Source organism: Neopelma chrysocephalum, unplaced genomic scaffold (genome assembly GCF_003984885.1).
Source record: "Neopelma chrysocephalum unplaced genomic scaffold, ASM398488v2 Primary Assembly neopelma1_135, whole genome shotgun sequence".
NCBI classification, from domain to species: domain Eukaryota; kingdom Metazoa; phylum Chordata; class Aves; order Passeriformes; family Pipridae; genus Neopelma; species Neopelma chrysocephalum.
Window position 1 is genome coordinate 2,381,944 of NW_020897797.1, and position 70,346 is coordinate 2,452,289.

Sequence of the window (70,346 nt, forward strand, 5' to 3'; positions counted from 1 at the left end):
TGCTCCCTCTAGCTACTGCTGCTGGGAACTGAGCATTTCATCTGGGATTCTTTCTGTTACAGTCACGTTTGCAAGGGCTCAAGCCTGAAAGCCCCGGGCCTGTACAAACCCAGAGATTTCTCTGACGGCCAAACTTGTATATTCTCTCACTTGGCAGCAAAGAAAGTTATTTTTGCACATTTTTTTCTCTTAGTATTTCTGTGCAACTTTTCCCCTACCCCTCTAAAAAAACTACCTCAATCTGCAATTGAGCACATCTTACTTAAACCATTATTGGCATGGACTCCTATTATCTATGTTAGCTTGTTTACACTTCAAAATTCATTTGCTTCTTTAATTAAACAGAGGCCAAAAATACGTTTGTGTTCAAAATTCTTGAAAAAGGCATGTTTTGAGCTTGCATAACAGACATCTACTCAGAGCTCTTTGGTAGTATCAGTGATTCAAAAGGAGGAACAAACTGTTTTCAGTACAAAATTATTGCTGTAATCCCGTAATTCCCCTTTATTTGAACCCTAAGCCAAATGGCAAGAACTTAGAAGAAAAGCAGTGGGTGTATTGACAAACATTATTTTATTGAGAGCTGACACTGCTTTAATTGGAGACATCACTGTCTGCTCCAATCCTTTGGATAAGTCAACAAACAGTACCCAAGAGAAAATCTGATTCATATGAACAGACTATATTTTAAGAAGTTTACAGTGGAGCAAGGCCATCTCTGTCCTATTTAACAGAAAACTAATGCCTTGCAAAAGAAGATGAACAGTGGGGTGACAAATGTTGATTCATCCACATATTAAAGCCCTGGGCTGAGCACAAGAGCTGCAGGCAGGTCTGAAAACCCAGTGCCTAGACCATAAAAGACAGTAGAAATTCAGTATAAATTAAGCATATGGAGCAATAATTAAGAATATTTCAGTTTCACATGGCAGAAACAAGCACTGAGTCAGCAGGAAAGAAATGAGCCCCCAGTTTTAAGGGATCTAAGAAAACATAATCTTAAAACTAGGAGTAGTCAGAAAAGAAACTGGGGAAAGAAAAATAAAAGCAGAAAATGCTCTTGTATCTAGAAAACTTTTTAACAGGACAATGGGAATGCAGCATATAGGAAGGATACCAGGAGGGCCAAAAGGTCACAAGGGTGTCTCCATGTGACATAGTTAAATAGAATGTCCTCTTTGAGCTGTGAAGCCTGATGGTGACAGGGCAAGACTATAAACACCAGGAGTCCTCTGAAAAAAAAAATCAAAACCCAACAAACCAACACCATCAAACATTAAAAAAAAAACAAGAACAAAAACCTAAGAGGTTGTCCTGGTTAGAACGGCTGGGACCAATTCATCCCTGGATGGGTGTAACCCAAAACTGTGTATTCTATAGCCTCCATGCCATTTCCCAAAAACTGCTGTCAGTAGAGGCCTGCAAGGTGGGAAGATGTTCCTGTACCCTTTTATGGAATTCCCCGCTCTGATATCCTTATATGGAATTCCCCGCTCTGATAAGAGGGACTGAGCATCCACATGCCCTTTCATGGAATTCCCTACTCTGAGGGAGGGACTGAGCACTCCCGCCTGAACTGGAGAGTATATAACTGGGAGTTTCAGAGCCTTGGGGCTCTCTCTCGTGGGACCCAGAGGAAGACAGCAGACCACCGCTGCTCCCAACCAGGCTGAGACCACCACCCTCGACTGGACTGCAATCACCACTTCTGACCAGACTGCAGCAGCTCTCCCACCAGCAGGTTTATTCCCTCTCCCTTTGCTTTGGACTCGGGGGGTGGGCCAAGGTACACCACTTTTGTTCATACCCCAGGGTGCTGGGTTTGTACATTTGGGTTTTGTGGATTAAAACCAATTGTCTGTCTGTATAATTGTACTTATTGCATTATTTTAATAAATTGTTATTCTGACTTATAAATCTCTCTTTTGAATTGAGTTCATTTTGCCTTGCTGGTTAACTTTTAAACCAGCACAGAGGTATAAAACTGCAATGCAGAAGATAAAGTTTAATGCCACATGATGTGTAGGTACAGAAACTCATGACCCATGTGAAAAAAGCTGTCCAAGGATTCAAAAAGGGGCTGGATAAACTCCTGAAAGGCAATCCAGACCTATCAATTTTGGCTCAAATTTGTGAGCTGGGAAAAAAAAGTACAAAATTACAATCACTGGCAGTTAGGAAAGTACTCTGAGTAAACAGATGTTTGGGCCATCTTAATATTCCTTCCAAGCTATCAACTGTCGGAAATCTAATGGGCTACAAAGATTTTTGGTCTTATTCAGTAGTAGAGTCATTCTTACTGCTCAGCAACATTGGCTATAGAGAAGCAGAATGATTGGCTTGAATTGGCTCATTTTTATTATCACACAGATAATATGCTGAGTTGCAAAGGACCCATAAGGATCATTGAGTCCAACTATGATTTTAGTTAAACCAGGGAAGTGGAAGTTTCATAAGTTCCTCAGTCATAGCCCACATGTGAGGATGTGAGATGTGTCTGCTGGGCTGAGATGTAGTTTATGGACTTTCTACTGACAATGCCTGAGGAGGAAACAATGGACATCTGCAGGCGGCCCTTGTGACAACCTGAACAAAACAGTCAGTTCAGCACATTGACACGAAATCCATTTTTATAAATCTGAGCAAGAGACACACAGAAGAACAGGAAAAGTATATTTAATTTTCTATTAAACTTCCAACCAGAAAACATTTGCCCAAAACAGAACTTAAAGCTTTTATGTTACTGACAAGAATTTCATCATGATCAACACCAGATTTTGTCAGGAGAAAACAGGTAACATATTGGTTGTACTCCCTCTCTGCTCTCCTAGCACACGTCATCTGTTTTCAACATTCTAGTTCCTGCTTACTTCTGGATATTTTATTTCTTTTTTAATTCCAAAGTAGTAATAAGAAAAGTATTTTATAGCAAATTCCTAACAGTTATTCTAAAAAACTGTTGCTAGAGATCCCCTTTACAAGACTATTTTAATGTAAGCAGCAGCAAATTTGTTAGAGTGGAAGTCTGAAAGCATTTGTATGACCTGCTATTACAGCTTTTAAAAAATGCAACTCACTCAAGTGATATGCCAAACTATTTATAATTTTCCTCACTTCCTTCCCAACTAACCTGTACAACAGAAAGCAGCCTCATTCAACCCTAAGTTTTATAAAATTTTTCATATTGATTAGAACAAAAACTGTCACAAAACCCCACCACTATATCATTTGTAAGAGTTAGTGCCTCAAGCTTAGCCATAGAGAAACTGATGGAATTTATGAAGAGAATTAAGGTCTCTAACCACAGCATTTAGGTGAGAGAGGTCCAATCAAACCCAGTCTGCTCCATATTATTGATAGTGTCTAGTCTCATTCTACTTTTTTGTCAAGAACATCAAATACTGACTATTTACTCTACTGAGCTCAAAGTTTAGCTTTGCCTGGCTGAAGCTGTAGATTCTGAAGTTTCATTGCCATGCCCATGTTCCCAGAAATCTTCAATTTGCCTTGAAAGAATGCCTGGAAAGAAAGAAAGAAAGAGTCTGTAAAATGCAATACAACACATTACCCCAAATGCACCCCCCCAGAGAGTTACGTATGCGTGGTTTGATAATTCCAGCAGTTCTGGCAGACACCTCACATCCAGGGATAAATGCATTTTCTGGCACTAGAGGGTAGAACAGGAAACTGAGGAAGCTGTATTCTTGTATTTGTGACACCTAAACTTGGTATTGCTTGTTTCTTGGATTATCCCAACCCTGGATCTGCACACAGAGCAGGGCACAACACTCCATGTTTTGGTGCTGAGTGTTCATATAAGACAATTGATTCATTCATTTGCAGATCATAAAGTCACAGTGTACAGTAGATGCCACAACTTATTTCTCAGCTCAGATTCTTAACTGGTTTTGTTACTGATCAATTCAATTTTGCAAATTTAGTTTGTGAAGCAGAGATGCAGAAGATTTTGATTTTTCTCCTCCAGACCTTGTAAAAAGGTGAAGCACATGCACTAAAATATCCAAACTGTAGGTGTAAAACTGCAATTGCTTCTGAATTTTCTACCTGTACATTACAACATTTCTGTAATGTATTTTACCTTCAAACTTCTCCTAGACACACTTCAGTTTGTGAAAATTCTTATTTACCATGTGCTTAGCAGACCAAAAACTTGAAAGAATGTTACCCAGAGCATTTCAAATTTGGAAGGACAGCACATAAACTTACACATCTGCTTTACTCATACACTACGACTGCTTTTGGCACACATGAGGAATTAAAAAACCAAAATCAAACAAAAAAATCCAACTAATCACAGGCATTCAGTGGATTAATCTCAGTTTCTGTTTTTTTGGCATCAAGATCACTCCTTACACTAACGCCAGCTATGAGCATAAAGCCCTCCAAACAGAGGCTCCACATTCCTCCCTTCTTGTGGCACACTGCAAACCCTGAATTCCCCCTCTTCTCTGCAAACCAGGAACTATTACAGCCCCTTCTGGATTACCTACAGGATGTCTGAGATAGTGGGTACCTGTTCAGAAGAGCAGAGACTGTCTTTCTTGATTAATCCTACAATGGCCAATTTGTTTAGACAAGGTCAAGAATTGTCATTTTTCAGATCAGCCACAGCAGTTTTGGACCAGGGGATTTATTTAAATAATTTCAACTAAACACATTCAGAACTAACAAGTCAGTCCTCTTATCATCCCATGTTTGCTGCACTTACTGTCTGAGGATTCATTTTGCCAGTCATGAGTGCCAACAGATCCGTGTCAGCCATTGTGATTGTACAATCTGCCTTCTTATCTGCAAGGGAAGAGTTGACTGTGAAGATTCAAAATGAGAAATAAAACAGTAATAGAAGCTGCAACCCCATGAAGTATCTGTTGATACTACAGGTTAACAAAATGGTACCTAAGTACATCCAAGAGCCATTATAAAATAACAGCCAGAGACCAACACTGAAGGAAGATGGACCTTTGTGAAAGCAAATTTATTCCTTGAAAAGAAATAATACTATCAGACAGAACGTTGATTGCAAGCATTGACAGTTGCCTTTCAGTTTCATCAAGTTTAGATTTGCTAGTATTAAGATAAATCAGAATAGATGAGTTTTCCCTTGTGACACTCTGAAGATATTCATTACTGACATTTCAGGCATTTCCTGTCCTCTCCTCCAATGGGAACAACATGTGCATTCTAAAAGCACCCATTTGAATTAATTCAAATACAGAAGTTTTTATGATCTTCTTACTAAAAATAAGCTGAAAAATTATTTTAATAAGCTCCAATATAAAGTGGTATATATATACCAAAGGGCTAAAACCTGCACACATCTTTTCCTATACTCATCTTATTGTTAAACTGAAATATTTGATAAACTGTGCATGCAACAGAAAACGGTGCCTTTCTTTTTGTAATTACTTAGAACAATGAATTTCCAAATCAAATCCCCTGTCCTGTTTTTAACTAAAAGGTTTGTGATGCAGGTTCATGGATAGATGAGATTCTGAGGACACATTCTTGTCTTTGTTTTTTTATTTGCCTTACTGGGTTGTGTGACTTCTGACATGAGCCAAGACACCTTCATGGCAAGGGTACAAATCCTGTGTTTCTGATACTTTTATGGGGTTCCTCACCACCCCTCAGTTTGTGTCTCATTTATTTCTGTCTTTTTTAAAATGGAACTTGCAGTTTCTGTCAGCTGGTACAGCACTGAAATCAGTGAAGTTTTGTTGCTTAACTACCTGCAGAGAAGTAACTTGACAAGACAGACCAGCTCACCACCTACCAATGTCTCCAACAAACTCAGAAATATAACAGCTGCAAATTACATTTCTGGCCCAAATTTTAAGAGGTGAGAACAACAAAATCCCCAAGGTTTGATTTTTACTTTTTTATTTTTCATTCTGACTCCTGTGAAGTCTACGACAGATCTGCCTGGAGCCTCTAAGACAATACACAATTATTTCTAGATAGATTCAGAGTAGAAGACATTTAACTCTTGGTCCAAAACATCCTGGATGAAAAGTGTCAGCAATAAGAAAAGTTTAAAATTAATTAAGGTAGCTCTACATAATTTTTGCTCATTAAAGCTTAAAAAGAATACGAATTTATCTCCATTAGTTTTATGTGTTTTCTATAGTTGATGTAATACAGGAGCACTGACCTGAATTGACTGCCACAGAGCCTTTACCATTTTTCACATCTACTACCCAAGTTGCTTCTTTCCCACCAGGACCATCTTTTATTTTGAAGGCAAAAATTCCACCAATTTTCTTGACAAACTGCTCTCCTTCCTGTAATGACCAGGTAATGTGAAAGTTAGTAATTTACTTCAACATAATTTTCAGATAGTTTGAAATTAACAGAAAGTAATTTAAAAACCTTTACCATTTCTACTAAGATAAAAGTATCTGTTTCCCCCATTAGTCATCATTTAAACAACCATCAAAAAAATCTAAACTAACAAAAAACTCAAACTATGACTATCTATATTAAAATCTATTAAACTAAGAAAAATTACCACAGTCCTAACAGCCTTGTCCTGATGGAAGTCTGACAAAATGTGATTTCTTCCTCTAATCACACTTACAAAGGAAGCGCCCAACAGCAGACACAAAGTCTCTTGTGTTAGCTAGCAAGCTCTTCACGTACAATTTGAACTTGCCTTCACTGAAATACCCTTATGCAGGTAGGAACTATGTGAAAAAAAGTAATTTAAAATCATGGCACAGGTAGAAAGGTTTCTGGCCCAGCAGAACCAAATTTGTACCATTTGTTTCAATGAGCAGTGCTGAGGAAGTGACAGATGTTACTTCATTCCCATCAGGTTTCACACACATTGTTACCAATTAAAATCCTGTTGTACGTAAGAGAATAAGTCAAATACCTCTTGGAGCTTCTTTTCAATCTCTTTGAAGACCAGTTGTGACTTAAATCCGTCCAGAGCTGCGCTGAGCGGCACAGCCGCAATGCGGCCGCTGCTGCAACAAAAAACATTAATTTATGAACCTTTAATCACATCTTCAGCATCTTCAAATCATCATGAACAGGCCTAACACCAGCAAGAAACATGTCAGCAACACAGAGCGACTCTGCTATCAAAGTGAAGCTTGCTCTCTCATGGGCTTGACAGCTTGAATTACAATCTCATCAAGTATCAAGTTTGTGTATGAACAGAATATTAATTTTATAATGGAAGTAAATAAATAATCTTATTATTCCTGATTCTCTGGAGCAATCACCCTGCATGGCCTGACAGCAGCATGAAACTCTTCATTTCTGCAGGGGCACACAGAGCCAAGTATGGAGATGTCCAAAGAAATGGCAATTCAAGCAGCAGGAAAAACACGTTTACAGTTATTACCATCTCTTGGCAGCAGAGTCCAAAACTGTAGTCAGAGCTGGTATTGCTGAAGTGACAGAATTGCCTAAGAAATGTTGCTGGAGCTTACTGGTGTGGTGCTGACACTGCCCCACAAGTGTGAGGCAATAGTGGGCACTGCCATCAGAAGGAGACACATCCAATTTACTAATAAACCAGGGCTGTACTAACAGGGTGCAAAATTTGTAAGGTATTAAAAAAAAAAACAAAAACAAATAAAAAGCAGAACTGTTTCAAAAACTAATGCAAAATGGATCAAGTGCTGTTGCCATTCACCTGGATGCACATTCCTGTCAGCTCTTGCTAAAGCCACAGGCCAGATCTGGAATCAGTGGTTAGTTCTACGTACATTGCTGTAGCAAACTGGTGTGAAATATCTCCAGAAACATGGAATTTCACCACCTTTCCCTTAATTACACAATGCACATCATAAATCAGTTACGTAAGAGGTGTCTGAAGAGATCAGGCTCTTTCATTCCAAAGTCTGATATACATTAGTGCAACTCCATGTCAGGGATCTGCCACACAGAGCCTTTGGGGAACTAAAGGATTTTAAGCCTCTTCAGTGTAACATGAAATGAGCCCTGCTAAGGTTTCTCTGCTTTGAGTTGTACCTAACAAAGTATTTAAAAAATTTTCAAGACCAATGAGAGTGACCTGAGCTGTAGTAAATTAGACTTTATTTCTTCAGGAGAAACGTTATATCTACATGCAAAGCTCTTCCTGACAGGAAGGCACTACTTCTAGCAGTACCTCAAGGTTAAGGATATAAAAATAGCAACAGTTTCTCCGTTCCATAAAGTTACAGTATTTTAAAAGACAAAGCTCAAAGCAGTGGAAAATAGTACATTCCCTGTAACAGTCCTTCCCCCTCTGATTTAAAACTGTCCCAACACCCACTGCCCAGTTCTGTGAGCAAGTCTGAAGAGAATCCATGAGAAAACATTCTTCCTCTATCACACCTATTTTCTCACATGGGACAACCTCTTTGCGATCACAGAAGTGATTGGATTATCACTCCTGACTCTGTACTACAAAAAATACGGCTGCAGCCCTTCCAAGCTTCTCTTGTCACCTCTTCCAGATTATATCATCACCTCCCAGGACCTGCTCAGGTTTAGCTAAAACAGACATTAGAAATATGAGTTGGGAAGGAGGGGAATATTTATTACTGTAAGGCCAGTTGATAAATTTTGCTGTTCACAGGTTTTTAGAGCAAATATAAAATATTGGCATCAACCTTTAAAAGCCTTTAAGTCCCACAAAGAGCAGCTCCATCTTTCTAAGCAAAGTTGAAAGTAAAAATGTAAAGGGAATTGTGTATAAAAAGTCTCTCCTGAAATTCTAGTATAATACAAATTTTGTTTTCTCTCCATTCCTGTCCACCTCAGCACAGAAGTGTAGCAGAGTGCAGACACCTTTGTAGCAGTGTTCTCCTCTCACTCTGAAAAAGGCTGCAACTGCAAATGCTGTAGCCAGGACTGGTCCAGTAACACACCTGAACTCTTCTGAGTACTCACAATACCACATGGAACACAGCTAAGAGCAATTCTTCAGGAAGCCAAACTAGTAACAATTTTAGCAGTGGGTATCTCTATTCCCATGGATGTCTTGCTGGTTTTAGCAGATGCCTACTTTCAATTAATTCATTTTGATGTGGCCTGTTTTGTTCTTGGAAGGGTTTGTTTTGTTTTGCTGACTTTTTTCTCCTCCAAACATTCGACATTTCCTTAGAAACAGTTGCATGGCCCATTTTTAGGGGCCAGTTTCCTCTTTTCCATGACTCCCAACTCCGAGTGCACGTTGTTTACCATACACACTCTTTTCAGTAACTCCCAACTCGCATTATTTCCCGGACACAGGGCAGTGTGTGAGTTACAGCCTCAGCAACACCCGCACGGCTGCGGCTACAGAAGAGTAACTGAGCAAGTTTCCAGCGAGAGCAAGTTTAGTTAACAGCGCACTCTCTTCTTTGCGCAGCAGCACCCAAAACTCTAAAATAACCAAGTTCTGAGGCACAAAGCCACGGGGGAACAGGGTGAGGGGCAGGAACGTTCCCGCAGCAGTTCGCCCTCTCTCACCGTGCGCAGCCCAGAGGAGCAGGGCCAGGCCTGTGCGGCGCCCCGCGGTGCCCCCGTCTCACCTGTGTCCCCGCGGGAAGCCCATGCCGAACAGTGTCACCACGACGGCCCCGCCGAGCCCCAGGTTGTGCTGCAGCGCGACCTTCGCCCCCGGCACCTGCCGCCGCCCCGCCAGGCCGCGCAGCTGCCAGCAGAGCTCCGCGACCTGCGCCAGCCCTGAAACATCGAGCGCAGAGCCGTCAGGGCATTGGGAAAGTTCCTTCCCGCCAGCGCGGGTGTCTAGAGATAGATCTCCTTGGGAGGCACAAAGGGAGGAGAACCCCTTCTCATCGCAGCCCTGACTCTGGGATTACTTTTACCCTATTGTTCCATCAGCTCTTTCTGCAGTTAGAGACCGATTCCACCACACGCAGAATCACAGGATCAATTAGGTTGGAAAAGACCTCTGGGATCATTGAGTCCAACCTAAGACCCAACACCACCATGGCAACTAGACCATGGCACTAATGCCACGTCCACTCTTTCCTTGAACACCTCCAGGGACGGTGACTCCACCACCTCCCTGGGCAGCCCATTCCAAAGCCCGATCACCCTTTCTGGGAAGAACTTCTTCCTGATTCCAACCTGAACCTCCCCTGGCACAGCTTGAGGCTGCTTCCCCGTGTACTGTCCCTTGTCCCCTGGGAGCAGAGCCCGACCCCCCCGGCCCTACCCTCCTGTCAAGGAGTTGCAGAGAGCCAGAAGGCCCCCTGAGCCTCCTGTCCTCCAGGCTGAGCCCCCCCAGCTCCCTCAGCCCCTCCTGGTGCTCCAGACCCTTCCCCAGCCCCACTGCCCTTCTCCAGATATTTCTCACGCATTTCTCCTTCCTTCCATCCCATCCCCTGGACAACTGCATAGTCCATTGGGCAAGACAGACAAGGAATCTGCATTTCATGGACTGAATTTAACATATTGCCAACTGAAACATTATGAAGAAGATGAGTCAAGTCAAGGAATTTTATCATTCCAGCCATAGATGAGAATGAACAGGTTTTATTTACACTCTCTCAGCCTCAAGGAGTGAGTGTGCACAGTGGTGCAACCTGCCCTGGAATGGTTTAGAAATTTAATGACTCTTCCCCCATCCCATGGCAATAGAGAGGCAAAAATACCAGTAACTACCTCTACATCTGTCACTGGAACTGACAAAAAACTAACTCAAACCTGGCAATGCAACACTCTCATCCTGTTAGACACCCACAGGCTCATTTATCTGCAACCTTTTTTCTCCAAAAGTTTCCTAAAAATTCCCTCTGCCTCCATCACCAACTGTATATTATCTCACTGTTACAGCTGTTTAGATTAAGGTTTGCTGTTTTACAATGTTTCTTCTTCTCCAGTTTTCTGACAATTTCTCATTTCCAAACAAGGAAGGTGAATTATCTTCACAAATCCAATCACATTTTATCCAAGAGCCAACTCATTTGGTAACAAGCACAGCATATTACAGAAACCAAAAAAAAAAACCAAAACCAACAAACAAAAAGGAAAAGCCATGCTGCTGGTAAATGGTGACTAAGTGAGCTTCTGTTGTAAACATCAGATAAATATTTTGACATGCAGGACTTAACAGATATGGCTTCTAGTACAGGCTATTCAGAGGCAGTAGAAGCCTCCAAGATCTCAAATTTAAAGGATGACATAATATAAAAACAGTTATTCAAACCACATTAATCAGAAGCTGTACTATTGAGCAATTATTTAGGAAAAAAAAAAGTTTAACTGTTTGCAGATTGCTTTAGTAACAACAGAAAAAAAAAGCACCAAAAATTAAGTCAGTGCTAATGGTCAAATTCACATAGGTTTGAGCAATCCTGTGTGGTGAATCTGCCTTAACACTTGCATTATTTGGAAATGAGAAACTGGAAAGAAGCTCTGGAGCTGATGGTGAGGCTCTCATGTGTCAAGCACCAGTGGGAAGCCCCTGCCTGCTCAAGGGCTGCATCTCCTATTTAAGGAGTGTGACTCAATGAAGTGTCCTTGCTTACCTGTGGCACCAAGAGGGTGTCCCTTTGAAATCAAGCCACCACTGGGATTAATCACCCATTTTCCTCCATAAGTATTGTCTCCTCTGTCGATCAGGTCACATGCTCTTCCTATAAAAACAGTATTTAGGTAAGAAAAATGGTCTTTGTAAGTGATTTGTCAATTCTGCTGTCACTTACCAGAGATGCTGCATGTCAGGCAAAACCCAGGAAATGCTACAGCTCATATTTCACAAAGAGCCAACTGGAATTAGCCCAACTACCTTAGTGAAAATTGCTTATATCACTGGAGAAAGTGGAACAGGGAAGAGAAGCATTTGATACAAAAGTGGTTTTTAATCTGCTGTTGAATTGTTTTGTTGATATACAGTATTTTGGTATAACCAATATAATGGAGCTATTTATTACTTTGTTCATGAAACTGCAGTGATAACTATGTCTTTTGTAAAAGAGTTGTAATTTGTGACTCCCAGTACATGGGAGGTCAACACCAAGTTGGACACAAGCCTTTGCCACAAAGCCTGCATTAAGACATTAAGATAGTAAATAAAACCACTCTTAAGACCAGTGCTTAGAATTACTCAGCTTTCAAGACTACAGACAGTTCTCCCTTTTAACCAAGCTCTTATTCCTATATTCTTGCATGAGCTTCTTGGGCCCACATTATTACTTTGAAATCTAAAAAGAATCTGCCATGGTTCCTGTACTTATAACTTACTTCTGCTACTAAGTGAGAACACCAGGTTAGTCTTGCACATCTGAACCCACAGTGTGGTTTATGCCCTTTCATTAATCTCTATGCCTAATTAATCTACCATTGCAAGATGAGTTCCATATACTATTAAGGTCAGACTGACTAAAGATTGTGAGACCTGCACTGTTAAATTACCATGCACAAGACTTATCAGGCAAATAAGCAACTATCATCAGGATTCTTCTGTATCAATTAAAGAAATGAAGCTAAAGAGCTTAATGTACCTATTTAAATAATGTCAAAAATTTACCATTTTTGCTGCAGATACTATAAAAATATAGTAAAAATTACAGTCAAAAGCAACCATTCAAAGGCAAATATTTGAAGACCTACAAACACATAAAAAGTCTTCTTGGAGTTCCACGAATGTCTCTGTCTTGGTAAGAAAGCTCAGACTCAATATACCACCTAGTGCCAGAATATGGTATTTTCTCAAAATCAGTTAAAAACATATTAGAGAAAGATTATGTTAGATGGTAATTTATGCAAAGCAAGAATATGTTTAAAATTTCAATATATCACAAACTGAAGTAGCAGTTCAAAAACCTCTTCAGTAGAAAATTTTAATGGTTTGACTTACATATACAGAACTAAACTCCACTGCCACTTAACCAGTTGTAAATCCACCCACTTCAGTGACATTACACTAATCTGGGCAGATTGTGCATTGTTACCCAGTTGACTTTAGAGGCATGGTCACTACTTGCCAACATCGCTGAGGCAAAGATGTTTCAAAGATCAGTGACTTGCTAAGGCCCTCTATTGGCAATTCTTGTCCAGTTTTTATCCTCTTAAAAAGAAATACCTAGATGGAGATCTTGGGGTAGGTAAGTAAGTAGCCCTGAAAAAAGGGCATAATACTGAGATCACAGGAGTCCTTAATTTGGGTATTTTTAGTGCTTTCCACTTTAATAAAACAATGATGTCCATTGATGCTGTTACCTTCTGGACAGAGTCCCAGAGCTTCGTAGGTAAGGAACTCATTAACTGAGAAGCAATCATGAAGTTCAATCACATCAACATCTGTGGGCTTTAGGCCTGCTTGTTCAAAACACTTCTGTGCAGCTCTTTTAGTCATGTCATAGCCAACCTGCCAAAAGAAGGAATTGTAGGTTAAAATAGCATTAAAGAAGTACAGCTCGCCATTTCATGTCTACACTTAATTTTAAACATGCTTCTATATATTCTGTCAGTGAAAGTAACCCAGAGGAGGTGGTATTCTGATTTATTTTAATGCATCACGTATCAGAGTTTAATATTTGTACAATATGAATTGTATAGAAAGAAATGATACATTCTAAGTCTTATTGCTGGTATGCAAATACTTTCTGGGGAGTATCCTCTATTTTCTGGACCTTGCTCACCAGCCACATTGCTCCTTTGTGTGTCAGACCAACAGCCCTGCAACAAATCCTCAAACTGTCTTGTTCCCTTTTTCTATCAGCCACTGACTAGGACTGTATTTTAAACCTAAACAGAACATGACTGCAGCAGAAAAAAAAACAACAACAAGAAACCATAAACCAAAAAGCCCAGAAGAACCATCCCAACGAGTACCAGAGAACACAGAATTGTAAACCTACCATCTTCATACAACTGTTTTCTTCAAATGTGCTTGGATAATCAGTAGCCATCACCTGGGCTAGAATTTCCACAGCTTTTGGCTGCAACTTATGCCTTTTCACAAACTCCTCATTAGCCAAAATTGCAGCTGCAGCACCATTTGATGTTGGACTGATTGAAAGAAAAATAATGATGCCATTATTCTAAATTAGTAATGTAGATCTTCCATAGATTTATCTTTTAATACAAAGCAAAAAAAAAACAAAGAGGACAAATTAAGACATTTCATTTGGCTGAAACTATAAATTCTAACAAGGTTTATTGGGCACTTGCAGTAATATTTATACCAAACATTTGAAAATCATGACATCAAAATAGAAACGTATCATACAGGTTTTTCAATTTAGGAAAAATCAAAGCTTCTACTTGGCTATAAGCAGATCAAGAGTGTATAGGAAACGCTGAAGAGAAAAATCAACACTTAACAGCAATGGCTGCACATGAGTAAAAGATGCAGAATTATGTGAGAACCCCAAAGTATAAAACATATTTCAGCTCATTGTATTGCACTGTGAACAAGTATCCAGTGCTTGGTCATGACAGAGTTTCCACATTTGTTTTATCTATAAAAAGTTTTCCTTAAAGTCATCTGTAAATTTTAATTTACACACAAACAGACTTTTATTTCAATAGATGTCCCACCATATTTGTCTGAAGATCAAGATTTATTTCACTATACAAAGTCCTCTCCTTACCAACACTGTAAGACAGTCAAGTAATCAAAAATTTTGCGAGATTGCAGAACTTCATCTAATGTGTACTCCTTCTGGAACTGGGAATACCTGAGGACAACACACAGATGCCATCTTAGTTTCAGCACTAGACATACTCTGATCACACTATTAGGCAGCTATAGAGCTGTTTTTACTACGTATAAGGCATTGGATGTAGAATTTATGCTGGAGAAAATTCTCATTCCATAGTAAAGAATATACTCCATAAAGCATTTCTAAAAATAGTAGTTGGTGGTGCATATATTTTTTAACAAGGGATGTTCAATACAGGAGCAGAGCACACAACTCACGGGTTGTTGGTTGAATGGCTGTGATTCTTCCATGCAATTTTCGCAAAGTACTCTGGATTTGTCCCTGAAAGGGGAAAGAAAGCTGTGTTGAAATATTCTGTTTACCCAAGCAGTGGTAACATAACAGTTTAAATATTGTGTCATAAGCATCTGACCTTTACCAGCATCTTTACAAGAGACTCATTATTATCAAGGCTTTCCTTAGAGCTCAACTTAGGTCTTAAAATTACATAAAGACTACTCAACATGGTTAAGTTTTAGCTAATAGAACAAGCCTTTTGGATATTTAACAGTTACATAAAAATACAGAAAATAAGTGCATTTTATTTGATGTATTACCATACAACTGAAACTTGAATGCTCATCTTCCTACCAGTGCAAAACAGCTGCAGTGAAATATTAGAGTCTAAAATTTTTCCCTATAATAGTCTAAGAATAAGTGCAAGTAAAAGATGCACAACAGTCCATCCTGTTACCTTGAGACCAATTCTCTTATCTGCTGAGGGGGTAAGAAACAGCAGTGTCAGCAGCCTAGTTCAGGGTATTAAATCAAACACCCAACAGCTTTTCCAAGGAATTCAGTCCCAAGCCCATCCACCCATCCTAAGGCACAAGCTAAAAATGCAGGAAGTTATGCAGCCTGATTGCTCACACAAACCATACCATGAGCACAATCACCAGACACTCTGTATCACAGCCTTAATTCTGTCTCCTGATGGTTTTGTTTGCCTACACATCACCAGCTGTTCTGTAGGGAACTCTTTATCCAAATGTATTCCCTCGTGTGTGAGCTGTAGATGCTGCAGTTGCAGTACTTGGGTAAAAGAAAGGATACTGAATGCTGCCATTTTTTAAAAACAAAATCCTAATATATTATTTTAAATCAATTCATTAAAAGAAGACAATGAAAAAATGTATTTTAACATACCATATTTCTCCATATGTTCTTTGCCAGCGCTTGCAAACAACTGAGGTGCCACTGGAGCACTTGCTAAGCCGTATTTATTTATCATAATTTCCAGATGTTTGTCCATTGGATTAGTTCTGTCTGAAAACTAAAAAGAACAGAAATAGTTATAAAGAGAAATAGTTACCAAGAAAGTCATAATTTCCTTTTCTCTACAACATCACACAAAAGTGCCATGGATTTCAAGGAAAATAAAGGTTTTTCTGATCATTTAACAATTCCACTGGACAGTCACTTCAGTGACCTGTTTTTAAGCACTTCTAATTTCCCAACTAGAAAAAAGAGTAAATAAGCAGAAAATGCTTAACATTATAACCACTGCACTGATTCAAGGCAAGGATCACTGCTATGTGATTTCTACCACAGTCACTATTTTCAGCAGAGGACATTGGGTATTTTTCCCCTCACTTCAAACCCTATAGTTAATATGGTTTCAAGTTATAAAATTAATTGTATAGTAGTATTTTCAATGAAGCTTAGATGAAATATTGTAGAGCATGTTAAAAGATAACCCTTGCTCATTTTTATCACTTGTTAAACGTAACATTTCTCACCCAAACCTCTTGCATATATTACCAAATTTGGCAGTTCTGTAGTTAAATGACATATGGTCTCTAATACTGTTTGCCATAAGGCAAAATATAAACAAACTCCCACAGACTTCTCCAGTAAAACCAAAGAAGAGTCAAGAAGCCCTCAGGTTTTGGGAAAGTGTGTTAACAGGTCAACTGAGTAAGCATCAAGCCGGAAGACTAAGATTATTTCTTTGATTTGCTGTGTCATTTTGAGGAAGACACTTCAGTTACTCAAAGCTTCAGTATTCCATCTGGTATTTTCATTGGTCCCTATTAGCCCAACCTTTAACATAGTCTTGACAAAATACTAGAAGCAGGACATATTACACAAAATTAATTCTAAAACATTCCATGCAAAATTTGCACGTCAGCTGTCATCAGAATGATAAAACTCATTAAAAGTTTCTGTGGATCAAAATAAGGGTTTATTTTGTAATCACCTACAGCAACATCATGAAGCAACTGGGATAAATGAGAATATGTCTCAGAGAGTGAGGAGGTGTAACTCGCTACAAACACAGAACATATGAAGTGTTTCAGACACTTACACCTGTAGCAAGAGATCCTTTTGCCATCCTCTCAAAGCCAAGTGCCAGAACACAGTCTGCCAAACCTTAAAATAAAATTTGTGGCCATTTAAAGCACAATGTGATTATAAATGACACTATGTACTAACAACTATTCAATTATAAGATATGTACACAAACACCTCCCAGCTGCCCTTCCTCCTTCCTTCATTTTTGAAAGGGAGTCAAAGTGGAAATGATATTGATACAAACATATTGATACTCAAGAATGAGAGATCACTACAGGATTTGGGTTTATTTTAACCATTTGACAGCAATTATCTTAGACAAGCAAGCACTTATGTCTCTGCTACAAATACTAGAATAATCATACAGTGTTACTATAGTTTTCATCAGCATTTAAGTGCAAGAAAGTATTAAAGTCCATAAAGGAACTGCAGAAACAGAAGGAAACGCTCATCTATCAGTTCAAAGCAGTCTGTCACAAGGCATTGCTCTTCCCCTCCCTTCCAAAAATGTGTTAGTCAAACACTTGTGTTAACTTCAAGTTAAAAAAAAATTAAAAGCTAGGCTTTTTAGCAGATTCTTCTCTCCTTTTCCTTTCATAGAAATAGAGACTGTGTTACCCAGCTCCAGAGCAAAACAACTCACCTCCTTCTACTAATTGTCTGGCCATGAACAGAGCAGTGGATCCAGTGGCACAGTTGTTGTTGACATTAATGATGGGAATGCCAGTCAGACCCAACCCGTGGTAGATGGCCCTCTGTCCACAGGTAGAGTCACCTTCAGAGAGAAACACGACATTAAAGTAAGGTACAAACTCAAACTCCACTCACAAAAAGAAATCCTGCCATATATATGCAATGCTACCACTTAAACTGTAAACTTGAACTTCTGAACTGTCCCCTTGAGCGTGTCTGCCAGGTATCCACAGCAAAGAACCTCAGAAAAAAGGTGAAACTCATCAGATTTTAAAGACAGAAGTTTGTCCTGCTTCTGTGATAACGGGCTTCTGTGATAAAGGGGCAGAAAGGACTTAGAGGTGCAGCTTGAAAGCTGCTCTAGGTATCACAGCTGACTGACCCTACTCCAGTTGCCATAATACAGCCATTAAGAGAGAAGAAGGAAGAAAGTAAATGCAAAACTCTCAAAACAGATTCCCCCATAATACAAAGCTTATGGATGGGAATCCCCCATACTTTATCCACACAGATGTGGATAAATTTTATCCACACAGATGTCTGCAACTGTCATGGATGTCACATCCCAATCAAACATTACTTACCATAAACATAACCCACACACGCCTGCTTCACTGCTGAGTAAGGAATCCCAGCATCAGCTAAAGCTGCCTGGCCTAAAAAACAGTTACAAGTTGAAAAAAACAAATTAAAATTGAAGGAAAAATAAAGCAGCTCTCACAACCATAACAAGCAACCCTAGTTGCTGTAGTACATAGCAGTATGTACAATTCCCGCATTCAAACTAGAAAAAGAGAGTTGTACAAATTTGTTGTTATATGATGCAAATGGTTAATATAGTCTTGTACCTTAACACTCATAAGGACAATTTCACACTGTTTTGAGTTTTGAACAAGTTTCTTTATCAGCAAATTTCATTCAATCAATTGTGTTCCTGCACAAAGGTTGTTCATCCCAATGAAAGTATGTTTTGAATACTATAGCTAAGTATTAAATTATTTAAGGGTCCAAGCCAAATTTAAACCATCCTGCTGACTTCAGTGTTGGAAACAGCGAGTTGGACAGGTCAGTTATGGATTTTGTGAAAGTGGTCTTTTCTTTTTATATGTATCTAATTACTGAACAGCAGTTGTTCCTTCATATGTATAATAAAAATATTAACTGTAAGACTTAAAATAAGGATCAGCAATCAAACAAAATGCTTTATTATTAAATTACCTGCTTCCTTAGCCATTTCAGGATAATCAGCACTGTTCTCATTAGGCTTTGAAAACTGACAAGAGGAAACAAAACAAAAACAAAAAACAAATCACAGTGAGATTTAATATCTTTTTTGCTCAAATTGGTAAATTTAAAAGCTTTGTATTTAATTTGGAAGTCAGCTTTAAATAATGCAAACAATGTAATTTAATTGATCCAAAAGTGTGTGCACAAAACCTTTACAATTCCCAAGTGCTACTGCCAAATCCAGATAAAGTAGTGGCACTTTATGGAAGCTGAGGGCCATTTTTGCTCAGTCTTAAAGAAGATCCATGGCTGTGGATATGGACAATAACCCTGTGCAAAGCCTGTGGGTGGGACAGAGAAGAACTGTCATTGTCACTGATTCATCATAATATATGATATCATAATCTTCACTAAGACTTTGAGAAATACTTCCCTTCCCCTTTATTTTGTTCTACTCCTATTTGTAACAAGAAAATGCTTGCTTTTTGTACAGAATTTATCATACCTCACCCCTCACCACTGGAGTAGAGATGGCATTTCTATTTTCTTTGCAGTGATTCATTAGAGTCCACCACAAACACATGTGCTCTGCGTTTTTACATCACTAACAAAAAGTGTCGCTGCTAAAAAAAAGTCTTCATTCTACAAATTATCTGACATTCCCTGTGATTATATAGAAGTTAATTTTCTGCCTCCTTCTGCTCTCCTCTCCAACTCCAGTCTTTTGCAACACTTTGCTGTACTTTCTGTAGTGCCTCCTTCCATTTAGTCAGAGAACCTTCATACTGAAGGTCATAAAAAAAATCAGTCAGCGAGTTGATCATTGTAAAAGTCTGTTCCTTTAGCTTTTGCTCCTCTTTAAAAATCATCAAATCATTTAGGTTGGAAAAGACCTTTAAGATCAAGTCCCACCATTACCCCAGCACTGCCAAATCCACCACTAAATGATGGCCTCAGATGACTCCACCACTGCCCTGGGCTGCCTCTTCCTGGGCTTGGCAATTTCTATGGGTGAAGAAATTTTACTTAATCCTAATCCTACTCCTAAACCTCCCCTGTGGAAACTTGAAGCCATCTCCTTTTGTCCTGTCACTTGTTACTGTGGAGAAGCGCCCCACACGCACCTGCCTGCAATCCGCTCTGAGGGAGCTGTGGAGGAAACTATGCTTGCCGCTGAGGGACCGGGTACAGAACTGCCCAGGAAAGCCCCTCGGGCAAGGCCAAGCCGCGGGCCAGCGGCTGCGGTGACAGTCTGGGGGCACTGTGCCCACTGCAGGTCTGTGGTATCGACCCGCTCTGCGGGTTCACTACGTTCCCTTGGCCGCGCTCCCGCCTCCCCCTCACGCCGGGCGCGGGCGGACTTTGCGCGGCGCCGCTGCCTCCCGGGCCAGCACCGCACGGTTCTGCCCCGCCAGGGCCCGCTGAGGCGGCGCCGGGCGCGGTGAGGGGCTTCACCCCACCGGGGAGGGAGGGAGCGGACGGCTCCCCCTGCGTCCCCTCACCGCCCCCAGGGGACACCCGCCGAGCCCAGCCTGGCCCGGGCCGTTCCCCCTCACACACGCGGTGCCGGGGAGGGCGGGGGGCGGTACCTTGGTCATCCCGACGCCCACCACGAACACCCGGCGCTGCATGATGGCAGTGTGACCCCCTCCTGCTCCTCCTTCTCCTTGTCCTGCCGCTGTCGCCGCGACCCGCGGGCCCTCAGCTACACTGAGGGACTGGAAGAGCGACGGAGGCGGGCCAGCGCCGCCACGCCCCTTAAAGGAGCGGAGGACCCGGTGCGGCCCCGGACGGGTTGGACCCATCCATAGCACAGCCATGGCCATCCCTAGGGCCATCCTTGCCTATTCCCCCGAATCTCCCTATCTTGTTGACTCATCAGACATTCTTCCAAAGTGGAGCTGGAATGACGCAAGTCTCTTCGTGTCCAGAGAAAGGCAACAAAGCTGGGGAAGGGTCTGCAGAGCGTGTTCTATGAGCAGCGGCTGAGGGAGCTGGGGGGGCTCAGCTTGGAGAAAAGGAGGCTCAGGAGGGACCTTCTCTCTCCCTACAACTCCCTGACAGAAGGGTGGAGCCAGGTGTGGGTCGGTCTCTTCTCCCTTGTAACGAGCAATAAGACGGGAGGACATAGTCTTAAGCTGTGCCAGGGGAGGTTTAGGTTGGACATCAGGAAGAATTTCTTCCCAGAAAGGGTGATTAGACATTGGAGTGGGCTGCCCAGGGAGGTGGTGGAGTCACCGTCCCTGGAGGTGTTTAAGGGAAGACTGGACATGGCACTCAGTGATGATTCGTGATGGACTCGATGATCCCAGAGATCTTTTGCAATCCAATTGATTCTGTGATTCTTTTCCTTCAGAGATGTCTTCAGGTCCGTCACTTGAAGGAATCATCCTCTTTTCCTGAAATGCTGGATGGGTTCACGGTGAAAACTGAACGTCTGACCTTCATCAACCCACCCTTCCAAGAGTCCTTCCCTTTCCCTCACGGTGCCATCCTTGAGGATCTCCACGGCTCCGTCACGGGACGGAAAGGACGTCACCTCTTGCCTTCCACAGATATCCAGGCGGCATCTACCTTGTTTTCCACCGCACGGGTCCTCACTTGTCACAACCCTTCCGCTCCAGCGGGCTGTCACTGTGTCACTGACTCCTCTAGGTCCTCCTTAAAGGCGGCGCGGCCCGTCCCGTGCCGCGGCGGCCCCGCGGCCCCAGAGCGGCCATGCTGCGGCTGGGCCGGGCGGTGCCTGCCGCGCTGCGCGGGGCCCGCCGAGGGACCCCCGCGGCCCAACCGCGCCGGGGCGCGGAGGTGCTGGTGGGCTCGGCCGGCGGGGACAGCGGCGGTGAGTGCCCGGGCACCGGCGCGGTGACCTGGTGCTGCAGGGAGGGCGCGGGTTGAAGCCAGGTCGTCCGTCGTATCTTAGCTTTCAGTTATGCCTTGATACTTTTTTCCGAGAACGCTCCTGCCAAATGAACAGCTAGATGCGTATTCTTAAGTTATGTGTGCAGGAGAGCTCAACACAGCAAGTTCTGGTTTGCGTACCTTAGATTTTTCTGATATCAGCAATGTACAGCGCTAAAGGTAGGACAGGACCTGGGCATGTCTGTGCACATTTATGCATGAGAGCCAGTAAACAGCTTGAGTTTTGGTTCAGATTGCCAATGGATTTACTTTCTGTGTAACTATTGCAAGAGCTCCTAAACAGCTCTTGGTAGTTTTGCTGGTTACATACCCGTGAACAGTTCCCACAGCTGTGTCTTTTGCTGGTGCTGCTGTCACCCGTGTCTGTGTTCCGGGGTGACACATGTCTGGTTCAGTAGCTGGCCTCTGGCACAGGCAAAGGAATACACACGTGCAAGGTACAGCTGTGCACCTACAGCAGCAGCAGCAGCATCTTAGAACGTTCGTGCCTGGGAAGTGAGCAGAAGTCCAGCCAAGGAAACAGGATAGATCTTTTTTTCTTTCCAAAGCACACAGAAGCCATTGGATAATAATTTACAAGTCACAAGTGCAAGGGAGAAGTTGATACATATGTTGGCCTTATTTTTCTGCCTGGACTTAGAAATTTTTAGTGGAGTCCTTTCCACTGATGAGCTTATTAGGTTTAAATAAAATAGAGCAGCAATTTCCTAGTGGTTCTGGAACATGAACTGAGAGTGACCAGTCTGTGCTGTTCTTATGCCAACAGCAATCCCAAGAGAATTTTCTTCACTAAAGAAATGTACTTGAACATGATAAGACTGTACAATAAAAACTAAATTAAGTAACATTCAGAAGAGAAATCTAAGATGGATCATTTAGTTTTTGGTTTGTTGGGTTTTTTTCCCCATTTCTGCAATGATTCTAAGACGTGTTCTTGGATGTAGTGTTGATTTTTCAAAGTCTTATAGTATTTACAGTGCTGCTGAATTTTACAGTTTTTCTGCATAACTGGGTTTTGTAGACATGGTGTGCCACCTCTGCTTTTCAAATAACTGATTGGTTTAGAAAATACTTTACATGCATTTTCAGGGAAGAGAAGATGCAGCACATGCAGATATTGTTCCCAGTTGAATTACTGTGTCAGAGAACTAAATGAAGTATAACTGAAATTGTCTCCTATTACCAAGGTATTGCTGAAATCCTAATGAACCGACCCCATGCGAGAAATTCACTGGGAAAAGTATTTGTAAACGAAGTGAGTATGGGCCTGGCCTGTGTGTTTGGAATTGTGATCAATAACCAACTGCAGTAAGAACAGTTGTAGGAAATGTAAAACAAAATCTTATCCCTTGCTGAAGGTCAGTGGGAGATGGCACCAGGGCAAGGCAGGTTAGCCCGGAGAAAAAGGGATTGTAATAGTTACTGCAGTATCTCAGATGTGGACTGGACAGAGATACTGGAGTTATTGAAGTTAGCTAATTTAATTTAATTTAACTCAGATGCAAGTTAATGTCCTTACTTGTGTAATTACAACAAAAACATACTCATTGTCACACCTTAGCAGGTGATCTGTTTAAGGATAATACATCCTAGAGGAAGTCCAGCTCATGCCTTGACAGGAAGGGGAATGAGTTTAAGGTACAGCAAAGGTTCATCTCTGAGTGGAAGGAAAAAAGAGATGGGGAAACACATAATTCTGAGGTTGTCATGGAAAGATCCTGCTGGTTCCAATTACATGATTTCCAGAAATATCATGGCACCTGCAGGGCAAAAAGAAAACACTTGTATCATATATTAGGAGCTTGCTCTAATTTATGCCTGAAGTTTTTTCCCCCTTGTCTGCCCTCCCTCCCTCGTAGCTGTTCAGTGCCCTGGAGCAGCTCCGCTTCGATGAGAAGGTGCGTGTGGTGGTGTTCAAGAGCCAGGTGAAAGGTGTGTTTTGTGCAGGTGAGTAACAAAGGCTCTGCAAACTGTGCTCAAAAAACATGATGGCTCTTGGGACTGCGATCAGATCAAGCAGAAAATGTGTGCTAAAAGAAAAATAGGCATTTTTTTGTGTGGCAAATAACAACCACATTGTTCTCTCAGCTGTCTGTCTCTTGGCTTCCATGATGAAGATGTGTGTGACAGAGTGAGCCACACAGGCTGCATGGTGCCACTATTTGTTTTCCATTTCTTCAAGCACAGGTGCTCTGGTATTGGAGTTCTTGTTTCCAGTTTTATGGATTGTCATCCTTACACACAGTGGTTGGTGTTCCTCTGTGGAATCTGTGGAAAGGGCACAGAGGAGCACCCCCCACTGCTGCAGCCCAAGTGTCCACGCTCCGACTTCCTCTGACCTTACTTAACCTCTACAGAATGCTGTATTTCAAGACTTCTGAAATGAAGTGGTCTGTCCTCTGAGAGGGGCAGGAGGGAACACAGTTTGGATGTCTTTTCCTGGATTCTAACCTTTCTCTCCCTTATTTAGGAGCAGACTTAAAGGAACGTGCAAAGATGGATGATGCAGAAGTTGGACTATTTGTTAGAAGGCTGAGAAATCTCATGGATGAAATAGGTAAAGGATTATTTCAGTTGGAAAAGTTATCCTAGACTACCTGTAGTGAAACATGCTGTAGGAGGGGATAACCAGCAGGTTATCCACGTAGGAGTTGCTTCCCAGATGACTCCAGCTTATGCCTGAAACAAAGATCTGATTAAATACTAACTCTCCTGCTGCCACTCCCAGGACAAGATGCATTTCAGTACTGCCTTACCCACAACAAGAGCAGTGCACACACATGGGTGTAATAAATAAAATACCTGCTATGGCAATGCCTTTATATCCAGTTCTGTGGAATCCTAGGGAGGCAGTGCTAGACGTGAGCTGTGCTGGTTGTCCCACTTCCAGTACACGCTCTGAAACTCTCATGATATCATGATATGGCAATGCCCTAACAACATGGATTTGAATCTCTGAATAGATTTGCTAAATGGATTTGTGGAATGTTTGGGTTTGTATCTACAACTCCTCCACTCCATCTTTTTTTCTTTTTTTTTTTTTTATTATTCTGCTCTCACTAGAGAGAAAAACCAAAGTGAAAGCTGATTAAAATACCAATCAGAGTTGCAGTAATAAAAAAACCCACAGGAGCATTCAGGGAGGGGTGGTTACAGCACAGAACTAGCACATGTCTGAAGTTTGCATCCAGCTCCCAGAGTATTTGGAAAGGTATCAAGCAGCTAATCTCCAGATACATCATGTTGCCCAACTGTGAGGTAACAACAGTGTTTACCAAGTTCAGGAGCCTTGGCTGACAAAGCACCAGAAAAACTGATCCTCGTGACAGTGACTTGAGACGGTATCTTTGCTCTGACTGTTGAACTGCAGCAGCTGGACATTGATGTGATAAGTTTGCAAGGAGACAGTTCACCCTGTTTTGTGTTGCAGTAGAAAATGAGTTCTTGGGCAATTTTGGACTAAAAGCTTTAGAGTTTAAGGACTCAAATTCCAGAAGAGAACTTCTGGAACACAAGTGTGTAACCTGTGCTGTGTTCTGCAGCTGCCCTGCCTGTGCCCACGATCGCTGCCATCGATGGCTACGTGCTGGGAGGGGGACTGGAATTGGCCTTGGCCTGTGACCTTCGAGTGGCAGGTTGGTGTTGCTCCATGTAGGAATCATCCTGCAATCAGTGACTGTATTTTAAAGAGAACTTACATGCTTGAGAATGGACTGTTAATGGAATCCAGAAGCTTGAGAGGAACTTAAAACAGTTCAGGAAATGAGGAAGCATTTGTTCAGAAATTGTGACATTTAGTTACTATTGGAAAAGCAGTTTCCATGCTTAAAAAGTAAAACCTATTTTTAGGTAAGATTAGGATTCCTTTAGAAAAGTTTATTAGTAGAATTAAACAGTTATTGGAATGTAATTCCAGATCAGCACTCTGGCTAGATCTAACCTTCCCAATTTAAATCAGTTTGGACTGGAAGATTTCCTTTTTCTGTTTCTGTGCTTCCATCCATTCCATTTTATCTAGTATGGACACAAGGTTCATTGTTCTAGAAAAAACTGCTACCTTGGGCTAAGCAGCCATACCACACATCCCCCATGGCACTTGAGATGGACATTGGTGAAGCACTGTAGTACTCACTTTCTGGCTACCTGGAGAAACGGAGTTCCAGTTCAGTATTGCCAGTTTGTAGTTTTATCAATCAGTTCAGTTTGGAAAACTTGTAGTTATACAAATCAAAAAGTAACCAACCCTGCATTTATTTTTTTAATAGCTTCATCAGCTAAAATGGGCCTTATTGAGACCACACGAGGACTTCTTCCTGGAGCAGGTGACCTGCACTAAATCTTCAGTCTCACTTTCTCAACTGTACAGTAAATATTTTGCCATTAGAGCACTTTAAGTGTTTTGGATGTAAATTAGAAGTAGCATCTTACAGTAATGCAGGAGATCTATGACTCAAGAGTTCCGTCCCAAACCTTGTCTCAGACTTGCTCTGAATTTAGGAAAGTCCCTTTACACCTTTTCTTGTTTATTGAAATACTCAAAAGGGATGCTGAAGCTTTTCAGATGCCTTTAAAAACGTTGACATAGTCAGCTAGTAGTTATATGATGCCTTTCTTTTTAAACCTCCTGGTTTTATAAGGAGACAGAATACTAGTGGGGCACTTCTCAGAAATGAGAAAAGGTGTTTTCACTGTTATCCTAAGGTGGAACCCAGCGCCTGCCCAGATGTGTTGGAATAGGTCTTGCAAAGGAACTCATTTTCACTGGCAGACAGATTGATGGACAACAGGCCTTCTCCATGGGCTTGGTAAATCACTCAGTGCCACAGAACAGCGAGGGAGATGCAGCTTACCAGAGAGCACTAGCTTTGGCTAAAGAAATCCTTCCCCAGGTAAGTGTGGTGTTCATGTGGGCAACGTAAAGACAGCAAACAACAACTGAAATTCCTTCCTGTGAAATACTGAAGTCTTGGTTCCTCATGTTTAAGTCTCTTAACTGTCCTTTGTGAATGCAATTTCTGTAGGAATAAGCATTAACATCCAGCTGGTTAACCCACAGGACAGTTTTACCCCCAGCTGCAGTCATGCAGCCCTGCAGGACACATTGAAACCTTTCACCATGTACATATGTGAACTGCAGAAAACACCAATTTTTAAATGTTTTTTAAATACTTACTAACTTGCTGCAAATTTTGGTAGACTGGAAGGTCATTTGGAGCTAGGATAATGACATAACAATTCCTCCATTATGAATGAATGTGGCTTTAATTATTTTAAATGCTTATTGTAGTTTGGTTTCTGGTTTTTTTTTTTTAATAAAGGCTCCATTTGCTGTGAAAATGGGAAAACTGGCAATAAACAGAGGAATGGAGGTAATAAATTTTTTTTTATAAATATTGAGGTGAATGAAGCAAATGAGCAGCTCTTACAAATTACTACAGTAAAAATGATCAGAACAGATGAGTTATAATCCATGTTTAGAGCAGGCATTTAAAGCCATTGCAGAGGTTTTAAAGATTTTCTTTAAAGATAAAATTAATAGGGCATAATTTCTCTTCTAGTCACTAACACTGCAGTTCTAATACAGGAGTGAAGGTCACTCTGTACTACAAGTGAATGTTTATTGATTTGAGAACTATGAAGAGCTTTGAGGGCTGTACTTCAGACAAATGTCACCCTTCTCTCTCATCCCCAGGTCGACATTGCATCAGGGATGGCTATTGAGGGGATGTGCTATGCCCAGGTGGGTTACCTTCAGAATTCATTCCTGAAAGGAACAACTGTATTTTAATTATAGGATGAGCTTTACAAGTGGTTTTGGTTTTAACAAATTACAAATGATTCCTCCTGTGAGGATTCTTCTTTGTGCCAAGTTTTGAGAGCACACACCTGTCTCAGCTAATGGAACAATACAGTACATTATTATATTACAGTATAATGTGCCTCTCAATGTATTTTAAGATGGTAAAGCATTAAGTTTAGGGAAAAAACTGTTTTCCTATATAGTTCTATGGTCTTTGTCTGAGGTGCTTTGCTTGTGAGTTACTCTACAACCCAGTCTCTATTTTCCTAATCGCAAAACGTGGAAGTTGGGACTTGACATATCATTGAAAGAAGAGCAATCTTAGTCTTACACCACTACTGCCAAATTAGCCAGGACTTAAAAGCACATCTACTTGTCAATGGAAAACATACCATTTGCTTTGCTTTTCTTTTTAATACAGAATATTCCCACAAGAGACCGTCAGGAAGGGATGGCTGCCTTCAGGGAGAAACGACCACCGCGCTTTATCGGCAAATAACACTTTCTAGCTGCCCCTTGATTTTTAATAGTAAAGTAGGACTGAAGAGCACCCACTGATTTCTTGGGGATGATTTTTATGACACCATTCTGTGCACTTAACCCCTTGCCTTGGACTGCATTTCTAAATACTCCACTGGATCATTTTTCTGTACGAATCTTCCAATAAAGATTTAACTTTGTACACCTGATCCTTAAAGCATGTACATGTTGAGTCAGTGTTGCTCTCACACAGATGTCAAGTAAGGAATATGGAGAAGCTTTGGCTCACCATAAAGAAATTGAAAAAAAAAAAAGGCAGAATACATGCTGCATCTAAACACTGTTAGGAAAAACAAACACTGAAGAGAAAGACAACTTATAAAGTGCTTACCTCCCTAGACTGGAGCTTTCAAACAAAAGTAAATTAGGAAGCAAATGTGGTTTTAGTAAACACTTTACAGGTTATCAAAATATACTTACTAAGTCTGGCTTACCACATTGGAACTGGCTGTCACTTCGTGCTATGATTATCTCAAAGCAAACCACAGTTTCACTTGTGCCAGAAGTTACCCAAACAATTCTGTGGGTGAGGTCACGTTAAATTATACACCTACAAGTTTTCTATGTAAAGATCTGAAAAGATAAAGCAGAGTCAGGATCTTCAGCCTTCACAAAAGATGCTAGAGGTGGGATACAAGAGTTTAAAAGCTGCTTCCAGGATTATTGTACTCTGGTAGAAACTTCTGAAGCTGCACAGAAATGTGAAGAGACCTTTCCATAAGTGGCACATACAAGTAATTTTCGTGGATTTATACCTTGTAGTAATTGATATTTTTCAGCTTGAAAGAATTCTGCTCACAGTTTGCCTGAAGTGTGTGGGAGCAAAAGAAAAAGGGTATGAAAAAATCATTCAGAATCTCTCTGCTTGCAGAACTTCATGAAGTGACACATCTTCCAGACCTGGGGCCTGATGCCATTATCACCTGCATTCTGTGCTGCAGGGAGTAGTACTTTTTTTTCCTGCACAGTTTTAGTTAAGATGCTTCAACAAGTTCTCCTGTTATTAGGAAAAAACAGTACTGTAAGGAGAGTTGTCATCTTTATTTTAAAATCTTGTAGCAATTGATTTATATTTATTCTATTAACACCAATTTTGACAAGTTTTGTGTTCCACTTCATGTAATGGAAACTCTATACAAGTCCCATAGCAGACATCTCAGAAGGGTGGGGGGTAAAAGCTTGTAGGCTGTTTTTAATTTTTAAACCACCTTCATAATTCAAAGCTACAGACAGTTGAATTTCTGTCTGAATTGAGAAAACTGTACATAACCAGATACACACATGAAATTATGGCCAAATTATACTTTTGTACAAAAAACAATGAGAAAACACTAATTAAATTACTGGATGAGCACCTTTTGAAGTTGCTGAGATACACAATGTTATTGAAGATTAGAGGTGATGTTTTTATTTGAAGGATGGGAGCTGGGAGAAGGAAGGAGTTAAAAATAGTAAAATATGGTCGTCATGAAGAAGCCATCCCTGCTCATAAGCTACCAAACCTAAGTTTTCTTTTTAAACTCAATTCCCAAATATTTACAGAAGAATCTCTGAATATCAAATCAGTGGCCATGGAAATACAGAGACTAAGCAGATAAACAAAAACAATACCTGAAATTAAATTGAATTTGAATGGACATGCAGTTTGTTTCCATCACTTGCATTGTATCAGGCATCTGTATGCTGTGCAATATGTTTCATTGGATACATCATTTGTAACCCATAGGTAACCAAGAAAGGAACAAGTTGTTACAATTAGCATCTTTATGTAAAATTTCACACTCCACAAAACAATGCCATTGACACAGGGTTTACATAGAACACTGGGTGTATTTTACACTCACTGCCATGACTTGGAAATATAATTCACTGCACAATACTGACTGAATATTTACAGAAAACGAGAGCAATCATTAGTCTCTTATAAATAAGGTGACCAAATATCCTGGGCCTCTGACGAGTACATGCAATCCCCTTCATGATGAAGTCAAGTCAGTATTTTGCTCTAATGAGCCTTCTCCTTTCCCTATTCCCAAGTATTCTAAAAACAAAAGATATCACACACAACTAAAAGTAGTCACACAACAACAAAACTCCCTTCTTGTTATAAAGTTTAAAATCTCAAACTTAGTTCATCCTTTTAGTACTGTTTCATTTTAGTCCTGTTTCTACTGCTTTACTTGAGTGGGTTTCCCCTTTCCCTGAACATGATGTGGTCCCCACCTTGCTGAGAGCAGGGAGGACTCTGGAGAAATGAACTGCAAAAAGGCATTGTTCCAGCAGTAAGGAAAACAAAAGAACATGGCTTGCAGGCAAAAGGAAAAGGAAGATGAAGACCCCATTTGTGCCTAGAAGGGTTATGAGACAATGGGCATTTTGGTCGCCTTAGTTACAAGTCTCACTGTAACCTGCATGCACGGACTTGTGGTTTAGTCTGTAGGAGTGCTGGATCTCACAACCACACACAGTTTTATTCAAACACCAAACTGGTGAACAGTGTTATGAAGAGCAGTCACAGGGATGGAATAACTTTTTCTCCCAGGAGTCACAAAACAGGGTATTCCTTCAAGTCTTGTTTTCAGATGTGCATATTGATCTGTACAAGTCCCATCTCCTGGTAGCCAGCACTAACCCACCTTATGACCAGCTCAAGCCTGACCCTTGACAAGTCACACACGTGGTTGCCATCAAAGCTGACGTTCAGCAAAGGTTTCCACACATGGTTTTGGGTACCACAGTTACTGGCAAATCACTTTAATGGTGACCGATATATTACAAGTTACTCCAACTACACACACATCAGAAGGGATTATTACAGAGACAATACTTTACACTCCTCTACCTGCAGCTTTCAGTTTGGTTTGGTCTGCTGCTGTTTCCTACATGGTGGGGGTCTCCCATGACGCATAATGTGTTTTTCTAAACTGTCCAGGATGGCAATGGCAATCCTTTGGACATGGGGATCAGTCTGGACGTTTTCCTTGATGTTGTACAAATGCTGTAAACCACCTTCTTCAATTAACATGCTGCAGTATCTGGCAGCTGTAACGAGATTACAAAAAGGGAATTAAAAACAGAATTATCTAGGGTAAAGGTAGCAGATACTGTAAACACTGATTCAAATCCATTTTTGTCTCCAGGCAGCATTTAGGACACTCCCTAAAGTGTTCACAGAAGTGGACTGGTACTTAAGCAAGTGACAACACAACAAGAGTTACTTGGACAGGACTCAGACATTGGTCTGTTACCAAGCCTTTCTCAGCTGACTGGAAAGTGCCCTGTAATGTGCACAGGATTCTCTCTTTCCCCCACCTCCTCTGCAGGCATTTTAAGCGCACACATACAAACTATAAGAAATGGGAATAAGAAGTACTGTAGTGTCTATGAATATCCACGTAAAAGTAGTACCTTTACCAAAAACCTCAGTACAAACAGTTACCAAAAAATGGTGTCAGATATACCACACCATTTGTACAGGCTTGTGGAATGAATACTAACTAGTTCCTTCAAATACACTTTGCCAAATACTATTGATGGTGGCCTTTAACTAGCAACGAGTTGCTACAAATGCCTTTCCAGGGTTTCTTCCATTTTCACTGTTGATTTCAAAAAGTTGAAATTGCACCTCCAGCAGCTCTGGTGTCATTGAGAGCAGGGAAGAACTATAAAAAGAGCTGTGTGGTGAATGTAATGTGCAGGCTCTGGGGGTTGTTATGGAAAGGTCAGGATGACTGTAATGCAATCCACAGGCCTCAGCCAGGCCCAACTTCCCCATTCATCTCCATGATGCAACACCAGAGTTGTTTAAGTGCTGACGTTCAGCATTTCGCTGGGGATCACATTTACTGCAGTGTTACTAATATTTTAATGAAGTTAGCTCATTGAGGGGAATATGATATAGGCAAACAGCAAAAGGAGAAAAAATAAACAAGAAAAAATTTAAAAAAACACATTAATTCCAGATTACTTTCCAGCTTCATTTATAAGAGCTGGTCAAAATAAAATGCATCTCCTCTCCAGAAGAAAAAGCCTCCTTGGAGCCAGCTGAAGATTTTCCCCCAAAATAAATCTACATATTTCAGAATTAAACACATTTTCCCTCAGAGTAGGTTATTACATTTGCTACCAAACATTTGGCTTCTCTGCAACTTTGTTCAGAAGCTTCTGGCATCAACTACCATCAGAACTAAACTTCAGGAACTGCCTTGATCTCAAATCAGGAGTATGCCAATACAAACCCCTGTGGCATGTTGAAAGCTCAGAGTTTAGGGCAGCACAAAATAAACATTACAAATAAATAGAACAAATAGGACAGTACTAAGTTAACAGGACTAAAGGACAGAGAGAAATGGCAGGGTCTTAATCAAAATCTGTTATCCAGAGTCTGACCAGTAAAACAGCTTTGTCAGAACAGCCCTACTTCAACATGAAGAGCCCTCTCAGATTTCTGGGCAGCACCCTGGGAACAGTAGCTCATTATATTTATGAGCTCTATAAAGAGCAGCAAACAGTATTCTATGTGTGGTTATATATTTTGCCATCTTATTGGTTGGTCCTGAATAGATGCCTTATCACTGCAGAAACAGTGATTTCTGCGACAGGGATAAACAAGCCCAGATATATTGCTGTCAAGAAGATTAAAAACTGGCACAGAAAACACTTTTAATACTTTAGAGGAAAGCTGCTTTATATACACACATTCATGTCAAAAATTTATGTCAAAAAAACAACCAAAAAACCCAGCATTAAAAGCCAGGAATGTTTGTCCACTCTTAGATTTAGATATGGTTGGGAGATTTATTTCCTTTCCCAACACTTTTATCAAATGCTCTCAAATCATTTTACAAACTAGACATTGGTGTTCCCATTTTGTAGATGGGAAGGATGGATTAAGGAACTGACCTTTCTGTCCCAGCAAGTTACTGCAAAAGGCGATTAGGGCAGGATTACCCAGCATTTCTGCTCCCACAGTGAGACACTGACACCTGCTATGGTCATTGTTCTTAACTTAAAAGAAATCTGTTGCCCATTACTAATAGTTACATTTCTGAATAAAAACACCTGTGCAAGCAAAAAATGTAGTTAATCTTAATACATCCACATTTTGGAATTAATATTATCCACCTAACAGTAAAATTCTAGCAAATAAAAAGGATGTAAGGAACTTTTACTACTACTTTCTTTTTCTGCTCCATTTAGTCAAGGCCCAAATGTATCTTTCTCCAGAGGATTAGGAGTGAATATCTGAGGAATTCTTATTTTTTCCCACTTCATGCTAGTGAATATGTTAAGAAATAAGAATTTTAAGGGTAATATGATCTCAATACATACGATTTTTGCTGCAGACGTGCTGCATGGCCCAAACTGCCCATAACTGGACACCAGGTGTCATGAAACAGCCAAGTAGTGGAAAAAACGGATTGAAAGACCTATTAAAACAAAGAGGAGAGAAACAGCTACTTGCTTTGCTATTAGATATCATCACTTCAGAGGTGACACGTTGTCTGTTCATTCAGCTATAGGTTAACTGGGAGAGACACTGATTAAGACACTGGCCTGCTGCATCTAAAACTCTAGTTTAAGACAGTTATTAGCAAAAATCAGATATAGTGGATATGTTATGTGTTTACCTCCTGCTCCTTAAAAATAGGAGTAAAAGCAGTGGAAAATGTAAGTATTAGATCTCCAGTAATTATCTAATTGTACTTTTTGGCCTTAAGTTTCTTACCTAGGACAGACAGCGCTGACCCGGTGTGAGCCAAGATAACCTTACTAGTTAATCTTTGTGTCTAAGTCTTTTAGGCCTGCAGCTGAATACCTTTAACAGAAAAGCAGCAGATGTTTATTTTACAGGAGTCCTTAACCTTCTTTGGTCACAAAGGGAAGATTAGCCCACAGCATATTTTTAGCCAATAGGTGTTTTTCCACCGGATGAAACCATGTCTGACTGGCAGCTCACTCTGCTTTGGGAACAGGTTTTAAATCTAGTTGAGTTTATTTTCCAAACTCTAGATCAAGACAGTAGTTACCTGTAAGCCACCATCTCACATTCTGGGGTTGGCCAATTCAAAATGGCAGAATGCTGCAAAACACAGAACCGAGAACACTGACTGTTAAATACAAACATTGAAAAAAATCTAAGAGAGTATGACAAAATTCACCATCATTTCTGTACCAGCTGCTCAAGGAGAGACGTCCTCTGGCTGCGACTCAGCGTCCAGGCCTGCTCTCCCCGAGATATCAAGTGAGCAATAATCCCTGCTGCAAAGTAGCTGACTTCCACCTCCACACTGTGCAACAATTTACTGATGTGATCTATAAAGTCCTTCCACATCAATTCAGAATGGAGTTCTTTAACTTCAGCTATGTTGTTCTGGAAGGGGAAAAAAAAAAAAAGAGAGAGAATATCAACAGAAAGAATATAGTGTGAGGGAGATAAACATAAACTTCAGTTACATTGTATCAGTAAACATATATAAACACCTGGATGAGATCTTCATACATCCAGGTGACCATCACATGCCAAAATACTACTTTTGCTTTTGAAAATTTTTCCAGCCTAATGCAGGAATTCATCTTAAAACAAACAGGTTTTCTCATAAGTAATTTTAGGCCATTAACATGCAGATTACACTAAATTAAAGGCTGATTTTAACATTCTAAAAAACAATTTCAGGAAACTTCAGCAGTGCACAATTTTGAATCCCACTGACTATGAATCTACTTTTTGCATTTGGACTCACATGAAGCCTCACTCATTGTACTTTCTTAAAAGCTCCTTTTATTTACTGTAAACATCAAATTTCAATATAACTTTTGAAGAATTCATAAAACAGTCCAAACATGTGTCAATTGTGAATAATACACACTATAAAAAATAAAGAACATAAAAATATAAGGGAATATTTCAGATTAACATAGGGTTAAAAAAATACTTTCAAAATTAATATTTAGAAGAATGTATTTCAGATTTTTGTTTTTCATCTCACCAGAAGTCCAAGAACTTTCTGTTGGATAGATGATTCAGATGGAAAAGACTGTAGAAAAAAAGAGACAAACAACAGGTAACCATCTATGTTATTATTGAAACCATATTAATTAGAACCCTTTGTTGACAATCCACCACCACCACTGCACTCCTCACCTCTAAGACTCTCATGAAAAGTTCTAGCCCTTGATTTTCAATAAAGTGCCGACATGTTGTTGGAGATTCATCAGTGAGGTTCCAAAGTGCACTCAGTGTGAACTTGAGGGTGGTATCTACAAGATTCTGATTTGTTTTCTGTTTAACTATTTGTAGAAGTTGCTGGAAAAATAAAAATCAAAAAATCCCAGTTATGACTGTGTATCCAAATGTGTACTGGCTCCTCTGCTTCTTCTGCACCAACCAGCATAATCCACAGCTGGCATATACATGCAGAGTAAAGATCTACATGTTTAGGGTCAAACTATACAAAATAAAACAGCTATTAAATTTTCCCCTCTGAACATGGTTGCCTTCTAAAGGAATTCCTTTGTTTTCACAGTAATTACATGTGTAGCACCACTATGGATGGCACAAAGCCACTCACAGAACTCTGCACCCCCACAAACATTGACTGCACAAAGCATTTGCTTCAAATATTCTCCCTCTGAGCATATTTCACCTGACACAATGGATTTCAAATCAAGAGAAGTCTTGCTATTTCACTTTGTATTAATTGTGTCAAGTTTTTCCACATTAGTTCCTTTTCATCTATGCTAATACGTCTCCTTGCCACTGGCTCTGCTATCACCTCTAACAAAATCTCTAGGCTTCTTCCTTCTAAGGAACTTTCACACGAACACAAGTTAGGACTCTAAGAACAGATTATCTCCTTATATTTACTTTGTATCTCAAGAATACTGGTAGCAGGAATAGCTGGAGAGGATGGGATGTCAGGGAAGTATCTGACTTACCCTAACAATGAAGAGTTCTGCGCCAAGTTGAGCTGTTTGCTCTGTTGAAAGCTGTAAACAAACAGAACCATATCAACAATTTTTTAGACTTTAGAAATACTATGCTATCATCTCAAAGCTTAAATTTCATACCTTTGCAGCAAGAATAGAAATTATGGCTACAGCCATCCTTTGCATGTTTTGATCTTCATGATTACACAGCCACTGCATAACAAGTTTGGCTGCTTCAAACCTGGAAGTTAAATATAAAATTAATTTTCATAAGTCTTAGTAAAAGAAAGATGTACACAAACAACAGAAACTGGAAGAAGTATGCCCCATACCAAAAAAAGTAGAACTACAGTCAAATTGCAGGTATTCCATGAGCCTCTGCCAGCTTTGAGCTGTTTGCTTAGCCTCTCTTATTTCTAATTATATATTAAAGTATATAGGAATTGCTTCCAAAGAAGGAGGAAAAATTTGGCACAATCTTCTGAAACATCAGGTCAACACCCTTGAAAGCATTTGAACAAAATATTTAAGTAGAAAAATGACTGCAAAAAGCAATCCCATAGAAATGCCCAGAAAAATCCTGACTTCTGTTACATGCCATCAGTGATAGACCCACCCAGCTGAAGTAAAAAATACCTGTATACCAAAGGATGTTTTCAGACCTATATTCAATGGTATATGTTTGGGTCAACAGGCCTAAAATAACATAGGTCAGGTAAATTCAGCACAATGGAATGATTTAAGCTGACCAAAACTGAGACCAGAAACAAAGCTTCTGAAGGAACAGACAAAGAAAGATATTCTGCAGTCCTACATTTAACATAATTTTAACTGACACATAAAACTTGCCTGTTAAATGGAACATCCTGAAGGATTCTGTCACTGCATAGTGAAAGAAGGCAATTCTTTTGCAGCTGAGAAATGAAACAGAATTCCTTCATCAGAAACATATGTATTTCAGAATACTTTCTTACTATGAATCATTAAACATATTTCCATGAGGTCATGAGATGTAGAAAAGCCTTTTGTTAAGATTCACGAGACAGAGAATCCTACGGAAAACAAAGGAATTTTGACTTTTACCTGTTGATGGTTTGGGAAGTGCTCCATGGCCTTCAGGAGCAAGTGAGTGACGTCAGCCAGAAGCCGCACGGGCATTCCCGCTGCCAAGTCCTGCTTGGTCAGGTTAAACACACACGCACTGGCTGCCAACTGCACGGGCAAGTTCAGGGGGTGATTCCTCATCCCAATCACCACCAGCTGAAATACAAGAGTTTTGCCCACCTTAGTTACTTACACATTTGCACATAAATCCCAAGAACAACCTGCTGCTGCTTGAGGCCTCAGCCCTGACTCCCAGCACCCAGTTTTTGCCTTCCTGTCACTTCAGTGAGAAATCCATCTGGTGGGATTTGAATTCTCAGGAGGAACATTTCCTTCTGTTCAGTGATTCAAAGCTGACAACTTCTACTGCTCCAAGTCCTTTAGCACAGCTTGCAGCAAGCTCTCAAAGAGAGGCTGCACGGAATGGAAGAAATTCCTAGAAAGATCCAGGGTTTGCTTTACACACTGGGCTGAAATCACCAAACCCTTTCAGAGGTGAATGAGGTAGGACAGAATCTCTGCAGTGCAATGGTAACAATGTGGTGGCTTGTTTGGTGATGAGCAATTCCAAATCACATCCTCAGCTGCTGGGTCAGAACAGGTTACTTGCAGCTCCTTCCTGAATTGTTTTTGGCTAGGTATGTTGATTGTGATCCCACTTAGGAATATTTTTCTTGTTGATTACTTATGGACAAAGTCTTTTTGATATTGAGGCCAGCAAGTTCAAGGCCACCTGTTCAACACCAAAGAGGACAGGAAAAACAAAAATCATATGTCCTACTGATACCTCTTTTACCATAGCAAAAATTAACCATTTCTGGTGTTCCAGACATGGAAAGCCAATGCCTAGAATGGATTTCTAAGGAAGTTTCTAGGCTCCAAAATAGAGCCCAATATAGAACACTAACGATATTTACTCACTTGCTGTCATACTGGAAGGTGACAGTAGAGAAAACTGTCACTTATTACTTATTCCTTATTATTACTGTTTGTGAGCATCAGCAGGAGGCACAGTTCTGTCTGGTGAATGAGACTAGACAGACCTTTGATTTGATCCAATTATGTTCTACTGACAGAATTCAGCATATAAAGAAAACTTCATATCATACTAAAAGTTATGTGAAAAAAATTAATTTAGATACTATACATTAGTCCAGATCCACTTTACCTAACATAAAATGCTACAGGGCATCTTCTACATCACCATTGTTTAAATAGTTCTTTAATTTTTATCTAACATTACAATTTTAATCTCAACAAACACAACCGAAAATGTAAAAGCTTATAAAATAATTTATACCAAGATTCTGGGGGTGAGCTCAGTTTAAGAAACAATGCAGGACAATCATCAAAACTATATTATTTTACCTTTAAAATTTCAGGCTTTGTTTTTTCCATGACGTGTGTCAGGCTGAATAAATGAAAAAGCGCTTCTCTCACAAAGAAGGCCCGTTCACTGTAACGCTTCAGTGCTTCAGAAATCTGAGTTTCATTTGCTTCTCCTGACACCTGTGAGCACAGAAATAATCTTTAGTTCAAGATGTCATTATTTTACTTTAAAACTTTGTTGTCAAAAAGTGCAAAGCTGCAGTTCCAAAGGCAATGATATTCTGGATTGCTTTAACTTTGGATAATCCAGAACTATACAATCTGCAAACACTCTCCACAAAGAAGTCACATTGTAAGCCAAAATTAGGCCTCAGTCATGTCTTTAAGCAGAACTGTATGAAACCACTAAGTAAAAGTAGAGCTTCACACCTACCAAAAGCTGTGTATGATGCACCAAATGCCTACAAGCACTGTTTGTAACTGAATGCTCTGTCACTGCAGCTGATAAACTGATGATGGTGTTTTAGCTGTAATTTTTTCACCCTGGGTTCTAGTTCCAGCAATAATAATTAAAAAAAAATCCATTCTTTGTCTGCATCAAGTTTCTTATAAACTCTATCTGTAGCAAAGGCTTTCCAGCACCATATTAGAGAACTAACTCATGCTCCCTGCAAAAGAAGTAATTCTTAAAACCAGACTTGAAATACATGTGAAAACCAAACAATGAACTAAGTTGGACAAAGACTGTATTAGAAGCTGAGCTGTTGACTAACATGAGCTTTAAGGTCAGAATATTAAATCAGCAACTAGCTGCAATTTTTTTCACTGCCCAGTCTGCTATATTCTCTATTTAACTATATTTTATCTATTTATAACTGTAAGTTGTATAACTGTGGATGGTGTGTTCCTCAGTCCTACTATTTAATGAACCATTGCTGCAATCACTGTTTTTTCAAATTCCTAGGGCAGCATGAAGAACTTGTTCTCCTTAACACGTCACATACAGGAAAGCAAATGTTCATAGATTAAAGTGTCACATTCTGTACATCCTGTATTGAATAGAGACATATTTTTTTAAACTTGTGAGATCAGAAATATACTACAGTCTAGAGAGAACTGAAAACATCTTGGATTTTGTTTTATATTCTCTACTGATTAGAACAGGGCAATCACATTTACTGACATGTTCTGCAGCCAATTATACCCTACATGAAGTATTTCCACTTGGCTTCATGTTCTTAACTATAATATCTGCCTGGAGTTCATAATCAAATTTCACTGGACTGCTGTAAAGACAGTAATATTTTACCTCTGCTGTTTCCATGAGTGCTGTGTCCTGTTTATTCTTTAGCAGGATCTAAGCTAAGCAGTTGAATATTTCAGTAGAGTTACTAATGAATTTGGGTCACAAAAAAAAAAAAGGGAAAAAAGGAAATAAAAACAATCACAGCCTACAGTCTCTTCTTGACAACTATGTCTTAAAAAAAGAAAAATAAAATGCAAACTGCTTTTTGTTAACTACACTGCTACAAGTCCATTGGGATTTTCACATTACTAGAACCTTCTTCTTTCCTGCGTTTTCACAGCACAGACAATTCTCTGAAGCATGCATTCTAAATAGGAGGATTACACTGAATTATTTTATAACAAACATGAGGTATAACTTCCTGATGCTGTACACCATCACACCAAAGGGGAACTTGCTTTCTCCAACCAGCCATTTCAACATTCATACGCTTTGCTCTCACTGTGACAACTAAGTACTCAAGAGACCTGACCAGTAACAAATTTCAAAACTTTCAGGGGAAAAAAATTAAATTGTGTAGCTGTTGTTCCACTTGCCTATAACAAGAGCATTCTGAATCTTAAAACCGAAGTGCAAAACGCAGCTTGCACAGGAGACAGACTATACTATGGATACATTATGCACTCTTCCTCATTCCCTCTGCAGTTTCCATCATCCTCATGGCACAGCAGCAAACAAAACTCAGAGTTAAAGATGATATACCGCTGACTTGCCTAAAACATCTCTTTCTTTCTTCATTAATTCTGACCCCTTCATAGTAGGGACAGGACAGGCTCATTCTCCAATAAGTGCATCCATATTCTACAGAACAGGGAATGATGTCTTGTTGCCTGGCACTAAAAGATAAATAAATGCACTTCAGCAAACACTGTCTCACCCTAAGGGACTAAGGAATTTAGGATTTGTTCAAGAAGAGGAAGTCGTTCATCCTAAGTAATTGCTTCTTATATGTTCATCACCAAAAGACCTTTCAAGGTGGGTAGAAATATTGTAATATGAAATAGCAGTGGTGGTCAGAGCAGCTGAGTTATTCAGTTTTATTGTATCTGCTGTGTTAATCATGAATTGCTCAAAGCTTATGCAAATTGTACCTCCACCTCTTACACACTCTGAATTATGAGAGACACTGTGCTGGAATCCAGAGAATATTATTCCACTAAATGACTTCAGACTAGACAAAGCTCAGCTCTCTTAGGTATGTTAAATCAGGATCTAAGGTTCACTGAAAAGAAAACAGATACTTCTTACAATAATAGTATTATGCAAATTTAGCAGTTTGTGTCAGAATTAAGTAGGAATTTGACATAAAGTCAGTAATTACAATTAACGGTTAAAAAAGTGAACCTACAGTCTCCTCCTGAAACACCCACATACATTTGTTACACATGATCAGTTCTATTTTTCCTGTACATCACAATTTTTCAGTGAAATTAATTCCCCCACTTAACCTTTAGGTTCCCTTCTCCTGTCAGGAATTCCGAGTAGCCGGCGTCGGTGGCAAGCAGTCCCACAAACTGCATGGTGGGTCTCTGCTGGATGAAGGCTTCCACAACTTTGTCTGTCACGTGTTTTCTCCCAGAAATGTCCAATGACACAAGGTTGGGCAGGATATCCTTCTGTTCCAGCAAACGAAGGGCTATGTCCGATGTGAACTGTTTGTCATCGGAGATATCCAGGTGGTTCAGGTATTTCAGTTCTCTAATAACGTCCAGGATCTGGGTCGTGGTCATTTTCAAGCATTTCAGGTGGTGCATTGTCAAAGACTTGAGCCGGTCCTTGCAGGTGAGGAGTGCTGTGATGTCAGTGACAGAGGTGTTGGATATATCCAGGCTTTCCAGCCTCGGGAGCGACGCAACATCTGCCAAGTCCTCGTTGTAGAAGAGCACGTTGGTGATGCTCAAGGCGCGCAGCCCGGACAGCTGGCTGAAACACCTCTCGTACGGGTCTTCCAGGGAAAGAGTCAGTGAGTTCAGCACAAGGCATTGCAGGTTCTGCTGGATCCATTTGTTGCTGCCCAGTCCACTTATAATGTCTGTGATTGTTATGTCTGCGTTCACCCCCGTGGCATCCAGTTCCACCAGCTTGTGATGGCAGAACGCTTTCCGGAAGGCCACGGCTGAGATTTTGGCTTTCCGGATACAAGCCCGTTTCAAACGCATCTGGTTCCCTCGGAAGATCCCCACAGTCCCATCATTCAGAAGCCCTGTTGGAAAACAGCATCAGTGTTTGGCTCCAGAGTTACAGAACATCACTGTTATTTTAAGAAGCCAAAGGGTTAACAGAGAAAATTAGTTACAAGGGAGTTTGTCTTGGATCATTACGCCACTGATCCCAAAAATCTTGTATTTGAGATTCTACTTTTAAGATTATGACCTCACTTTTGGAAAATTCCAGGTTTAAGAATTGGATAGATATATTAAGGAGTAGTATGTACACATTATCTGTTTGGTTCAGAACATGGAACATGCAATAAATAAAACATGGATATGATTCAAAAGCAATCCCACTGCTGCCTGCATCTTTTAGATTTTCTCCTCGAACTTGTTAGAAGTTGTGCTAAAAACCGAATTTCAAAATTTCTGAGTATAATTCTTCCCTGGCCATAGGTCTATTAACCTCAAGATTGCACCACCTATCAATGACCTGATCTCATCTTGCTTTAACTGAATAATGTAGCATTTGACTGAATTCATAAGTAGGATCAATACACTAAATTAAGCTAATCAAGTTCTAAACATCCCTCAGGAAGAAGGTAGGAGTGTTGCTCAGAAACAAGCTGAATGTGAGAAAGAAACCTAAGAAGTGATTCAAAGAGGAGAAAGAGGAGGGCAAGGAAAGGGTGAGAAGGAGAGAAAGACAGAGATGTAAAAAGGAAAATGCAACAATCCTTTTTTGACATTATTATCTTTTTACTCTGTAGAAAGGAGAATGCATAAGGAGCCTTTTCTTGCAACATGCAGGCAACATCCTAACAGAAACAATACATTGAGTTCCTTGCATGGAACTACCCAAAATGCATTGAATATACAATGGTATCTTATCAACAGCAGGTTTACTGCTTTATAAGAAGAGTACAGTTGCACAACCCTGCACACAAAAGGAGTAGGAAGAACATGTCCTTTTGGTTTCACTCTACAGGGTTATAAGTGTCAGCACTCCTGGTTTTTAACCTCCTATCTTCACACATGCTTAACATAGAAAGCAAAATAAAAATGCATTATACATGAAAAATAGCATCATTGCCACTACAGTCTGGATTTAAGTCATGAGCTAGTAATTGCCTCTGTGAAAAGTCAAATTAATGTTAAGATTTGCAGACCTTTCTAAAGAGCAAACTGTTTGGGCATTTCTGACGTGGCAGTCAGGGCATTCCTCTTTTGCTGGGAAAGCAAAAATATGGAGTGAAACAACTGGCACCAGGCAGAAAAAGTAAAAGCAATAAATATAATAATAGTTTGGTACAAGCATCACCAAATTACTTCTTCATTTTTGCTCATCTTTTCATCTAAGGATTGAGGCTCTCTCACTGGCCCTCCTCAGCCTTGCCCTTTTTACTGTGCCATGCATGTTTTTCCATCCTGCCCTCTGTGTTTGTGACATTTTGGTATCTGGAACTGTCTTCCTCACTGGTAATAAGTTTCTGGTAATTCAGTTTTCTTGAATCTGATTTCTTGGGACTACTCCAAAGAATTACTTATCAGAAAGCAAAGTATATTAAAGATTAATTTTTTTTGTGCTTGTCTTTTTTGGGGACCATTCCTTCTGTTATTTCAGACCAGAACACCAGTATTTGCACAGTAAGACCCAACCAAATCTGCATCTATAGGATAGGGCACTTGATGTGTTTACAGGAATTTTTGTAGTGTCATGTCTCATCTTTCACCAAAAGTCTCCAGGATCTCCAGGAATGGGTCCTCCTCCCTCTTCTCTAGTGTAATCTGTACATTCAATTTTTCATAGTAAGAAGCTTTATTGGCACAAATTTTCCTTTATCATGCCTGAAGTAAGAGAACAAGGGCAGCCCTCTCCTCAGAGATGTGCTGACAGGGAACATGACAGGCCAGTACACCACGTGTTAGAACACCACAAGGTGCTTATACCACTCTTGACCCTGTCTGCTTTCGAGCAAACAATTCCACTTCAATAAAAGTGACCAAAGAGATGAGAAACTATTTTTAAGAATCACAAGGTTATTTTCTAGTTTAATCGTAAGGGCACACAGTAAAGAAAATTGCATTGCTCTGTGAGAGATACTGGAATATTTGAGTGTTGTGAGAAGTAGTAGAATCAAATATTTGTTTTTTTTCTGAAGTGACTTAAGAACATTAAAAGGAACATTAAAATCATAAAGGCAAGACATAGAACCTATTTAGAACTATCTACACGGCAATGCAGAATTCTGCTGAAACTGTGGAAAACCAAAAAATAACAAAAATTCTCTATTAAGAGATTAATGAACACAGTTTAAACAGCTGCAACAGCAGATTCTACTAGAAAATACACCAGAACTGCAGTGTCACATTCCAGTAGAATATTTTCACTGCTGCCCCACAAATAACTGTTTTTACCATGAAATGCCATCGTCTGCAGCAGTCGATCGGCCACTTCTTGAGGAAACATCCCTGGCTCCTGCAAGCACAGTGTCCCATCTTGCCTTTCTGTGCAGAACTTCTCTAGGTTGGCAGTCAGGAAATTCAGACAGATATCAAGTAAAGAATAAGGAGAAGCTTCCTCCTGTCATACACAAAACACAATGAAACAAAGGAGATTTAGTCAAATTATTCTCTCTTGTCTATGAATCTCCCATTACTCTATAATGTTCTTTTTTGTGTCTGGTAAATGTTACAAAAGGAGATGTGTCCCACAGAGCCAGGCAAAGGCAGGTCACACAATAAACAAGTGGCCCAACTGCTGGGAGCCTCCTTCTCCAGTCACCCCAGAACCACATCCAGTCAGGTCTGCTGGGCTTGAACCCTGCCCGTGTTCCCAAAGGAAGAAAAGTAATTGCTGAAAAATAATTCTAATTTATTAAGTCTACTGGAAATTTATCATTCAAGACAGACTGAAAGAAGATATTAAAATCAAATTTTACTCCTGGATTTAAGTTATTTCCTTTAATCTTTCATTTAAGTCAACCCATACTAGAAGTCTACTACCAACCTACATTAGAAATGCAGATAAATTTCATATATTGCAGATAAATTTCCTATATATAAGAGCCATTTTTCATACTGAAAAGGGGAGCTAGAGCTTCAGATCAAAAAAGGAAACTCAAAAAGAACTGGTTTAATTCCAAATTTTGCGCAGCAATAAAGTAATATCTATTACAGTAGTTCTGTTCCTCCTTTTCACACTGTGCCTGGAAATCACCTCTAGCAAAACCCTGGGTACAAAGGACAAGGCAGAATATAAACCTGACCTTCTCCTTCAGAGTTTGAGGTTGTACACTGATACATGAAAGTCTCAAAAGGTTTTTCTATTCCATGTCTAATAATAACCCACTGTTTTCAGGCACACAGATTAATCAACATAAAGAGTGACTTGCAGCACTGTGAATCATCCCCAGCACCACACAAAAGGAGGCCGAGTGACTGGTACATACTCCCCCAGACAATATTGAAAATAACAGCATCAACCGGTGCCAGATCTCATCTGCAGCAAAAATTGGAGCTTCCCTTTTATACTGAAAGTTCTGGATAATTTCACCTTTCTTTCCCAGTTCTTGCTTTATTTGCCTAATATGTTCATCACAGAAGTACAGAAATATATAAAAGCTTACCTAGAAAATATAAATCAGTTTACAGAGATAAGTCTTCTAAGATAAGGTGCACATATTTGAAGACTGGGAGGTACCACATTAGAGCAAAGATGGAATGGAGCTTATCTTTAGTGAATCATTTATTGACAACAATCAGAGACTGCAATTTAATAGCTCCTGAAGACTTAAGTACAGGCTTGTGAACTAAAACCTTGAAATTATTCAAATGTAAGCTCTTTCTGCAGCTTTTGACGTTCAACTTCCAACTCCTTTGACTCGATTTTGCTAAGTATTTAAATTTTTTTAAGCTTAATTATTACATTTTTTTGTTACAGAAATCAGAGTTCCTTTGTGATGCAGCTGGCTCACATTACCAGAAAACAGTACTTCTGGCTACCTCCAATCTTAAGTTGTAAGGAAAGGAAGGACAAAATTTGGAACTGTGAATGCCTTTTTTTTCTTTGTAATGTGCAACAACACCTGAGATACTTCTAAAGAGAAAAAACCAACTGGTTATTTTAAAAGTACATTTTTAAAGGAAATGGGAAAATTTTCTTTTTAACTTGAAATCAATACATACACCCAGGATTTGTATGACAGCCAATGATTCAAACCAAAATCAAAATCCTTACTCAGAGGTACATAAAAATCATTCCCACTAAAGCAAAGACATCCTCGTCTCCCATCAGCTCTTGTACTTCTACTTGGATGCTCAGATGTGACAAACCCAGAATCCTGGCTCTCCTCATTCCTTCTGGCACCGTTCCACCGTTTCTGCCAGAAAAGCTGAAACACTTTTATCTATCAGTGAGCAAACTCCAAAGAGAATTTTTAGCCCTGCAGATAGGCCACTAGCAGATGACTCAGAAAACTATTTTTTTCAACCAGTACCTCTAAGTGGCCAACCTGTCATTTAAAAATAATGTTTGGATTTTTATATAATCACTTTAGAAGTTCATACAGGGCATCTCCAGACAGTAAAGGAACAAACTCCAGAAGGAGGGATCGATTACCCTTGCAAAGAACAAAGTACCATTTTTATTAACTCCACTTGTCCCAGTTGCAGGAGTCATTTGTAATGTTTCTTCAACTTGCTACCCAAAGACTGTGGAGACAGCCCTAACAAAGGCTCCTGAGGTAACCTGGGCAGAGGTATAATGTTTTTATCTGTATCTAATAAAGTACTTTGACAAGCACCAAAAAAACCAATAACCTAGACTGTCTGCTACCGCAATTGCAGCTTGAACTCAGCCTGTAAACATTTTATGTGAGCTGGTGGCTCAGCTTCTCTTTACCTAAAGAGAATATTGCCCAGTTAAAGCTGTATTTAGGCTCTCAGAAGGTCAGAATTTAAGTGGTTCCTTCCTTTAGCTGTGCTTTTTAATGTCAGCTTGAAAACAAACCTGCCATTTGTTTTCAGCTCACTTCACATTCTGGTTCTAATACTCTAATGAGAGATCATAAATGTGTGTCAACCACAGCATAGCATTTAAATTTATTTTTTTTTTAATTTATAAAGAATCCAGCGGTATTTGAGTAGAACTTTCATTATGCTATTTCACTTTTTCATAGCCCTCTTAATTTTCTGATACTTTCATTAAAACTCACAGTTTCTTTTATCCTATGATATTAATTAAGTAGGCAGGAAACAAATATAAAATTAAATTCCACAAAACACAAAATTATGCAAGTCTGGGTGCCTTCATTAGCTAAAACATATATTGTAGGAGTAATGTGACACACCTAAATCCAGCTAGCTTATGGAATAGCACAAAAAGGAGAACAACTGCATTTAAATGGGCTTTTTAAAGTTTATTAAAATTATTAAAAAAAGACCAAAAAATATTTTAAGTGCTTAATAAAACCAAGGCAAACCAAAAGTTTCCAGGGGGACAGTAAACTGCCTGGCTACTGGCCTTTGATAGTAATCCAATCCTGGGGAACTGAAATGCAAAACCCACTTCAACATGATGTTACCAGCTCAGCTTCGAGCTCACACCAGGGCAGCTGGAAAGGTTTTCACAAAGAACATTATCCTCCAACACTTTCTCCTCAAAACCCCTTGAATTGACTTTAAATATCACTAAAATACATTCAACATATATTTCAAAATGCAGTTAAAGAGGAAAAAAAGAGCTTGAGGGGACATATTAGAGGACCTGGAATAAGTTAGAGAATCTTAAGCCCAACATTATGCCTAGATTAACTGGCTGAGTGTATCAAAACAAAATCCTGTTCCTTTGGGGAAGCACCACCAAGCAAGCACCTGCTTATACAGTACCTAAAAAAAAATAGGAAACAGGTTTAACTGATGTTTTCTGTCAGTAATTACAATCTAACTGTTCAAAAAAAATAAATTCCACTGTTGTGTGGGCCTTTTTCACTATATGTGTTGTGATCCTTCCAACTCCAGCCTGAAAGATGCAGTTCCTAATGGCTCTGTGTGCCAGACTCATTACAAAACAAGAGGGGTTTTTTTTTGTTTTGGTTGGTTCTTTTTCCCCCTCAGCAAACCAGCACATAACACTGGAAGAGAAACAGCAATTTCAGCTCTAGCAGTACCATGTTTATGATGCGCTCCCGGATTTTTATACCCAACTCAGTATAGCAAACCTCAAACGCGTAAGGTCTCTGTATGTTTGTGGCAGTTATTTCTCTCAAAATATTAGCAGGGAAATAAGAGATAATTTAGAGCCTCAGCCTTTGGTGTTGGATGTATCATGTTTCTCTTTTCCACCTCTCCACAGTCCCAAAATTTGACTTACTTTCTTAAAATGAGCATTCTTAAAATGATTAAGAAATAGCAACTCAAGCAACAGCCATCAAGTTCTTCTGAGTGCTAATAAAGGAAAGGCAGTGAAAAATAAACAGCTCCATGATTTATGTTACTAAGAAAGCTTTATGATTATCCTACTTAAACTGAATTCAATGAAATAAAACAGATGCAGGCAATTTGTTAACTAGACTCAAGGAAGGATTATGCTCAAAACTCAAATTTAACATAAACCATTCTGGCACAACAAGTACAATTGAAGTTGCTAGTGATACAAAGTCAGCAGAGATCATGAGAGGTCTAAAATTAAATACTGCCACATCAGAACGACATAATAAGGCCATGTATTTCAAGATTATTATGAAGAACTTCAAATACAAGTTCAGTTAGAAATGACTGGAGAGAAGAACTTGAGTGGTTTGCTGAAGCACAAGAAAACAACATGAAGCAGCCAAAGAAGGTGTCAGGAGAAGCATCAAAAAAAAATAGGGAAGGATTAGGTCATTTTCAAGACACTTGAGTAGCTCACGGGGCTATTTGGGTTAAGCGATACCTGAATCATTTGAGTTTAAACATAACAGCTCCTAGAATGCTCGAGGGGAAAAAAAGCACGTTGGGAATAGTAAATCAACCCAGCTTTCCTTAGCCTAGCAGATCAAAAGGTGAGAAATACGAATGCTGCCTATAAACACATCACAGTGAATACAAACTATAAGAGGGGAAAAAGCCATTAAGGAGAAGCGCAGTGCCAGCACAGCAACAAAAGTGCATTGAAACGGTCAGCACATAGTTAAACAATTAAGTTCTGCCCTAGTTCACTGATTAGAACAGCAGGCACAAAAAGTACCTACTTTAAAAATAACGATAAATAAATGTATTAGGGGATTGCCTGAAATTAGGCTTTTAACGACAAGGGATGAGACCAGATAGCCCAGGAAGGTCCTTCTAGCCCTTTAGAAGTAAATATGCACACTCATGTCTGAAGCAGAGAGGCGATCCAAACAGCTCCCGTATGTTCTGCTCCGGCCTGTCTGGAGCAGGGAAAGGCTGTTCCTTTGGCAGCTCCGAGCTGGAAGAGCCCAGCAAGGCCCACGCTTCCTCCTGTCTGGACAAAGCAATTCCCGAGGTGCTGTCGGAGGGCTGGAGGAGGCAGGGGCTGGCGGAGGCACAGAGGCCGGCCCGGGCAGCGGTGCCCTCACGCCGAGGGGCTCTGCCCGCGCTCCGCCGTGAGGGGCGGTCAGGGCGGCGAGCCTGGCCCGGTCATCCCCGCTCTCACGGCGCCGCGGGGACACCGGGGCGCACCGGGCAGGGCTCGGACCTCCCTCCCGTCCGCCGGGTCCCGACCGTCCTTTTACATAACGGCTGGCGGCGCCGCGGTTACACAACGGCGGGGCTGCCCCGGCCCGGCCCGCGCTACCGGCGTGAGGGACGGCAAGGGGTCCCCCCGGGTCGCCTCGGCCCCTCAGCGCCGCCGCCATGGCAGCCGCTTCCCCCTGGGTCACCTCCGCTCCCTCCGCCGGGTTCGGCACCCCGGGGCTGCGGACGAGCAGCCTCCCTACCTCTTTTCCTCTTTCCCTACCTCCTTGCCTCCCTCCCTTCTTCCCTCCCTCACTCCCTGCCCGCCACCGCCAGCCCCTCATCGCCCCCTCACCATCGCGGCGCTGGGTGCCGCCGGCGAGCGCCCAGCCAGCCGGTCCCGACGTTGGGCTCCTGCTCTTTCCTCTTTTTTTTTTTTCTCTCCTCCCTCCTTTCCCCGGTGTTTACCTCCCCGACCTGGAAGTGAATGTGCCTGAGCCGGCCGGGACGCGACGCCAAGCCTGCCTCTCTTAAAGGGGCTGCGCCGGCACAGCTTTGTGGGGTGCCGGAGAGCGGAGCCTCTCGAAGGCTCAAAGTGTGAGGAGAAGGGGCCATTGCTCAGCAAAACGCATCGGCCTCGCTGGTTATTTGTGTGCGGGGGACCTTCCTGGTTGCTCTGGGTTTGGAGCCAGGATTCGGGAACACCGAGGCACCAGGGAGTGCCCGGGCTGGAGCAGGTGAGCAGCAGCTCCCTGTGTCTGGGGACCTCTCACAGCCATGAACCGGTGTGACTTCTTGCTTCGTGCTCACAAGCCTCTGAAATTTAAGTGTTTCCTGAACGAACTGGTTTATTCTGGTAATATGAATAGTGGCCTGCACCACTACAATCGCTTTTGCCATCTACTTCGGAGAGGAGCTTTGCCATAAGGAATAAACTATTACAGACAAAGTAATTTCAGGATTCAGATATAGTAGTAGTGAGGAAAACCTGTCTCCCAACCAATACGTACTACAATGTATTGCTCGTAAAGGGAATAGAGTTATTTTTTGTTTCAGTATACAAAGTAAAGAGTAATACAATACCCTGACCAAATAAAATGAATTTATAAAGAGTTTACTCTTGAAGAATTGCTGATTCTACATACAGAAGCTTTGGATAACTGTTGTTTGCAAACCAGCAAGACACATAAATACATATTAAGGTATAATTGCTAAAATAACTTACATTTCTGTCATTACAAGATGACAAAATATTCTACAAATACTATGAAGCACAGTTTTGCCTGTTTAAGGACTACATAACATGGGTCAGTTATAGTTCCAATTCTTTAGATTAGGGTGTTGATATAGAGAAAATAAATTATGTACTCTGGATCTGACAAGAACAGAATTAAGAGTCTTCATGTTCTGAATTTAACTTAAAAATCTAATCTCCTTAGAAGAAATAATTTATATAATTATGAACACAGAAACTAGTTTAGATTAGGAAGGAGCTGGTCTTATTATTCTTGGTCCTTTAAGAGTTTCATCCACTTCCTAATGTCTTTACAAGCTCCCAGGCTGTTCTTTTGATACCTATTAACAAATTCACTGATTCACTCCCAACTTTTCTACAGATGTCACCTTCTCTTTCTCATTCCATATGGATTTATGATAGAAACTATCTTCCTTTCTCCTGTCTGGGCTCAGACAGTGAAAACTTTGAAGTGACAGACTGATCCCCTGCTCCCAGTGCCAGTTCTTGGCCTGCCCCACTGTACTTGGGAATCCTCTCTGTCACTCCATTCCTAGTTTGGAGAGGCCGTATGGCTGAGTTGGCACCGGCTCAACATCGGCATCAGAAACTGCAAAGGCAAAATCCCAGCAGGAGCAGACTCTTCAAGGACTTAAACCAACAAACTCAAAGAATTTCTACTGACTCTGTGCAAACTGGAATTTTTTCAAAGATGGTTTTTCAAAGAAACAATATTTCTGGTACAAAATCAGTTCATTTTCCAAAGGCCTTCTCCAGAACACAAGCTTCCCACAGTTTCCAATCACAGCTAGCATGGACCAAACAATGTGTATCTTCTTACTTGTGTTCTCTAGTGGGTTTGGGTCAATACACTTTGAACACAAGATTTTAGCTTCCTATGGAAAATGTGTTTTAACTGCAATCCAAATTTAGAGCAGTCTGAAAACTTTTAGGGAAATACTTTAGAAGCTGTAACTGGTGTTTCAGCCATGTGCCCAGCTGGGTTTGCTGCCAGTCTGGCTGATGATGGTTGATCACAATTAGCTCCAGCCCTTAATAAATGATTGGGGTTTTTCCTATGGGACCCTCCGTACAGGATTTAACTGAGTTTTATTTATCCCAAAAACTTGGCAAGCCAGACTTATCCTACTGAAATAATTTGGGACAAACCATTTGCAAATATTCTCTGTAATTCATTTTAACTCAAGCATACTTTCACATCAATTTTAACTCTAAGCAATTCATCACATAAATTTCTAACGTGCTGCTTTACAGAAAATTCAGTTTGTGCTCAAAACTGCTGGAATTCGATAGTGTACCATGTTTTGTGTAACTATTTTAATATCACATTCGGGTTAAATTCATCCATAGTGTTGTCAGTGCCCATCTCTGGAAGTGTTCAAGGCCAGGTTTGATGGGGCTTGGAGCAACCTGGCCCAGTGGAAGATGTCCCTGCCCATGGCAGGGGGTGGAACAAGATGAGCTTTAAGGTCCCTTCCCACCCAAACCATTTTGTGATTCTCGGATCACTGGAGAACCAAGGTTTGATGTGTGTTAAGTGCTTACCAGTCCCTTAGTGTTTTTAGCGCCCCTGACACTGCCAGCTCAGGTGTCAGGTTCCAGCTCTTCCAAGAACACCTACAAGAGCCTTTGTGGCACCACAGAAAGGGGCGGTGGCTGAGAACACTCTCTCGCCGCAACTCCTCCGTTCTGAGTTGGAAATTATGGAGCTGTTAATCCAGACAAAAGCATGCGGGAGGCAGATGGGGGAATGGGGGAAGCAACCGTGACTCGTAAGCCATGCAGAGCGCGTTAATATACATAGTCTCGATTGTCTCAGTCTCAGACATGTCTCATCAACTTGTGGATTGGAGTGTTCCGAATCAGACCTCGGGAACACGCATCCAGTGGTGCAAAACTCTGAGAGTAAAATACTAACAGCGTGCTATCGCTTAAAGCTGCTGAACTGTCAGAGCTCCCGGTGAGCGCGGGATGGAGCGGTGATGGCAGGGGCGGTCGGGGAAGGAGCAGGAGGAGTGGCCGGGGAAGGGGCGGGAGGAGAAAGAGCAGAAGGAGTGGCCGGGGAAGGAGCGGGAGGAGTGGCCGGAGGAGCGGCCGGGGAAGGGGCGGCCCCGGGGGCGGTGCCGGTGTCGCACGGAACACTCGTTGCTCGCGGGAGCGGCCCCGCCGTCTGCCCGTGCCCTGGCGCGGCCATGGCCGGGTTCATCAACTTCGCGGACGAGGAGGAGGTGCGGGCGTACCTGGAGAACCTGCACGTGGAGTACAGCTACCAGTGCTTCAAGGAGAAGGACCCGGACGGTAAGGGCCCCGCCGCCCCCCGCTCCCGGCGGGCCCGGCGGGAGCTCAGCCCTTGTGCCCTGCCCCGCAGGCTGCCAGCGCTTCGCAGACTACCTGGACGCCATCAAGAAGGACTTCGCGGCCGCGGCGCGGGTGCTGCGCGACAACTGCGAGGAGCACGGGCACAGCGAGAGCTGCTACAAGTTGGGGGGCTACCAGGCCCTCGGCAAAGGTGGGCCGGGGGGGCTCTTGCTTTTGTAAAGGTGCCCAGCGCCTGGAGTCAGAGCTTTGAGTGACCAGGGTTGGAAGAGGCCTTTAGGATCATCAAGTCCAACCATTCATCCAGCACTGCCACTGTAACCCCTAATCCACATCACCCCGCGCCGCATCCAGACACCTCTTAAACACCTCCAGGGATGGCGACTCCTCCACCTCCCTGTATCAATACCTGACCACCTATTCCAATACCCGACCCCCCGAATACCTGCGTGTCCTCCTGACCTTGAAGGAGCAACCCCCTGTCCCGCCCCTTTCATAGTCACCTCATAAAAGCAGGGGAAGGGTGGAAACCTGTAAATTGCTTCCTTCTGAAGTATCAGCTGTAGGTTAACCACGTGTATGATTTTTTTATAATTACATCTGTATAAGCGGTAAGTATAGCCAGGGTTCAATGTTGCAGTGTGTTCAGTTCTTAAGATTTGGATTTCTTCTCTTTTAGAGAAAGTAACAAAGTCACAGACTGGTAACCCTGCTTACCTAGGTAGCCACCGAGTCTGCCCAAAATGTATTTGCTGGTATAGTAATGGGAAGCAGTTAAATGAGTGGAACATCTTCCAAATGACAATACTAGTAAGGAACAATATTTGTACTGTAGCTCAAAACTAGTAACAGTCTCAGTGCATGTGTACGTATACTGGCAAAATAATATTTGCCTCGTGTAAGTATTAAGAAATCCATGAATATAGTAGTGGAAAGAGTGTTTTGTTGGTTTGGCTTATTTTTTGGTTACAGGTGCTGTTGTGATTACTTATGAGTGGAGGAGAGTTTCCTAAGTCAAAGACATTGCAAAACCTTTGTCACTGAGACAATGGTGGTGTCTCTGAAGTCCTAAATGTTGACTGTAGTATCTAAAGAGAGGGATGCTCTATTTCCAGGGGGAAGGGAAGCATGCTGCAAAGCAGAGAGACCTCCTATCTGTTTTAGCATGTCCTTACTGAAATGTTTTGGTTTCTTGGCTGACAGGTGGACTTGAACCAGATTTGAAAGCTGCCTACAAGTCTTTCCTGAAGTCATGTGAGAACGGTGGGAAGAAGTCAGTGAATGCCTGTCACAATGTCGGGCTGTTGGCCCATGATGGGAGAGTGAACGATGACAAACCTGACCCCATGGTCGCTAGAGACTATTACACAAAAGCCTGTGATGGCAATTTTGCTGCCAGCTGCTTCAACCTGGGTGTGATATACCTGCAGGGGGCACCTGGGGTCCCCAAGGACATGGGCCGTGCCCTGAAGTACTCACTGAAAGCGTGTGAGCTGGGGCACGTGTGGGCCTGTGCCAACGCCAGTCGCATGTACAAACTGGGAGATGGCGTGGAAAAGAATGATGCTAAGGCAGAGGATCTGAAAAACAGGGCAAAACAGCTGCATAAAGAACAGAAAGAAGCTTCGAGTTCTTTAGTGTTTGGGCAGTAATGTTAGTTGCAGTTATTAAGACTGCAGTTTTATTAAATGGCAAGTGAAATTATTTAAATTGTGAGCGTACAGTTTTCACTTAAATAAATATCCTGTATTTGGATATGCAAATAAACTTATATTTTTGTGGATGCAATAAATGACTAACTCTCCTGTGTCTTTCTACATTTTTGAATACATGGGTTCTTTAAGTGTATTGATCAGATACATCCTCTTTTTTAAGGAAATTGAAAACTGGCCTTTTGGAAGTTTGTCCCCATGGTAACAAGTACAAAGGCTCTCTCCTGTGTCCAGTGCTTCAGATCCGAGGCTTGTGCTCAGACCAGTTGTAACACACACAGAAATCACAGTTGCAGGTAATCCCAGCCTGGGCAATCAGAACTGTGCCATCTCCCACACAGGCACTTGTGGAACTAGGATAGCTGCACACTTAGGTGAGCTGCTCTAAGGCAGGGATACTCAGCTGTAATTCCATAGGTTTAGGCCAATTCCTATCTCTTTCACTTGCCAGCTGGTTTGTGACTGTGTGCCTGGGTGCTTTAGGTTTGCTCTCCAATACATGTGATCACCCCTTATTCAATCACACACAAGTTATTTTACTTTTCTGACAGCTTCTGTAACATTATGTTCTATTTTTTATAATACAGATTTAGGGAATAAGGTGCTAACTGATCAGATCTTGGACTCAAATCCATAGCTTAATTATAGCCAAACTGTTAACTAAACATGCAGATTCTGGAACAGCTGTCTAAATAAGCAGGTCAGTGAGTGTAAATGTGTTCATGCACTGACAGGATCCTTTCTAATTTTGGTGTGTATAAATACATAGGAAGTTTGTGATATATGTGTGTATGTTTTGCTGTAAATTCACTGCTGATTTAGAACACAAATGCTCTGGTGTGAATAAAGGTACTATTGAAATAAGTGAAGTGGGATTAAAAGCAACACTAAGTTGGCCGTTGCCATAACTGAAAGCAGAATTGTTAGAATCTTTCTGCATGTATGAATTAAAGCTTGACTATGCTTTGAACATACTTCCTGGAAAGGAACTGCTTTCTGCTGGAATAGAAACCCCAGCGGGACATCACAGCAGCGACAGGGACACACGGTAACAACAGATGGCAGTGTATGAAAACATTATTGCAAAGGCTCATAGGGCCTCTGGCTTGTGTATTCAGCAACCTGGAAAAACAAACAGTGGTGACAAAAGTGAAAGTAATTCTTCTGTTAAACAGTTAATATTTTATGACAGTTCAGAAAGGTAAAGCTCTTGGAGCAACACACTTTGCCCGATTCTTTGCGATTCTGGACATTTGTTTAACTTGGGAAAGGTAAGTAAATGCTACCTCTGTGGAGTGTAACACTAGTAATAAAACAGTCTGGAAGACGTGTTCAGAAGTAAGCAATTACTGTTGGGTCAAGGCACTGGAGAATTGGGTGACATTTTAAGCCCTGATCTGTTTTTTGAGCTTGAAATACTCACTGCCTCAGAGTGGCCTGTTCAGATCCTCAGTCCAGGCACCAGAGCAAGCTTTCTTCCACTAGGACTAATGATTTTTAGTGAACCCTCCCAGGAACCTCCAATCAACACAAGCACCTGGGAACATCCTCAGTAAAAGTGACACGTGTTTCAGACAATTAAAGCCACATATAAAGTGCATGCTGTGGGAGGCCTTTGCATAGCACTTGAGAACTCACAGACTTGCAGAGTTCAAACATTATAAAAAGAACCATTTTCATAAAAGCTGTTAAGTGTGTTGGTAAGATAAGTTTATGAAGTATCATCCAATTTTGTATCACCGGTTGAAAAGGCAAACTCAAATTAAGGAAGGCTCTTTTGTGTTCCCAGTCTGTCTCTGAACAGTTTGCTGCCTGTTCTGCACACACCTATACCTTTTTTACACAGATATTGATGATGCTGTAACAGATGCATTAGATGGGTATGGTCCTCTCCTATAAGACTCTTTTCCCTCCAAAGTAACATGGCATCAAAAAAATAAAAAGATGAGTCTCATTTCAGTGTATTACAAATTCTATGTGGTTAATGTATAGACTCTATGAATAGCAGTCTATTCTCAGCCTCAAGATTGTATTCAGGAGACATAATCAAAATCTGTTAAGAGGTGAAAATTGTCCTGCAAATCTTGGCTTATAACCATCTTGCTCTGGTATTATGAGGGTATTACCAAAAGGCTGATATCTTCCTGCTCTCTCTTTACCTGATGTTACAAAGGCTAAATTTTATGTTCTCCTGGGAAGAAAACTTTCTTCAAAGCCTCTGAGGTCGTAAAGAAAGAGTGACAGATATGTGATCATAATAGCATGCTTGGAAATGTGGAAGAACCTGTTAATCTCTCCAGGATCAGTGGGTTTTCTAAGAAATAAAAGAATTTGTCTCGGCTTCACAGCTCCTAAACCACTGTCTGCTTTCCCTTTCATTTGTTTGCATTGATCTAAGCTCACACCGACCTCTCTTAATAAAGCAGCAATACACTTCAGAAGGAATGGTGACCAACTCTAATTAATTAAATAGACTTGTGGATACATGGCTGTAAATGATGAAAGCATTCTCTGCAGGATGCTTCCTGCAGCTGTGGAAAGATCACCAGTGGAGTGCTTTTGTACCGAGATTAAAAACACTGGCGCCACATCGTGTTGTGTCATCAAGTGTCATTTGGGTTAATTCTCGACAAAAGATGCAGTTGGGTAAAGGAGCCACATGACATTGCAGAAACAGAAAAACAGACTTGGTCTGATGGTTCTATTTCTGTGTTATATTGTAATAGAAGCAGTTTTGCATCTTTCTTACCGTTTATTCAGCCATCAGTGGCAACTCCTCTCTGCAGTGTGTGTGTGAAGGGACTTCTTGTGGCTGTACACACCCACCCAGAGGGACAGTCTGGGGGACTGTGTTTGTGTCATTGCCACACCAAGAAACCAAAATAAGAGTGTTCCTTGTTACAGCACAACCTTTTTGTTGTGCTGTACAGAAAGAAATACTCTGTTGGCAATTTTTCACTCACCAAGTGAGAGAGAAGAACTCTCAAGTAGCTCTTCTTCTCCTTTGGTAGATGGCGAAGGAAGAATTCCTCCTTCCCTTGTGCTTCCCAGCATCTCATCCACTAGACCTCAGAATGACACAGTTCTGCTCAAGGTTGGCCTTTTTGAGGGGTGAAGCAAAAAGAGAGAGAGGAAAAGGAGTCATGACACAGCAAGAAACACATTAGAAATCAAGCAATATCAGTTGTGTCATCATTGCAATAATCTGTGCTGGGGTAACACCCAGGGGTCCAGTTCAGAGCCTGATATTGGGCCATTTGTGTGCACCCATGACACCCCTGATCCAGAGATGCACAGGCTGAGAGTCAGGATTGTACGAAGTCCATAATACATATTTCAGTAGTAAACGTTGGTGTCCTGCTCTGATTTTCCAGACACCGTATCTGCAATATGGCCTAGAATCCTCACAAAACAGATTCTCCAAGACTCAGAAGACTTTAAGGATCAATTCTGTGCCAAATTTTCAATGTCTGATTTAGTTTGCCATGTCTGTAGCCTCCCGGTGCTTTCATTTTTCAGTATCCACATGAAGCGAGCACAATAACCACTAATTACACTAATTTCAGATTATATCACATATTTCTGATTATATCACATATTTCTGATTTGATGTTATTGCCTTCTACTCCTAACACTACTAACAATTACTATTGCTATATTCATTCCAAATATGTTTTATGTTTCTTACAGACACACCTTTTCAGTCTTGTTTGTAATACCATAATACATTTTTTTAATATTTTAAAAAGTATTTTTGTAATCCTTTTTCTCCCTAATCAACCAGTAAGAAATTTGTGTGCTATGGAATTACAAAATTTAGGCCACTTTGGAGTGGTGATTTCAGATGGGGATTTGTGAACAGCATAATTGTAATACGTGCATACACTCCCATTCATGAGTATGGTGGAAGTTCTTTGTAGGATCTCATTCTGTCTATGCAAGACTGAAGTACAGTGCTTTAAACAACCCTGGAGAGTTTTTCTTAGCAACCGAGAGGCTTCTGATGGAAGAGAAGAAAGAAAGAAGATGAAATTCTTCCATTTTAATACCACAGTTGTCATCCACAGCATTCTAGTGCGCTTCACCCAGTGAACCACGAGATACAGAGTCCTTTTCAGCTCGCAGAGCCATTCCATATGGAGTTGGGGTAAGAAAGACATCAAATAAAATGTTCATTGTTTGGCCATGATGTAATTTCATGACTTGAACCAACCTGAATTTGTGTTAGAAGTTCCTTATTCTAACATCGTTGTTTGACACGTAATGGCCTGGTCTGAGCATTTCATTGTCTCACAAGAAACAGTGAAAAGAAATGGGTTGGTTTCCTTCCAGCTCTCCTGCCACTGGAAGCATGCCATGTTCCTATAGAGCTTCCTGCCCAGGAAAGCAAACTCTCTTTGCTTTGCAACAATCTTTCCTGCAAAATCCTGAGAAGGAAACCCAGATTATCTCTGTAGTTCAGGAAAGGAGGACAAAGCACTGAATGACTATTGGCTCACGGCAGGTCACACGGTGCCAGTAGGGGCCCAAACGGATTATTCTCCAAATCATATTTAGCATGGCAAGGACTTGTCAATTCTTTGCAAGCCAAGAAACACTGAGATGGGAAACTGGCCTTTGAATGTTATTCAGATAATATTTATGGAGTATTATTCCAGAAAGATGTGATAGCCACCTCAGCACAAGTGTAATCAATAACTGCTGAAGGGAAAATAAGAAGCTGTGGCACTGTCAACACCACAAGCAGCCTTGCTTAGTTACCTTCAGGGAAGTTATTTTCTGTACCTTCTTGAGTGAAGAGTTTTCTCTACAGCATTGTTTTACTTATTTGTTCTGCACTTGGTACAAAGGCCCTCAGAGAGATCAGATACAATTTGAAATCCTGAGCTTATTCTAAGTTCTTTTCTGCTGGGTTTTGTGAGTTTTACATGTTCCTCAGAACCCAGGGTTTAATACTAGAGAATGCCAGGGACTGACACAGTTATAAAAGCCACAGAATCTGTGAACAAATTCAATACAAGCGATGGTTCCATAGGAGCAGCACAAAGGCTTTGTTACAGCAAACAGTAAAAACTTCCCACACCCTTTAAGAGTTAAGCAAAACATCTCTGCAGTGTTCTTGGCTGGTTAATTTTTGTTTGCTGTGTACTGCAGCAGGAAATGCCCAAGTGTGATGTTTGCTGACTGTTGTGTTCATTGCTCCCACAGCAGGCTATGGACATTTCCAGATCACACTATCACACCATAGTGACAATGCTGATCCATTGATGGTTTAAACTGCAACACAAATTAACAGCTAGTTAATATAGTTCTATAAATGAGAGGAGATAGGTGATGTCTAGTGATCCCTTCTAATTCTCTGTGAACTTTCTTTCCTAATTTAATGCCATTCTAATATGTGTGTTAAACTAAAGCCTATGGTCAGAGAGCATTTTCTTATGCTGTAGCAGTACCCTAGTGATCTTTAGGTAAGAATGTAAAGCATCCAATCCTTTCAAATGCAGTATGATTTTGCCTTATACACTGTGCAGTTACAAGTTGAAGCCTAAGGTTATATTTATATCATAGCAGAGCCCTGGATATATTATATAATATACTACTTTCCCCATTACAGTCTTCGGGGAACAATTTCAAGAAAGGGTTTTGACCTATGATTTGAATAAATAAATAACCTCCACTTGATTTCAATGACTGTCTCTCCTCAGTATTTTGCAGTTCTGACCAAGGACACTTGCTGTCATCCCACAGGCAGATACATTGCACCAATCAATGAGAGCTTTGAGCCAAAAAGTTTTATATCTTAGAAGCACCAGTGGAATTGTTGCCCTCTGGAGAGCCAAAGGCAAGGTCCTTTGCCAGGGTGCAGTGTCAGAATCACACACACAATCTGGGAAAATGGCATAGAGAAGGAAGCCAAGGCACCTGGTGCTCAAGAAACCACATTGCTCAAGCTTCTTAGTGCACTCAAAAGGCATTAATGTTGCTGAGGACGTACATAGGGTGACAAAAAGAAAGTTAGTAAACATCTTTTGATGTGTAAGTATGAAAGAACAAAGCTTTTTGATTCAGTTCCTGCTCACTAGGCTGAACCAGAGATATTGTGAGGCTGGGAGGCAGACACAACCTTGAAACCTAATTACATGGAAGCTTAACACTTGAAAATTTGCTTTCAGAAAGGTCCTTGCACAACTGGGGCTATGGGCTGTTTCTCTGCTTTTGTCCTGCCACTGCACATTGATCAGATCAATGTGTGGAGAGGAATTGATCGAGTACTCTCTGTGCCTGGAGGCTTGAATAAGTAAGTGCCAAACGTTAATGCTGTTTCTTGTTAGAACTTGCTTTGTGCAACACTGCTCAGCCCATGAATCCAGTTAAAACCAAGGGGACTCTGCACACTTTCTGCAGCACATCAAGCATCAGCTTCCCTCACCTGGGCCCTGTGTGATTGCTTTAAAGGACTGCTGGAGTGTAACTCAGCTTGACCTAAACACTCCAAGAAGTCAGTTCATAGCAGAGCTGGTGAAGAAAAACAGGATCAAAATACTTGAGAGTCTGAAAAGAAAGGCATCTTCACAACAAAAATGATCTGGAATAAACTGCACAGCAGAGGAATTATTTCTAGCTAGAACTTACTTGTCCTTATACAAAATAAGATCATCTGATTAATTAATTCAAAGTGAATTCTACTTTTTCTCATTGCTCAGTCAGTAAAAGAAAAGGACAAGTAACTCAATGTGGCCATTGAAGTACCCCTTGATCCCAGGAAAGGCCCATATCAAACTGCTTCCTTCCCTGACGTGTCCAGAGTGCAGCAAGAGCTACAGTAACACCGTGTGCAACAGGGAGGCAGCTACGGGTCCTTAGAGATGCTGGACTACCTTGTTAACGCTGGAGATAAACAGAAAACGACTTCCAGAGCTTGGTCCCAGCTATGTGTGTTCCTAAAGGAAACCATCGCAATCCCAAGCCTATTTTGCTGTTTAACAAAGGAACCAGATCCAGATTATGGCTTATTCAGATATTTGCTGGAATATAATCCCAAATCAGATCAAATTAGTTTTCAGATATCTGCAAGGTGTCTGGACAACCCGAAACAGAAACCTTTCACAATTCAAGATCTCTGTTAATTCCTCTACAATCCATAAGGAGTGATTCCTCCCAGCAGGAATATGCACCTATGGCACCAACACATGGCTGTTGATGTGCATTTATTAAATAAGGGCCAGGTTTAAACCCCTGTGGGGCAGAGGAGGCAAGGGCTGGGACAAAAATGTAGTCTTTCTTCACAGGCTTCTTCACTTGTCATCTGCAGCCAGGGCTGAACCAGTGGGTAGGGGCACACACACACACAGGTCTGAGTTTTGGAAACTGAGCAAGTTTTTGAGTTCAGACCCAGATGTACATTTACCTGATGGGATTGCAAGAGCTATTTGAAGCATTTCCAGAACCCATTAAAGGGTGAAGAGTGCCTCAGCACTTTAGATTGCAGGCAGTCTAAGTGCTCTGAGCGGATAAAAGATTAGAACTAGACATCTATATTTAAAAATACCCCAACCTTAGCCACACAACAAAAGCTAGATGTTCTCAGGATAGGACGAGCCTTTTGTGTGCTGTCCTCTCCACATGCTGCTCAGCAGCGCTTTTCTTATTTTCCTATGAGAGGACTGTTCCCTTGGCTACCAGTGCTGGCCTGTAATAGTTAGCATTTGGGCAAAGGATGTTTTTCTTTCATTCCTGCAGGAGCACAGGGAACACAACTGGACAGGTTTCTGGTAGGCAACAGCTCCATATGATACCACTGAATCAAGTTATGTGATTTTGCCCTGCTGCACCCTTCCCTTCCAGTGCTGCTCCAGGTCATCTCTGGATTTCTGTTGGCCACTCCCTTGTCAGAGAAGTGCTAACAGAAGGTGAGCTTTGGGGCTTGTTTCTCTGCACAGGAGACAGCACACGCTCCCTTCAGCTGCCACAGCCACAGGTATGTATTTACAGCCACATGCAGCAGCAGCAGCAGCAGCAGCACATCATGAGGCACAACCAGCACAGGCAGCCTCATGCTGACAGGAGGGGCAGGTCACAGCAGACACAGCTAATGCCTGGGAGCTGTAATCAGTGTCTCTTAATCTTTCTGGCTTTCTGTATTAAGGACGTTGTTGCTTTTGCATTAGAGGAATTAGAACAGTCTTGTCTCCTCTTGAGACCTCAAGGTCCTGCCTTCATTTGCCATTAAGTGCCCCATGAAACTCCCTTTCATTAAAGCCTCAACACACGGTGACCTTTGCACAACAACCTGTCCTCTGTAGTCCCTCCATAGTCTGAGGCTGCTCTCATTTAAATTACTCTTATGTGAAGGGAATCAAACACATCTTTTTCTTTACTTGAGTGCCTGGAGCAAACTAATGTCTGCAGCCATGAAATGTAACAAAGGGACTGGGATTCAGAGGGCAAGGTGAGGCTTCCAATTTCTATGGAAACTGGAGACCAACATAATGGCAGGAGCAGAAGAGGAAAGCAAGAACACAGGTCCATCAGATGAATAGAAACCTTCGTATCTCAGACAAAAATTGAGAAGCCAAGGCAATAAATGTGGTGAGTGGATGAAGAGTTGTACAGTAGGTAGCTGGGAATGTGGTAAGGACTTGTGGTGATTTATAAGCACCAAATCCTGAGGCATAACAGAAGTAAATAAGGACACCACTAATCTGTACTGGGAGAAAAAGAGGAAAAGTCACAAATACAGAAAGGTTCTACTGCTTTTATTATTTTCCCCCATGTGTTCTGGGGTGGCCATAGCAGATACAAATATGAACAAATCTGAGAATTCAGGGGCATGTCTGGTGCTCAGGCTGATGGATCCTATCTTTGTCAGCGGGACTGCTGGCTTTGCTTAGCAGAAAGGCTCAGAGAAGGGGAGGAGGAACATGGGAGACATTGGTGCAGGAGCTGTACTCAGGGTTTAATTGTTTTACAGGAATTTGCAGCGTTCCTGCCTAGCTCAGGAACAGAGAGAAGGTGATTAGCAGCTTGGTTTGCTGAGCCTGTGTGACCTCCTTTGTATTTCTTGTCGGAAAGATGTGAGGGCTGAAACCTCTCTTTTCAGAGGCCAAAGAGGTTAAACTGCAGGGTCTCACTGCACAGTAAGCGTTGGAGTTCTCCTTCACTTTGGCATCCGGTAGCTGTAACCAAAGAACTGCTCTGAATCCAAGAGCATGGAAGTGCTGGGGGTCCACTGAGTGGTTCCATCGAGTCATGCAACCAGCTCAGCCCATGACAGCTTTTATCTTCCTATGAAACAAACTGAACTCTCAATTTTATTTCTACAAAGCCTCTCTCTGTCTGTTTTGCAAATGTAGCTGATTCCCAGTGGTCCAATCCTTTGTCATTGACCTGGGGCTCTGCTTTTTCTGGTTTGTTCAAGAGGTACCACTTGAAGGCCACCCCAACCTTGCTCAGGGCACAGCAATGCACCCTCACCCCAGGACTGCTCTCCAGAACATCAGCCACTGCTCCCTGGCTTTCTGTGATGGAAATATCATTGTATTTAGATGCATAAGTCATACTCTTTTCATTCTTGCAGATAGCACAAGGTAATTTTGTATGAACGTTCTCCTGGCGAAATCAAATTTTATTGCAGGATGAGTGATATTTAAATGCATCGCCATGGGACACGAATATACAGATTAATAATGTATGTGTTAGATAGAAACCTGGGTAAATTGAGCTAGAAGGGCACAGTCTTGTGATTATGCAGTCTATTTCTCTGCCCCAAGCCAGAATTATCTGTATTTATCATCCCTGGAGCTATCTGCCCTGCTTAACCTCTGCCAGAGGCTTCAAAGTCTCTGCAGGCAATTTCTTCCTGTGTTTACTGATCTGCCCAGCAGAAAACTCATATTTTCCTTAACCACCACGAATACAACGAATGACTGTAGTAAAAGAACAACATGCAAACAAGCAAGAAGAACTCAGAAGCAGAGATGCAGGAGCCCTGGCAGTCTTAGGGGAAGCCTTACTTGATTTGAACACTTATTTAGTTCAAGTTGACTACAGTAGGGTATTGTCTGCAATCAGGTGAAGCACAACGGTCCTTTCAGCATTCTGGGAGGTGCAGACAAGATATGATTCTTCAGCATCAGAATTGATAACTAGCAAAGGGTCAGGGTAAAAATGCAGTTCGTTGCAATTAGATAGAGGCAGAACAAATGAGAGTAGCTTCTTATACCAGTGGTAAGGATCATCCCAGATTTATCTTTCAATTGTAAAGTGTAACTGCTCTTCACTTTTTATTGTTAGTGCTGTCATTGCAATAATATGCTCGAAATTAACTGCTTCATTTATTTATTGATAAGAAAAGAGATTTATCTGCCATGTGATACGCTGATATTTTCAAGCCAGTACAAAGATTGTATCAAAAGTTCCAGACAACTAATAATACCTGGAATTAGAGCAAAGGAAAATAGTGGAAACCTGCTGCTCCCTGTTTCTGTTCCATTAGAGGGGCTATAAAGTGCACTAAATCCTGATTTTATTTAAAATACTTTTATTGGAAAGTGAAAGCTCTCCAAAGGCTGTGGTCCAGTTCCTCCAAAAAGAGGATCCGTGGTAGCATGTCCGTTGCTGGCCCAGCGAGCCCTGCTCTGTCACCTCCCCAGGAACCAAAGCTAAAAAGCCAAAGCTGTTGATGTGACTAAGCAACCTGAGATGGTTTTCCAGCCCTAATCTGTTAAACGACATCTGAAGGTTTGTTTGATGAGATGGAATAGAGAAGAATACATTGTCCTTTGAAAGATGGCTTCATAGATCGTTTTTACAGCCAAAACCTCCCATTTCAGACAAAGGAAATCAGAGGAAGCCCAGTGAGGAACATGTGCAAACAGAACTCACCCACCCCCCCAGCTCAGTAAAAAGGCTCCTGGTGTGACCTGACAACTCAAATCATTTCCTTTCAAGCACCTCATTTAGCAGAAGGCCTCAAACCACTTTCACTGACACAATTCTCTTAGATTTCCAAGGAATAAAACACCAGATCCCATTTGCACAGTCTGCCATTTCCTTTTTGCATTAAAACTCTGAGCTGCCCTTATCAGGTCAGTGCTGCCTTATCACCTTCCCCAGAAAAGCTTCAGTCATACATATAATGGAATTAATATTCAGTGCATTCCTTGTGTCTCAGAGCTCCCAATTTAAAATCCCAAGTGCTGGTTTGGGAGCTCCAGCAAACACTAGCAAGGATTGCCAGAATCTCTGTAGCTCCTACCCTGCCTTGCCATGGGCCTCCCAATTACAGCAGTGCCCTTAGGGAGCATCTCTGACCACGGGTTGATCCCTGTGGATGGAACAGACCAATGGAGATGGAACAGACCAGTTGGAGCACCAGGGGTAACAGAGCAGTGTTTCCATTTAGCTCAACATCATGATTCATTGAGACCAGTAACAAATGCAGCCTAAAGAAAGGCAAAGCTGCAGAAACACATTTTATCAGGGACTCAAAAGATAAATCAGTATGTTTGTATGTATTAGTGGGAGCAATCTCCATTAAAAAGCAAAGAGATGAGACAATTATGTTTTTCATACTTTCTAGAATCCCATGGCTTTTTACTATAGTTTAGTCTCTGCCTTAATCCTGTCTCTGAAAAGCTGGTGGGCTCATATAAGAGATCAGCCCCACCCACCCTTACTGACCCACAGCCAATTCCCAGGTCTTTCTGGGAAGGCACTTTTCCCAGAAGTACTTGGAGGTTTGCAAAGAAGAGGAAGGTTTAGAAAGATTTTTGCCTATGAATGGTCTAGAGTGACTAGAAGATGCAGAGAGGTTCAATTTGTCCATACTGACACAGTACACACCTGCATTTTCTCACTTAAAAAAGCAAAATTACATTGATGGCGTTTGTGGTTCCTGCGCTTGCCAGGAGATTGAATGGGGCCAGTTTGGTCAAATGAACCATTTTAAGTGCATTGCTTTATGCAGGTGTCCTTGGAAAAATAAAATAAAACAAAACAAAAGAAACAGCATGAATCACTAACAGCCTCTTTGTGCTACAATCACTTGTGGTTTAATTTCCTGAAATGAAAATTTATTGGGACGTCACTGCAAGTAATTTCACTGTTTTCCTTCGGGAACCAAAAAGCGCAAAGCATTAAGCTGGCTAGAGGAATGTCAAAGAAGGCAGCAGACATGACAGGAGTCCACAAGAGGTACACACTACCCTGGCTCCAGGCCAGTGAGTGCAGATTTGCATTGTGGCAGTTTCCCCCAAACAGTTGCTCATCACAGAGTGGCGAAAGAAATTACCTGCAACATTTGCTGCAACAGCTACGTGAGAAAATGGTACATTTTCTTACTGAAAATAAAGAACTTTTAAAATTATTTTGGTCATTATGCACCTTAAATGTCTGTGGTGGCAGGTCTACAGGACTAATAGTAAGTGAGGTGGAGAGAGGAACATGAACTGAGAAAAGGCACTTACCTAATACAGGCAGCAAAACCACCAGCAGAGACTCACTGCCAGGTTCACAATGAGCTGGAAGCCACAACTCTACAAAGGTGTGAGCAGAACATTGCTTCTCATGATACATGATCTGTAAAGTATCACGGCAGCCCTGAGAGAAAACAAGTAAAATATGTTAGCTAAGGAACACAAAGCGTATATTAAGGGAAGATTTGAAGAATTCAGGTCTACCTATGATGTCAAAGTAATACTTGTACATTTATTGGTATCTCAGAGAAAAGACTCTGGGGAGAAAAATCTTCTATACTCAGGAGGCTACTCCAATGAACCTGGAGTACAAAGATGGATCAGAGCAGCTGGCAGCACCACTTTTAGCTTTGGAAATTCCAAGTTACCTTATAGTTACTGGTACTATGGCAGAAAATCCTGAAAAAACTTGCTAAAACCAGGGATAACTAACTAAAAATTAGATGCTTTGTTTTCTTTAATCTGTCTTTAGCTCTGGTTCCTGAACACCAATGACATTTTTAACCCCGTGCTCTGACCAAACCCCCCAGGCTCACCCTCACACGGGTGTGCTGACAGAGCTGCGAGGTGTGCGCTGCCTCATCAGGCAAGGCCAGGACTCACCAGGCTCTCCTGTCTCCTGTTCTGGCTGCTCTAGGATCTGTGCTGCAGGTTTTGCCCCACGTGCAGTTGTGCTGTTCACAAGCTAAACCACAAAATGCTGCAGCACCACCCTTCAGACAGAGAGGTGACAAACTGACACGGTGACACTCATAGCTCAACCTGCAGAGTAGACATCACAAAGGATATAAACATATTTTTCATTGTACACTGTATATATAAAAGCATTGTGTCTAATTGAATGTGCTCTATCTAAAATAAATTCTTGCTCCCTTTCTGCAAACTCAATGGAAGTCAAAGTAAACCCATCTGTTTCAATCCCTGAGACTAACACTGCTTCCTCTCTTCTATTAACAGGAGTTTATCCTGCTCTCCCTTGAATGGGAAATGCATCAACCCTGAAGTTTGATTAGTGGTAATCAGAAAACATCCACACCTGCATGGGAGGCTTTTCAATTAAAAATGGATTTTGAGAGCATAATGTCTCTGTTTTGAAAGGACAAACGCATCTTTCAAGGAATAGGAGCTATAAAAATAATTTGTGTATTGTGTTTCTTCAAGGACAGTAATGGCATCATAGAATGAAGTGTCTTAATTCCTGGAGAGATTAATTTCTGCTCTTTGGAACTAAATACATTCAATGTTACTAAAAAAATACTGGGGAGCTTTTCAAAGGCTGGATGATAGAACAGCCAGTGATTATCATCTCTCCAAAACCAGGTGTCTTTTTTTTTTGTTCATTTTGTTCAAAAGCCAGGTGCAAGGACTGTGGTGTGGGGACCTGCACTTGACCCAAAAGCAACCCAGCCAGGACTGCAGCAGGGCAGTGCATGGGGGAGCAGGATGATTATTGCTGAAGAAAGTAGCCTGGCAGGGGAGCAGTGTCTAACTGCAATAAGTGGTTTTTATTCATTGTTTCCAAGTCTTTATTATCTTTAATGCCTGTTGAAATAAAATAATTTGTAAGAAAAGTCCTCCCTGATGGTTTAACTTCCTCATCATTTGGTTAAATACTATGGATGTTTCTGCTCCTTGTTTGTCAGGTTCCCAGTAAAGCCAGAGAAAGGCAAGATTTAATCTTGCTGTAACACCTAAATATAAACTGTAATCAAATTTATAAACAGTATCTACAGGCCTCTTTCATAAGCCATAAAAAGCTTAGAAAAGTACATCTGTGCACTTCTGTTTCCTTTTCATAGTCTTTCACCTCTGCTTCTATTTCCCTAAACAGAAAGATAATAGTATTAATCTATTCCTTGGGGCTTTTGTGAAGATTCATCAATTAATATTTATGCAGCAAAATGGAATAAGTGCTGTGTAAGTGCTGAGCATCATTACTGTTCTCTCTCTTCATTAGCACATCATGGACTTGCCAAGAAGCCCAGATAAACACAGAAATTAGCTGTCCTCAAAGTAAGGCAAGTGAGACAGGCAACATGACTGCTAGAGAGCCACTAATTAAAAATGTTTGCTGTGGGAGATGTCTCTGTCTAACAAAACAACCCGGTACGATTCGAAGAATCAAATGTATTTCTTTACTTGTTTGAACAAGTTCTGTCTGCAGCAAAGTTCTGAGAATATGTCCAAATTAAATATGCTGCATGTTTCCATGTGGGTTTTCTTTGGAAAACACACATATAGTAATAAACATAGGGAAAAAGGAGATCTGGGAAGAATTACTGAGGAGGTTTCTGGGTTTTAGAATGCAAAACCTACTTGCTGCTTCAACTGGATTCCTGTTTAAGATGCAGCTGCTGTGGGAGGGACATCCATGAGGAGTGGAAGGACAGCTCTGCTCAGGAGCTCTGCACTAAGAAAGGGGAAAGACAGAAAGAAAAACTAAAACCAGAACAAAGACAAATTCCAGGAAAGAAGCCCAGGGCGTCGCAGCAAGGCTGTGGGTGGAGAGCAGAGGTGAGCAGTGACACACCCTTTTCAGGGAGGTGGATCCTCCAGCTCCCAGCCAGCACGGATCGGGGGTGTGCAGTGCCCGTGGCACTCGGCACCCACAGCACATGGATCCCCTGCACTGGGAAAGCCACTCTGCTACCTCTCTTCCACCTTCATTTAAATGCTGGCTTCCAGCTTTCCCTCTTTTTATTTTTTGTTACCAAGAAACAACCCTTCACTGCCCCAAGCTCTACCAGCCATGTGATCATTTACTTCTTCACTACGGATCTGTAAAATCCTGAGCTGCCAATGTTTTACATTGGAGCACACAAAGCTGATGCAGTGCCAAGTATCTCTCTCAGCTTAAAGACATGCCTTGGGGGAGTTTCTGTCCGGAGCTGCAAAACTCTGAGCCCAGTTTGCCAGCAGGAGCCCCTGCTCCCTGCAGCA

The 70,346-nt window shown here is 41.2% G+C and overlaps 4 protein-coding genes across 12 annotated transcripts; 2 read left to right on the plus strand and 2 right to left on the minus strand.

Moving 5' to 3' along the window:
* Positions 1-2,656: 2,656 nt before the first annotated feature.
* SCP2 (sterol carrier protein 2) lies at positions 2,657-20,633 on the minus strand. 2 transcript variants are annotated; one of them, XM_027699032.1, is made up of 16 exons: positions 20,483-20,633; positions 18,885-18,939; positions 18,251-18,322; positions 17,617-17,748; positions 16,987-17,051; positions 15,825-15,951; positions 14,897-14,960; positions 14,568-14,654; positions 13,833-13,983; positions 13,192-13,339; positions 11,499-11,606; positions 9,534-9,687; positions 6,896-6,986; positions 6,173-6,302; positions 4,730-4,809; positions 2,657-3,519 (listed from the first exon to the last, which is right to left on the minus strand). In XM_027699032.1, the coding sequence occupies exons 1-16, from the start codon at positions 20,522-20,524 to the stop codon at positions 3,424-3,426; spliced, it is 1,602 nt and encodes a 533-aa protein (XP_027554833.1). In that variant the 5' UTR covers positions 20,525-20,633; the 3' UTR covers positions 2,657-3,423. The 2 variants fall into 2 exon arrangements, with proteins under 2 accessions (XP_027554833.1, XP_027554832.1); XM_027699031.1 differs by having other exon boundaries at positions 6,896-6,989; positions 20,483-20,632.
* ECHDC2 (enoyl-CoA hydratase domain containing 2) lies at positions 19,836-28,301 on the plus strand. 6 transcript variants are annotated; one of them, XM_027699035.1, is made up of 10 exons: positions 19,836-19,904; positions 21,250-21,732; positions 23,672-23,759; positions 24,283-24,369; positions 25,355-25,447; positions 26,078-26,134; positions 26,514-26,701; positions 27,131-27,181; positions 27,505-27,552; positions 28,034-28,301. In XM_027699035.1, the coding sequence occupies exons 1-10, from the start codon at positions 19,851-19,853 to the stop codon at positions 28,109-28,111; spliced, it is 1,227 nt and encodes a 408-aa protein (XP_027554836.1). In that variant the 5' UTR covers positions 19,836-19,850; the 3' UTR covers positions 28,112-28,301. The 6 variants fall into 6 exon arrangements, with proteins under 6 accessions (XP_027554836.1, XP_027554837.1, XP_027554838.1 ...); XM_027699036.1 differs by lacking the exon at positions 19,836-19,904 and adding an exon at positions 20,928-20,971; XM_027699037.1 differs by lacking the exon at positions 19,836-19,904 and adding an exon at positions 21,052-21,085.
* Positions 28,302-29,178: 877 nt separating this feature from the next.
* On the minus strand, positions 29,179-50,240 carry LOC113975225 (protein zyg-11 homolog B). Of its 3 annotated transcripts, none has more exons than XM_027699028.1 (15): positions 49,203-49,316; positions 47,738-47,859; positions 44,389-44,554; positions 41,269-42,023; positions 38,554-38,694; positions 37,165-37,341; positions 36,931-36,995; positions 36,223-36,322; positions 36,091-36,141; positions 35,297-35,458; positions 35,142-35,189; positions 34,328-34,525; positions 34,182-34,234; positions 33,484-33,581; positions 29,179-31,194 (listed from the first exon to the last, which is right to left on the minus strand). In XM_027699028.1, the coding sequence occupies exons 2-15, from the start codon at positions 47,768-47,770 to the stop codon at positions 31,004-31,006; spliced, it is 2,238 nt and encodes a 745-aa protein (XP_027554829.1). In that variant the 5' UTR covers positions 47,771-47,859; positions 49,203-49,316; the 3' UTR covers positions 29,179-31,003. The 3 variants fall into 3 exon arrangements, with proteins under 3 accessions (XP_027554829.1, XP_027554830.1, XP_027554831.1); XM_027699029.1 differs by lacking the exon at positions 49,203-49,316 and adding an exon at positions 50,003-50,143 and having other exon boundaries at positions 30,876-31,194; XM_027699030.1 differs by lacking the exons at positions 47,738-47,859; positions 49,203-49,316 and adding an exon at positions 50,003-50,240 and having other exon boundaries at positions 30,876-31,194.
* Positions 50,241-52,994: 2,754 nt separating this feature from the next.
* Positions 52,995-55,023, plus strand: LOC113975224 (cytochrome c oxidase assembly factor 7B). The gene is made up of 3 exons (XM_027699027.1): positions 52,995-53,200; positions 53,271-53,411; positions 54,422-55,023. The coding sequence occupies exons 1-3, from the start codon at positions 53,095-53,097 to the stop codon at positions 54,868-54,870; spliced, it is 696 nt and encodes a 231-aa protein (XP_027554828.1). The 5' UTR covers positions 52,995-53,094; the 3' UTR covers positions 54,871-55,023.
* Positions 55,024-70,346: the final 15,323 nt, after the last annotated feature.

Excerpts from the sequence above, each read along its gene's own strand:
- LOC113975225 (XM_027699028.1), bottom strand. The coding sequence starts at position 47,770 with ATGTTGGGCTTAAGATTCTCTAACTTATTCCAG. Across the intron at positions 36,996-37,164 it reads ACTTCCCAAACCATCAACAG|CTGCAAAAGAATTGCCTTCT; the intron begins GTAAAAGTCAAA and ends TTCATTTCTCAG. Across the intron at positions 31,195-33,483 it reads GCACGTCTGCAGCAAAAATC|CTGCCAGATACTGCAGCATG; the intron begins GTATGTATTGAG and ends ATCTCGTTACAG.
- SCP2 (XM_027699031.1), bottom strand. The coding sequence starts at position 20,524 with ATGCAGCGCCGGGTGTTCGTGGTGGGCGTCGGGATGACCAAG. Across the intron at positions 6,990-9,533 it reads GGCTTCCCGCGGGGACACAG|CAGCGGCCGCATTGCGGCTG; the intron begins GTGAGACGGGGG and ends TTTTTGTTGCAG. Across the intron at positions 4,810-6,172 it reads CTCTGTGGCAGTCAATTCAG|ATAAGAAGGCAGATTGTACA; the intron begins GTCAGTGCTCCT and ends CTTCCCTTGCAG.
- ECHDC2 (XM_027699034.1), top strand. The coding sequence starts at position 21,187 with ATGGACTCGATGATCCCAGAGATCTTTTGCAATCCAATTGATTCTGTG. Across the intron at positions 23,760-24,282 it reads GAAAGGTGTGTTTTGTGCAG|GAGCAGACTTAAAGGAACGT; the intron begins GTGAGTAACAAA and ends TCCCTTATTTAG. Across the intron at positions 24,370-25,354 it reads AAATCTCATGGATGAAATAG|CTGCCCTGCCTGTGCCCACG; the intron begins GTAAAGGATTAT and ends TGTGTTCTGCAG.
- LOC113975224 (XM_027699027.1), top strand. The coding sequence starts at position 53,095 with ATGGCCGGGTTCATCAACTTCGCGGACGAGGAGGAGGTGCGGGCGTAC. Across the intron at positions 53,201-53,270 it reads CAAGGAGAAGGACCCGGACG|GCTGCCAGCGCTTCGCAGAC; the intron begins GTAAGGGCCCCG and ends CCTGCCCCGCAG. Across the intron at positions 53,412-54,421 it reads CTACCAGGCCCTCGGCAAAG|GTGGACTTGAACCAGATTTG; the intron begins GTGGGCCGGGGG and ends CTTGGCTGACAG.